This window comes from Ips typographus, linkage group LG10 (assembly GCF_016097725.1).
Source record: "Ips typographus isolate SLU linkage group LG10, UJ_Ityp_2.0, whole genome shotgun sequence".
NCBI lineage: Eukaryota > Metazoa > Arthropoda > Insecta > Coleoptera > Curculionidae > Ips > Ips typographus.
In genome coordinates this window covers 2,207,374-2,279,462 of record NC_138431.1, presented here as the reverse complement: position 1 = coordinate 2,279,462, position 72,089 = coordinate 2,207,374, and the positions used below count along the sequence as shown (strand labels likewise).

General features: G+C 38.4%; 2 long non-coding RNA genes and 1 pseudogene across 2 annotated transcripts; 2 read left to right on the top strand and 1 right to left on the bottom strand.

The window, feature by feature from the left end:
• Positions 1 to 36,868: 36,868 nt before the first annotated feature.
• LOC145734672 (uncharacterized) lies at positions 36,869 to 41,626 on the top strand (annotated as a pseudogene).
• On the bottom strand, positions 39,706 to 43,779 carry LOC145734671 (uncharacterized). The gene is made up of 2 exons (XR_014179479.1): positions 41,593 to 43,779; positions 39,706 to 40,343 (listed from the first exon to the last, which is right to left on the bottom strand). It is a non-coding gene; the product is annotated as an uncharacterized LOC145734671 (long non-coding RNA).
• An 8,164-nt stretch (positions 43,780 to 51,943) lies between these two features.
• LOC145734628 (uncharacterized) lies at positions 51,944 to 65,014 on the top strand. Its single transcript, XR_014179463.1, has 3 exons — positions 51,944 to 52,117; positions 52,245 to 52,443; positions 61,777 to 65,014. It is a non-coding gene; the product is annotated as an uncharacterized LOC145734628 (long non-coding RNA).
• The last annotated feature ends 7,075 nt before the right edge of the window (positions 65,015 to 72,089 follow it).

The following is a 72,089-nucleotide window of genomic DNA, read 5'->3' as shown; positions in this document are numbered from 1 at the left end:
ATACATTTCAGACAATTTATTATTTTTAACACGGTCCTTTAAGTTTGGAAACCAGTAGGTTCTTAAAATAACCTCACAGGTTTTGTCAACTCCAATGTGTCCAATATCATCATGGCACGTTCGAATAACATTTGACTCAAGACATCTTGGAACATAAAATAACAGTTTAGAATTGTACTTTCGGTACACCAATCCATCTCTTAATTCATAAGAAGGATGTTCAGTAGTAATCAACAAGTCACGAATCTTTACAATATTTTCATCTTTTTCCTGAGCAACACATAAATTCCGTTCCAAGCTATTTTCAACAAAATAAACATTAAAAACTGGAAAACAACGACTAAGAGCGTCCACATGTTTCATATGCTCTGCTTTTCTATGTTCAAGTGTATAATCAAATTCTTGGAACACTAATGTCCATCTCAAAATCCGGGGGTTAATATCTTTTTTCTCTAAAGTCAATTTCAGGCTGTTACAATCAGTGATAATTTTAAACTGGATCCCTTTTAAATAAATTCTGAATCTCTGTAAGGAATAAATTATACAAAGTGCTTCCAATTCAAAGCTATGATATTTTGACTCATCAGTAGTAGTTCTTTTGCTGAAATGGATGGAAGCGTCCATCATTTTGCTTTTGCATAAGAATTGATGCAAAACCTATCGAACTAGCGTCACAATGAAGCTGAGTTTCAAGATGTGGGGAATAAATGGCCAAAACTGGAGCAGATGTTAAAATTTGCTTAATCTTTTCAAAACACTCAAAACAACTTTGGTTGAACAAAAACTCTTTCTTAGATTTTTCAAATTTTAACAAGTCATACAATGGTTTGGCTAAAATAGCAAAATCCTTGACGAAACGGCGGAAGTAGGAACAAAGTCCCAAAAATCCATGTAACATTCTAAAATTTTGAGGTAAAGGGAATGAAGAAACTGAATCTACATTGTCCGGACTCGGTCGAATTCCGGATCAGTTAATTGAATAGCCCAAAAACACAATTTCACTCATCACGAAAGTACATTTGTCAAATCGTAAGCTAAGTAAATTGTTAACTAAAACTTTATATACCTCGTTTAATATGGATAAGTTGTCATCAATTGTCTCTGTGGCTATAAGTATATCGTCAATATAAATAATAATTTTACCTTGTTCAATCATATTCTGAAAAGCTGTATTCACAAAACGCATAAAAACTGCTGGACTATTTTTAAGTCCGAAAGGCATTTTCAGATATTCAAACTGGCCAGAAGGTGTAACAAAGCTGGTGTATTTGATTGACTCAGGGTTTAGATTAATACGAGTTTCCTCAAATTGATCCACTTGGATATTCAAAACTTCATTTTCAACATAATGCACATCATTATCAAGAAATTTTAAATATACTTTACCCTGATTAATAGTAAAATTAACAGTAGGGTTACACAACACATCTCTACCTAATAAGCAAGAATCTGACATTGCACTTGTAGGTATGACATAAAATTTAGTTAATTAAGAAGTAATTTGGTCAACATCAATTTCCGCTTCATAACAACCTAAAATCCGTAACCCACTACCATTCATGCCGGTAAAACTATCATTTGTTTCAGCTAAAGTAACATAACATGGTACATCATCCTCTTTAATAAAAGATACAGGGCTTCCCAAATCAAGAAAATCATTTACTTCAAATTTTAAGTTACCTGGCAGTGGTCTCATCTTCACAACAGTTCTACAGGCTGGTGTTAATGTTGTTGGGCTTACCAGGTGGGTGGTGGAATCTGCAGGTGGATGCTCAGGTCTACGTTTTCTTGGACAGTCTCGTAACTGATGCTGCATGGAGCCACACTCAAAACAAGAGCCAGGAGTCCTTTTAGGACGAGTACACTCAGTGGCCTTATGCCCTGTCAGGCTGCAATTGAAACAGCGGACTGGGGAAGGTCGTTCTGGACGAGAATCTCAAGAGGATGCCTGGGTTGTAGTCCTTGGGTGGTGGTAAGTCCTTGGAACAAAAGTAGATCTGTCTTCAGAAGTGACTGATTTCATTGTGGACAAAACTTCTGCCAAACTTGTAAATCCCTTCATTCTGGCTTGTGATTGAAGGTGAGGGTCACTAAATCCATCAATAACATACTCAATAATCTCATCATCAGGTAATCCTATCTGATTACACATCATAACCTTGTCAGTAAAATATGTGGAGAATTTTTCTGATTTTTTCCATCGGCGAGCTTCCATAGACTTGAGTAGCACTATTTTGTTCGGCCGGGAATCAAACATAGTTTGTATTTCAATTTTAAGCATGGGCCAATCCATTGTAATGTAATCAGGTTTTGAATGATACCAAGTACGAGCATTGCCAGTCAGCTTACCCATAGCAATCAGCTGTATAATTTCATTGGGCACTCCATATGTTGCTTGAATTGCATCAACTCTCTGAATCCAATTGCATACAGTATCCTGGTGGCCACTAAACTCAGGCAATAATGCAGCTAATTCGTCATTCCGAAAACGGGGGGTTGTGCTGCCACCAATTTGTCGTTGTGCTGCTAAAACAGCCCTAACAGCTAGACCTACCAGATCTTCCGCTTCCACTTCATGGGTTGATTCAGAGTTTTCGTCCCCTGTATTTGCCATTTCTTAAGTTCACTTAAAATCGGGTCATCAAACTTATTAAAATGTAAACGTATCATAAACGACATAAACGAATTTTGAGGTTGAGGGCCTTTTTCGATAGTAACCGAGGTTATTCCACTTTTTGCGATAATCCTGGTAATCGTAATCCGTAATCCCACTTCTGAAACTGTAGGTTGGCTTGTCTGGATGACTGAATAAAGGCACACTTTTAGATAACTATATTTATTATAAAAATGCAAAGGCAAAATTGAAAAAAACGTGACCGCTCCCTCGCCGCGACCTAACCTCTCTCTGTCTCTCTCTCTCTCCGCTTAAACTTCACTTGTCATGTCACACCCGTCACTTGATAATGGCGCGAATTTTAAATTGTAACAAATAGTTTACTACATTATTATTATTTTCAAATAACCCTAGAAAACCCTAGATAGGAGATTGTGACGTTAATGACAGTAGTCATTTGACTCATTTGTAGTGCTCTGTGAGGTAAATTTAGGAACGCGTCTACAATAATGTCAAGCTAACAGGTGTTCAATAATTGTTATGGTCGTATTGGTCGTAGTTGGCTGTGGTTCTCTCTTTCTAGCATGAACGTAGGGCGGAGATAATGGTTAGATTAACAGCTGATTCTGATAATTGTTTACAACCTTATCTAAGACATACGTTTTTTGTGACAATTGCCATCCATAGGTGACCTGACCATAACAATTATTTCATCTGTTGCAATAGATGAGATCCACTCTGAAATAAAATTAAAAAACATAAAATTATTATTTTTTCTGTCCAACTGCATCAACAGCTACTATATTTTAAAACAACAGAAGTATGAATTCTGTTGTACAGAAGAGTACACCAATAAAAAATAAGAATAAATAATACAAATACATATACTTAGTGGAGTACTTAATTCTAACAAATACCATCACAGGCCCTTGAAAACCAATAACCAAAAATATCTAAAGCTTCACACCAATTACACAATAAATTTTAGCTCATGTCTACACTCATGAAACTTTATATATATTCCTACAGTATCCACCACCAGTATTTTAATTTAATAATAAAAATATTAATAATAAACGACATACTTAATACTTTGTTCTGTTTACCCTGCTTCTCTTTAGCCTTTCGTGAAATTTTCACTTCAGATTCAACTGTAAGAAGTTTCATGTTTATTATTTACTTAATAATTATGTGGAAAATCTTAACCCAAAAGTTACTAACTTACCTGGGTCTTAGTACTTACAATAATTATTTATTGTTGTAAATTTAGGTGGGTACATACCTACCGAATGCCTAATTCATAATAAAATTATCAAACAAATATGAATATTGTAACATAGTAATTACACTATGTTCCGTACCTGCATTTGCTTCGGTCTCCCCCAATACCAGACTTATGTAAACAAGATCGGCGAATTTGGGTCATGATGTAGGTATAAATACAGTTTCAAAGCACGTACTAATTACCGAACTCTGGGGTCTTCCCCAGAGGGAGGTCACTGTCTGATCTCTGGGATAGTCTGGTGTGACGCGTTTTTAAAATCCTTCTAATCACCGCTTTGAACTCGGGCGCCACCTACTGAGTTGTTACGTGCCAGCAGGAGCACGATTGCCTTCGGGCGGCTTTTAAACAGTGGAGAACGAAGTTTCTGGGTTTGTGAGCTCCGCAAGGATGAGTAAAACAAACTGTTAACAAAACAACTCTCTTTATTCGGGAAAGTAACCATACGGTGAAACTTAAAACAAACTTAAAAACTCCGCACGGTGCAAGAAACTTAAAAGTACCCCTTAACCATAAACTTCCGGTCTTATCCTAGCGAACGCGTGCTTAACCTACGGTGCCGAAAGCTAACGCGGCAATGTTCGGCGGCCGTCTCGCTTTGGTGAGAACTACCTTAAGAAAGAGCAGGAGACGGATTCCGACACTACGCCAAAACGTGTTACGGTGGGGGAATGTCATGCGAACTACGCCAACACGACCAGGTAACCCTGCGACCCTACGCCAACAGGGGGGACAGGAGGGTGACGGTCGTGTTCTGACCATGCGCCAGAACACAGGGTAAAGGAGCATCATGCGACATGCGCCTAAACGACCAGGTATCCCTGCGACTCTACGCCAACAGGGGGGAAAGAAGGGTGAAGGACGTGTTCCGACCATACGCCAGAACACAGGGTAAAGGAGCATCATGCGACATGCGCCTACATGATGGGCAAGCCCGGCGACACTACGCCACCAAGCCACGGTACTTACGGTTACGGACGGACGGAACGGTTCGGATCGGTATACCAGAGAGAGAGTCTTGCGAAGGCGGTGCGAGACTCTCGGCTTAGTGCTACGGAGCTACATTTATACTAATCTCAGGGCCCCCACTATAATGACGCGTCGGTAGTGGGGGCCGCCGCTCAACACAGGAGCGCCACAGTTCCGATCGGCACGTCGCTTGAGGCTTACCCCCTCCACAATTCCGCCAAACCGTACACGGAAACGTATTTACAATAATCTACGGTGCACAGTTTCACCCGCTTGGTGGAATATTAGTAACGAATTTAAACGCTTCGTTACACACCCCTCCTTCTTTCGGAAAAAAAAAACAGTTACTTGATCGCTGCTTTTTTTTCCCTTAATGCTAAAGAATAAAAGTACCCCGGCTTCCCTTAGAACAACCTTTATTCAAATATTTCCAGAATAACGCGGAAAAACCAAAACAATTCGGAAAACTAAAACAACGTGGAACACCACAGTAATGCGGAAAACTAAAGTAACGTGGAGCACCACAACAATGCGGAAAACTAACATAACGTGGAACACCAAAATAATGCGGTCAACTAAAATAACGTGGAACACCACAACAATGCGGAAAACTAAAATAACGTGGAGCACCACAACAATGCGGAGAACTAAAATAATGCGGTGGCCTAAGCTCTAGACAACGGTAAAAAAAAACTTATATACAGAACGTACAACGGCATGCTAACGCTGAATTCCCGCCAGCGTCGGCATTCCGAATCCGGACCAGGTACGGCTCAGCCGCCCTGTACTGAGCCGGTGTCAGCAGTCGGGTCGGAGGCGGAGGCGGAGAGCAAGTGCAGTTACGGGAGAGGACTCCCAGTCTCCCACAACCTGAGCAAAACAAGATGGCGGTGTTTTGAGTTGAGCATCCCCGCCGGCTGTGCCCATGATCCCCGCATTGCCAACACGTTTCTGGCCCCACCGGGATGAACAGGCAGCCCGACTCAGCCTCGTCCACTCATGGCGGAGCAACGTGAAAGGTACTGGGCCAATAGGTTGGTCCGGTATCGTCTTTAACGGATCTTCTCCCTCTATAGCCGGTTTTAGATCCCTGGGCAGGGCGACAGCCAGGACCTCGGCCAACTCCTGGGCTAATTGCTCGGCGGTGCTAGACATGACGGTTACCTGCGAACAACATACTATAATACCCGGAATACCCCACTAGCTTGTTTTCACAAAAGCGAGGCGAAACGGCACTAAAATAAACTTTATTTATCGGACTTAATTTAACAACTCAACGGTATTAACCAACAAAACAAAAAAAGGAAACAAAACGGCTGCACCCCCTATCCGTACAAACTACGGGGAAGAGGAAAAACGTGGGAGAAACAAAAGGATAAGGGGAAGGGTAAAAAAAAACAACGATGACTATGGTTTTGGGAGGGTCACACGGACCCAACCGCCGCCGGAAACGGGAAGCTTTCGGCGCACTCGGCCTCCCACGCCCTGTGGCCTTAACGCCCGTAGGGCCTCGACCACCCACGGCTCCCAATTGTCAGGGTTTGGGTGGCCCTGGACAAAATCCCCCAATGCCGTCGGGGCGGATGCTGAATCGTCCCTTTCCGGAACCTCGTCCGGGACCGGTTGGTGTGGTGGGGTGTCCGGGATAGGTGACAGCATCCGGGGTATGGGTGACGGCCACCGGATAGGAGACCCTTCCGGAGAGGGCCTCTTAGGGGCCTGTTTCCTGGCCGGCGCCGGACGGGTCGGCACCCGCTGGTATGCGGCAGTAAGTAGCTTGGCCTCCCGGACCAAGATCTTCACGGCCCTGGTGCGTTTAGCGTTCTGCACGCGCTTACGGTACCGGTCCAATACCGGGCGAGCCAGCGGGCCAGTTGACGCCTGTCTGGGCGGAATGGTAAAGTCCTTTGGCATCTATAATGCGTCATACTCAACTTGTAAATTACGGTACAGGTAAACAAAGTTGCAAATCCCAGAACCACTAAACAGAGAAAAAAAAAAACGAAACAACAGAACATAACATCGTATTCCTCAAATAACTTAATTTTAACGGATCGGCGGCGGTCCGGTTTGCCCCAAAAAAAAAACAAAGCGTCAGTCAGTATCATGCGAATCTGGTATGGTATCCGAGGCAACAACAACAAACAGAAACCCTGTCTGGGCTGCCATCCCTCTTGCATCGGAATTGGAACTCGGGTATACGGTCCATGGACAGCCCATCAGTTCGGTTCAACGGGTGCCCCTGAAAAACGTTTAGAAAAACCCCGCCTGACTCTCCAAGATGTCCCGGATATCCTCCAGGAGTTGCCGACATGGTCCTCCAAGGTACTCCCATGTACCCACCAGGAGGTTTACGGTCCATCGGCTCTCCAAGATACCCCATCCATCCTTTCAGGCTCAGTCAGACCTGACCTACCAAGATGCCACGGCGCATCCTCCAGGCACGGTCAGTGGTTTACTTCCGGACCTCACGGAGCTCTAAAAAACAACAAACTAACGACCCATGCTAGTCTCGGATACCTTTTACAACAGGAAAGGAACCTCTGCCATGTTGGTGGAGTCAATTACGGCGGACGGGCGGTAGATTCCTGCAAACAACTGTTAAACAGCAAAAGACTACGAACTACGAACCGGGTATAATTTGGGCAATGACTAACTACGGACTCTCTAATCCCTCAAACCTTTCGGAGCTCAAGAACTTACTTCGCATGGTCCCCTCCACTAAAAAAAAGAAAAAGGTCCCTGCTCGGGCGCCAAATTTGTGACGCGTTTTTAAAATCCTTCTAATCACCGCTTTGAACTCGGGCGCCACCTACTGAGTTGTTACGTGCCAGCAGGAGCACGATTGCCTTCGGGCGGCTTTTAAACAGTGGAGAACGAAGTTTCCGGGTTTGTGAGCTCCGCAAGGATGAGTAAAACAAACTGTTAACAAAACAACTCTCTTTATTCGGGAAAGTAACCATACGGTGAAACTTAAAACAAACTTAAAAACTCCGCACGGTGCAAGAAACTTAAAAGTACCCCTTAACCATAAACTTCCGGTCTTATCCTAGCGAACGCGTGCTTAACCTACGGTGCCTAAAGCTAACGCGGCAATGTTCGGCGGCCGTCTCGCTTTGGTGAGAACTACCTTAAGAAAGAGCAGGAGACGGATTCCGACACTACGCCAGGACCCAAAGGACGAACGTCCGTACGACACTACGCCATACTTGGTTCAGGGCAGGACCACGTTCGACCATACGCCAAAACGTGTTACGGTGGGGGAGTGTCATGCGAACTACGCCAACACGACCAGGTAACCCTGCGACCCTACGCCAACAGGGGGGACAGGAGGGTGACGGTCGTGTTCTGACCATGCGCCAGAACACAGGGTAAAGGAGCATCATGCGACATGCGCCTACACGACCAGGTATCCGTGCGACTCTACGCCAACAGGGGGGAAAGAAGGGTGAAGGACGTGTTCCGACCATACGCTAGAACACAGGGTAAAAGAGCATCATGCGACATGCGCCTACATGATGGGCAAGCCCGGCGACACTACGCCACCAAGCCACGGTACTTACGGTTACGGACGGACGGAACGGTTCGGATCGGTATACCAGAGAGAGAGTCTTGCGAAGGCGGTGCGAGACTCTCGGCTTAGTGCTACGGAGCTACATTTATACTAATCTCAGGGCCCCCACTATAATGACGCGTCGGTAGTGGGGGCCGCCGCCGCTCAACACAGGAGCGCCACAGTTCCGATCGGCACGTCGCTTGAGGCTTACCCCCTCCACAATTCCGCCAAACCGTACACGGAAACGTATTTACAATAATCTACGGTGCACAGTTTCACCCGCTTGGTGGAATATTAGTAACGAATTTAAACGCTTCGTTACACTGGGTTCACCTGGTGTAGCTTTTAGTGGAGCAGGTGGTAACCAAGTGCAAGCCCCCGGGAATCAGCCTGTTAAAGGAAATAGCACGGGCGAGCAGCATTAGTTGCCGTACCGGCTTATCTCCCTTTAACAGTACCATAGCGTCTTATTCGGCGTGGTGAATGCCCTGGGACACTAGTCAAGGGTTCTATTCACCCCCGGTAAGTGTGCGCCCTCCGCGAACCTCAACAACCATTCCCACAGACACACCGCACATCATGATCCTCGCCTTCTTGGCAATCGGGGGGTAAGACCATTGTAGTTTTATCTTAAATAAAAGCGGATTACCTGTATACCTGTGGTTTCCTTCTTCTGTGTCGCCGGGCGGAGGATGTAGTCACGTTGTCTATCGTTTCGTAGCATTACTTTGATGTGGTTTCGGAGGTGAATGATTAGTGTCCACAGATTATAATCGTTTTAAGAAGGTTTATGTTTATGCCATGGTATATTTTAGATTAAAGCAAAAATAAAAGACCCTAAAAAAACCCCTAAAACATGATGAACCCTAGATTTGCCCCTAGACTCCAAATTCATCCCTAAATCTAGGGTCTAAAACCCTAGGTTGGCAACCCTGTAACCACCGACAGCAAAGTTGGAACTGTCCGCCTGCAGGAAAAAGGTTAAGTCAAAGTTTGGATGTGCTAGGAAAACATTATCTAGAAATGAATGTTTAACAGATTCGAAAGCAGCTTATTGCTCAGTTTTCCAGCTCCAACTTCTATTTTTTCTTAGCAACGACAGCAAAGGTTCTATTTGACGTGAAAAATTAGGACAAAATCGGTGTTCATAGTTAATTAACCCCAAAAAAGCCCTTAGCTCTTTTATATTACGCGGTATCGGATAATTTACAATGCTATTAATACGCGTAGGGTCGATTTCTGTGAAACTATATGCCCCAAAAAGGTTACCTCCTTACGTATAAATTGTGACTTCCGAAGTTTCATGGTCATTCCTGCTTTTCTTAACTTACTAAACATAATATTTAAATGCTCAAAATGAGCCGGTATATTTTCCGAGAAAACTAGCAAATCATCAACGTAAATACAAGAAAAATGAGTACATTCTGGCCCAAGTACCCTATTTAGGCACCGAATCAAACTGGCCATCGATGTACTTAAACCAAACGGTAATCTCTGAAAAGTGTAGGATTCACCGTTGTGAATAAATCCTATATAAGTGGTATCACCAGTCCGAATAGGAATTTGCCAATAAGCGGCTGTCAAATCAATAGTACTTAGTATCTGCCCTTCTTTAAAGTTAATCAAAAGATCATTTGGATTAGGAGGAGCCGCAAAATCTTTTTTCATTTTGCTGTTTAGAGTACGTGCGTCTAAACACACCCTTACACTTTTATCTTTTTTCGTGACACAAACTAAAGGTGATATATGTTCGCTTTTTTCTAATTTTATAATGCCACTACTTAACATTTCCTCCACCTGGTTGAATTGGCTGATGCTGGTTAGGTGGAGTGGGTGATTACACACACAAACAAAAGTGGACTGTATCAACTTTATACATCAAATCGAAAACATTGATAATTTTTATAAAAAATGGTTAGAAAAAAATGTGTTCTTCCCAATTGCCATTTGTATGGAGGAAGCTTGTCGTTTGTCAGTAGAACTAAAGTTCCTTCTTGTAGGTTGCACGATAGAGTTTTCCATTTATATTGATGATGTAGCTGGGATATGTAGTGTTTCGAAAATTGCCTCCAAAATTGTTGACATAACTTCTGCATATATACTCTGGATAATCGATTGAATTTGGTATTTTCAAGTGCAAGTTCAGGTACTTGGGTAATGGGCCGGCCAATCAGGAAATGGGAAGGAGTAATAGGACTATCATCATTGGGATCGTTAGACATGGCATAAAGAGGTCTTGAATTTAAAATTCCTTCTACTTGTGTTGTTAAAGTAATAAACTCTTCCAAAGTGACATTATGATTAAGCATTATTCTCTTTAAATGGTGTTTAGCGCTTTTGACGGCTGATTCCCATAAACCTCCGAAATTAGGAGTGTATGGGGGAATAAAATGCCAATTAATGTTGTCATGGCTAGTAACGTCAGCAAAATAACCCTGATTTTTAAGAATAAAACGACCCAACTCCTCAAGTTCATTTCTGCGCCTATAAAGGTACCATTGTCGGAATATTGTCGCGATTGGGGGGTAGCGTAGGAAGAGAAACAAGATCGTAGCTTAAGTATGTCGTCTTTATTTAATACTCAGTTAACATTTAGCTAGCTCTTACCCCCAGATTAGGAGGGCCGCTAGCACCGCCGCTGGCGGGACGCACATTGAACACTGTCCAAGAGGGGGTGTGTGGGTGTGGGTGTATGTGCGTAAGGCCTTCTGAAGTGCCGCCAAGCGGAACCCGCTCGATACGAGCAGGATGCCCCTATGTCCGACACGCCCAAAGGATTTACTTAAGGCACTGCAAGCCCTCCTGAAGTGTCGCCAAGCGAAACCCGCTCGATACGAGCAGGGAGCCCCTATGACCGACACGCCCAAAGGACTTACTTATGGTACTGATAGGGTCAAGAGTTCGGACGGTCACCTCTTGGTATGCGTAAGAACTCTTGTCTTTTCAGCCTGGGCTTCCAAGAAGGTATCGAGCGGACCGCGGACCGGGCACTAGAAAGTTCGGACTGTTGCTCGAAGACCGACCTAGAGACCAGTGATCTTAGATGGTTTGAGACGCTGATTAAATACCCACATCATGACCCCAATTTGCCGGTCTTGCTGATTCAGACGGTGCACTGGGGGAGACCGGGGCCAGACTAGGTAACGGAACATAGTGCAACTTATGTTATTCGTGACATCTCCCCCCTCTGAAGAGTGTTCGCCCCGGACACTTAACCCTAACTTAACTGTATAACCTACGTGCCCCATGGCTTTATTTACATCGTGTGACCAATCGTAATTTAAGTTTCTTATGCTCCTCTCGTTGTTTCCCATGTGGTTCTCCTCGAATCTGTCGCTCCTTCGTGGAGGGCGGTCTAGTCCTTCTGCGCGCCAGAGCACCCGTTACTCAGTTCGCAGGTGGTGGCGCCCTCTAATGACTTTCCTTGACAACTTCTAAGTGTGCGGGATGGTCGCTCGTTTTGTGGGTTCCCAGGTTGTGCTGTCCTGGCGGGAGAGGGCGTAACGGTCGGTCAACCTACTTAAATATGTATTCTGTAAATTATGTTTTATTGTTTATGTTTAATTGTTTAGACTAAGTAAGCTTTTATGAAATATACTGAGTTTGCACCCTACATATGCAAGAATGTTACCCTTACAACTTATTTTATTGTTCAACTGGTCGCCGAAGTGTAAAAACAAAATAATGGTGTCAAGTATGTTCACTTTTTCCCGCTTTTCTCTATTTTTCTCTGTTTCTTCTTCTCTTTCTTCTTTTAGCCCCGCATTACCAAGGCTTCCCCTGCAGTCGACGGCGGTTAAGGGCCCGGCTGCTGCGTCTCCTGCACTTTGTCCGTCCTGACTTGCCCCAAGTATGTTATTCTAAGAGTCAGTTTGGGACTGCCAATTGCTACCTGCCATTTTATTATTATTTTTTTTTTTTTAAGGGAATCGTACCGGAGGTGTACGTTTTCAAGGTGCAGTTTGGTGACTGGCCTCCCAGTTACCCGGACACTCATGTTCTGCTCCGCGAGGGGTCTTTTTGTGGTCAGATATGCCTGATCACTTTTACCCCTCGGCTTCGGCGACCTGTCTTACACTTTTACTATTAGTGTTTAATGTTTTTTATTTTTCTAGTCCTAAATATATGTCTATCCTATCCAGTTGTTTGCTTGTTCTATGCCAAATTTGTGTGACCTGGCTTATTGCTCGTCCACTGTGCGCGCGTTTCCTGTCAGCTGTCGCTCTAGTTGATGAGCCACACCTTCGGTCAATGTCTTGCCTAATTCTGATGATTCGTCAATTTTCAACATGAAGGTTCTCGGTACCTGATGGCGTCCCTCTGCTGCCATGCTTGATATTTCTAAATTTTCCTGGCTTTTTTGCTTTAAACCTTCAGTTTCGGTGCTCTGACGGGGTGATTTGTGTTTTTTACGGGAGGTAAGGTAGTGTTTCAGCAGACCGTATAATATCATGCCGATTACTATTCCTCCGATTAGCCACGTTGTTATGCGCAGCCAGTATTCCTGCGTGCCCCGCCCGGGTGCTTGGGGGGCCCCGTTTTCCGTGTGGGCTGTCTGTTCCAATGCGAGTAATGTTGGTCTTCGTAATAGTAAGTAAATTACCGCTATTGACAAGACTATGTTCCACGTGAACATGAAGGAGTGGTTGCCCTGGTGTATTTCCACGTGGGCGAGGTGTTCCTGTTTTTCCCATTCTCTGTCCATGTTCAGCCTTACTTCTTTTTCTGAGGTTAGGTTGAAATGTGGCAAGTTTGTGGTCCAGTTACTGTTTAGGCATTCTGATAGGTTATGGAAGGTAGGTAAAAACGCCTGGTTATCTGATGGTTTTAATACGAATGTTTTTAGGTTAGTCCATGCAGCTGGTAGTATGTGGCGTATGGAAGCTGGGTTTTCTTCGTCTTTGCAAGGAAATCGTTTTTGGATGACAATGTCCTTGTCTACTAATAGCTGCCACTTGCATGGTAAGTTGATTTTTAATGCCCCTGGCAGTCTTAACATTTCCTCCCCGAGTTTAGTGGTGCTTTTAGGGCAACATCGTTGTTTTGCCTTGGTTACTCCTCCGAAATGGTCCCAGTAGGTCTATTCCTACTTTATCAAATACCTTGCTCAATTTTATTGGCTGGAGTAACCCCAATGGCTTATCGTTTGTTGGTCCTTTTCTTGCCTGACAGTCCCTACATCCTTTAACGTAGTTTTTGACGTCCTTAGTCATAGCATCCCAATACTATTTGGGAGTAAGTCTACTCATGGTTTTTGTTACCCCCATATGTCCGCTGGTAGGTGCGTTGTGAGCTTCCCACAAAATTTCCTCCCTAAGTGACCGGGGTATCACGAGTGCGTGTTCCAGTCCTTCCTTAGTTTGTGTCGCTCTATACAGGACGCCCTCTTTCAGCCTGAAAATCTTTATTTTTCGTCGTGTCAATGCATCGACGTTCGTTGCTTCGGGGTCGCTTATTGCTAATTTTAGTTCAAGTATGGCCTTATCTTTATTCTGCAAATCTCCTATGTCTGAAGTTGATAACGTGAATGTGGGTATATCATCTAATTCGTCCAATTCAGCTTCGCTCCACCCTGCCACCGGGTTTCGTGATAGACAATCCGCGTCTTGGTGTTTACTGCCTTTTTTGTAGACTACCGTGTAGTCAAATTCTGCCGACTTGAGAGCCCAACGTGCTAATCTTCTAGAGTGATCTTTTACATTGTGAATCTAGCATAACGCGTGGTGATCTGTTACGATTTTCACAGGGTGTCCATAAATGAGATGTCTTAGGTAGGCCATTCCTCAGACTGCTGCTAATAGCTCTAACTCGCTGATTGAATAGTTCTTCTCAGCTTTTGACAAGGCTTGGCTTATATATGCTATGGGGTGGTCTTGACCGTCACTGCCTTCTTGGAGCAGAATTGCTCCTATCCCGTCCATACATGCGTCTGTGTGCATTGTACACCCTACATCCGGATTGTAATGTTTTAATACTGGGGATGACGTGAGTTTTTCTTTCAGGAGCTGAAATGCCTTCTCTTGATTTTCACCCCAGCAGAACTTGTTCTTTTTTGTAGCCTCATGTAAGGGCCGTGCCAACACTGCGTAATCCTTGATAAATTTTCTGTAAAAATTGCATAGTCCTAAAAAGCTTTGTAGGTCTTTTGTTTTCTTAGGTGTGGGAAATTTCTTAATCCCTGCAAGTTTTTCTTCCTTTGGGCTTATTCCTTCTTTGCTTACTGTGTAACCCAAAATCCTTATTTTTTCCTGTAAATATTCGCATTTACTGGGTTTTAAGGTCAGATTGGCTTCTCTCATCCTTTGGAATACTTTTTGTAATTTTGCTAAGTGGTCCTCTAAGTTCTCTGAATAAATAATAATATCATCTAGATATATTAGTATGTCCTTCCATTTTAAGTCCCTAAATATTCTATCTGCAAGTTGTTGGAAGGTTGCTGGTGCATTGCATAGACCAAAGCTTAATACGTTGAATTCGTATGATCCATGTCCCTGTGCTGTGAAAGCCGTGTACTGCTTGGATGACTCTTCTATAGGTATCTGCCAGTAACCCGAGAACATGTCCAGAGTTGTAAAGTACTTGGCATTTCCCATGTATGTGAGAATGTCATCGATTTGTGGTATTGGGTAACAGGATTTTTTGATGACCGGGTTTATCGTCCTTTTGTAGTCCACGCAGAACCTGGTGGTGCCATCTTTCTTTTTTACCAGTACAACGGGGCTCGCCCATGGCGAGAGGCATGGTCTTATTACCCCGCGATCGAGCATTTCTCGTATTTGTGTGTCGATGATTTCTCGCTCGGATTGTGAGACTCTGTAAGGGCGGCATTTTACTGGTTTATCTTCTGTCACTTCTATTTTGTGCTCTATCAGTTGTGTTTTGCCCATGTATTTTGGTGACTTGCAAAACACATCCCCATATTCAACTAGTAGCCTCTCTAGTTCCCTTTTAAACCGCTTGTCCCTAATGTGGTCCAGCTTGTGGTCTTCTAACGTTACAACTTCCTCGTCTGTTCTCTGTGTTGTAAAGAGTGCTGTTGTGGTCAAACCACTGGGCTCTTCTAGCCGTGCCACTGTTGTGTCCTTGTAAATAACCCTTCTAGTTGGCCCTATGTTCTTGAGGGTCAATGAAATAGAGTTTTCGGCTCTTTCTATGTTGCATAGCAGGTGGTTGCGTACTAGCCATCCCTCATTTTGTACCAATAGCATTTCTGTAGATAAGGGTATTTCTGGTGTCGGTTTGATGGACTTTTCTTCTCCTGGCTTCAGGGTGTAATCTTCCCTTGCTTTTAACTTAATTAACAAGCGGTCATTGTTCTTTATGTGGTTAGGCAGGGTGTTCCATGAGCTGGTTTCTTGTGCCCTGATTTTTCTTGGACGGGGTTCTTTCTTTTTTGAAACAAGCACCGTTACACTTGTTTCCTTGAACGTCTCATATAGAAGGCCTTTAAGCTTTTCCCAATCTGACTCGCTGTTTGCAGATGTCAATCTAGGTATAGCCACCTTACTTATTTTATTTCGTATTGCCCAATCTTTCAATTTTCTACAGCAATGTTGGAGCGTATGAGTAGGGATATATTCGCTACCTTCCTCTTTCACTATCATCTGTAGGGTATGTATGTTTTTCCTGCATGAACTGACCACGCTCCCTATGGGTAGTTCTCCTGTGTTGTAATCTGCCAAATGGTCCCTGATGGCTTTCCCCACACCTCTATCCTTACTGGGAGCTGAAGAGACTGCAACAGCCCATGCAGTGCTACTCGGAAGACTGAAGATAGACCCAGGTATTTCCTGGATCACTTCTGACCAGCTCCGTGTCATGCATGGTTTCTTTGGTGCCGAGTGTGTTAGATATTAAGCAAACTGCTGCTTGCATTTCTCTTAAGAATTCCACGCCCAAAGTAAGGGGTTGTGGTGTATTCTCCAATATTGTTGCCCTAATCTCTAATTTTTTCATGTAGTTCACTCTGAGCTCCAGTGATGCCATTGTTTCGCCTAGACTTCTTAGTTTCTGACCGCCCGCTGTCACAAGCAACGTGGGTGGGTCTCTGATTCTATGTTTTTTGTTGACTAGGAGATGGCTTATCACATTTAGTTCTGCACCTGTGTCGATGATCGCCGGTACGTAACAGTCGTTTACAACAGTATTAATATAAAGTATTTTGTAGCACGTCGTGCCCCGAGTCGAGAGGGTGACGGGGCTTAGTTTTGCCATCCCCTGGAGTTTGGGTGCTGCTGTCTACTTCTGCAAACAGCAGCAAAGTGGCCTATTCTACCGCAGTTGTAGCATCTAGGCCTATTATCGTACGTCCTGGTGGATTGGTGCTGTCTTACAGGAGTACTGGCATGGTTTGTGCCATAGACTTTCCTGGGCGGTGGAGGGGTTCTGTCCTGGCGGGGACTGTAAAAGGGTGGCTGTCTTTGCCCTACTGGCATATAGTCTTTCCTGGGCGGTGGTGGTGTCCTGTACGAGCGAGTATTGTCAAACGGAGATTGTCTTTGCGCTACTGGCCCATATGCCTGTTCTTCTGTTTGACGCTGCGGTCTGAAGGTAAGTGGCGTGGAGCATTCCTCAGGGGCATTGTCTATAGTGGCGCAAAGTTTTTTGACCTCGTCCAAATTCCTGGGTGGGTTATTGGGAAAATTCGTCAGCCAGTAGTATTTGGCTCTCGGTATGTCCCTCAACCCATTCTGAAAGATTTCTAGGAATTCATCGAGGTCCAGATTTTCCCTGTATTCTTCGTATAGGACCCGTAGATCACAAAAAAAAATTTGTCTGTTCCAGGTCCCTTTGTCTCCTTTGCTTCACCTTGGCAAGCAGATGGCGACTGTGATTACCGTCGCTAAATTCTGTCTTAAATGCTTGACAGATGTGTAGCCAGTTGCTTTCGGGGTTTGCTGCCTTATACTCCCTATACCAAATGTTTGCAGCGCCCTGCAGGTACGAGTGGAAGTATAGGATTTTTAGGGCATCGTTCCAGCTATTGGCCACCGCCGTCCGTTCGTATGTGCCGATAAATTGGAGTGCTGAATCGCTACCCCGATTGAATGTTGGCGGGCTGATGAATTGAGGTAATGCGGGTGTTTTTTCCCCTGCCTCAACAGCCGAAATGGTAATGTTCGCCATTTCCCTTGATCCCTTCTTGCCTTCTAATGCTTGGGGTACACGAAAGGAGCCTCCACGTAGAATGTGTTAGATATACATTCGAGCGTCCCCTGGGCAACAGCTTCGGCTGGCTAATCCTTTCACTCCAGAAGCATCAAAAACGAAAAGCAAAATGCACCCGTCACAAAGGACCTTTTCAGGTCCAAAGATGACTATTATCTCTATAAACATCCAGGGGACCTATGCCAACAATACAACTGTGATGTTCTATGCATACAGGAGACCCACAGAGATGGTAACCAAAAGAGACCCAAAATACAAGGAATGCGGCTTGCTGCCGAAAGACCTCATGGACAATACGGAAGCGCAATTTTCATTAAGCCAAACATGGTCGTCCAGTCCACTAATGTGGCTGAGGAAAATGAAATCGAGATTTTAACAGTAGAACTAACCAACTGCAACATCACCTCTGTGTACAAGCCACCACACACTGAAATAAAGGCCAACGACTTCTGCCAACTGGACGCAGATAAGACACACTTCGTGGTCGGAGATTTCAACAGCCACAGCAGTCTGTGGGGCTACCGTGACGACGACAGAAATGGGGAGGCAGTGATCCAATGGGCAGACGCAAGCAAACTAACCATTCTGCACGACAATAAGCTGCCGGCATCCTTCAATAGTGCCAGATGGCGGAGAGGATTTAACCCAGATCTGATATTTGTGAGCGATCGGATAAATCTCCAATGCGTCAAGGGAGTATGCCTACCCATCCCAAACACACAACACCGACTAATAATGTGTCAAGTCATGGCCATAGCCCGACCTCATAACATCCCATTTAGACGCAGATATAACTTCCAGAAAGCCAATTGGACCAAATTTCAGAAACTCTTGGATTGTGCAGTGGACACGCTCGAGCCCATTCCGAGCTCATATGATAGCTTTGTGGATACTGTAAAAAAGTGTTCACGACTCTCTATCCCTAGAGGCTGCAATACTAACTATATCCAAGGCCTAACAACAGCGTCGAAAGCCCAAATGGAAAACTACTTAACCCTGTTCGAAGCCAACCCCCTGGGAGAAGACACAATAGAGGCGGGCAAACAACTAATCACCTCTATATCCGAGGCCAAGAGGGAAAACTGGACCAAACTGATGGATGAACTTGATATAAGCATAAGTAGCCACAAAGCGTGGAGACTTCTAAAGCGCTTAAACAACGACCCTACCAAATCAAGTGCCCATGCCAACGTAACAGCAGATCAAATAGCTGCTCAGCTCGTGAAAAATGGCAAGCCCGATCAAATGCCACCAAAGAAGGCAACCAATATTAACCGAATAGAGGATAACGAGACGAACAACCTATCCACCCCCTTTAGAATGGAAGAACTGAACGCTGCCATAAAGAAATGCAAACCACGGAAGGCCGCTGGCCTGGACGACATCCTGACAGAGCAGATCAAGCATTTCGGGACGAAAACAAAACGGTGTCTTCTGAACATGTACAATGCCTGCCTACAACAGTGCAAGCTTCCTAATATCTGGCGAAAGGCCAAGATCATAGCTATCCTCAAACCGGGCAAAGAAGCTAATAACCCAAAGAGCTACCGTCCGATCTCGCTGCTATGCCACACGTATAAAATCTTTGAAAGATTAATACACAACCGGCTTTCACCGACCGTGGATCCAATCCTTATACCACTGCAGGCTGGATTCCGCCCTGAAAAAAGCTGTACGGCACAAGTGCTCAATCTAACTCAGCACATTGAGGACGGCTTCCAAGGGGGATATATAACGGGTGCCATCTTCATCGACCTCACGGCGGCATACGACACCATCAACCTCCGACTCCTGATGCAGAAGATATATCATACAACCAAAGATATCAATCTCACGAACATTATTAGGAACCTGCTTCAAAATCGGAGGTTCCTGGTGGAATTCCAGGGAAAACGAAGCAGGTGGAGGAACCAGAGAAACGGCCTGCCACAGGGAAGCGTGCTGGCACCACTACTCTTTAACATATATACCAACGACCAACCCCTCCCTGAAGGAACCAAGAGCGAGAAAAAGAGATATATATGCAGACGATAGGGCAATCACAGCACAAGGGAAAACTTTCGAAGAGGTGGAACAACGTCTGAGCGGGGCCCTAGTAACGTTGGACTCGTACTACAGAAATAACCAGCTGAAGCCAAACCCGGCAAAAACGCAGGTATGCGCCTTCCATCTTAAGAACAAGCAGGCCCGCAGAAAATTACAAGTCGAATGGAAGGGAATACCTTTGGAGCACTGCCCTAACCCTAGATACTTGGGCGTGACACTGGACAGGGCCTTAACGTTCAAGCGTCACTGCCTAAACACCAAACTGAAAGTCAGCGGAAGAAACAACATAGTCCGCAAGCTGACAAGCAAGCTCTAACTGGGGAGCCAAACCTGGGGTTCTCAAGGCCTCAGCACTCGCCCTCTGCCACTCAGCCGGCGAGTATGCATGCCCGGTTTGGTATAGCTCAGCGCATGCAAAACAAGTCGATGTCGCCCTCAACGAGACAAGCAGAATCATCACCGGATGCTTGAAGCCGACTCCCCTGAACAAAATCCACCACCTAGCTGGCATCGCTCCTCCTGCCATCCGTAGGGAAGCAGCTGCACTCAAAGAGCGATCCAAAGCAGCAACATCTGAACGCCACCTCTACGGCCTTCAACCGGCCCACCAGCGACTAAAATCAAGGCGAAGCTTCCTGAGATCAACAGAAGATTACGAAGAACCTAAAACCAGAGTGGACCTCTGGAGGAAGACCTCAAATCAACACTGGATGAAGCCGAATGAAGAGCTGGCACCGGGAGGCGGTGAAAACTGGGAAATCTGGAAGGCGCTGAACAGACTGCGGACGGACACGGCGAGATCAAAAGACACCTTAAATAAGTGGGGCTACCCCGTGGACTCCGATCTCTGTGATTGTGGAGAACTGCAAACCACGCAACATATGTACACCTGCCCGCTGTGCCCCGCTAGATGTACCATAGAGGACCTTATGGCAGCAAAGCCGAACGCAATTGACCTCGCCCGCTTCTGGGCACAAAGTGTTTAGCTCACGTCTGTGATTATAGACATTTGATATAATGTGTTAATTAACTAGTATTTATTGTTATATAATGATGCTTCTGACACGAATAAATAAAATTCTAATGCTTTATCTCTTTTTTCAGGGTGTACGTGTGTCCTTGTCTCTATCACTGTATTTTCCAGATCGTTTTCTGGTTCTTGTGGCTGCTCAATGTCTTCCCTTTTTGTATTTGCAAGCGTAAGGGTTAGGTAATCTGTTTCTTGCATCCAAGGGTCTCCTACGCTTGAACTCCTGTGCCTTGGTTGAAAGGGGCTGTTAGGGTTTGCCGATCTCAAGTTGTACGCTTTTCTCATTCCTGTGGGGCGTACGGCTGGGTGTGGCCACGGATATGGAGATCAGTAGCCCCGGGATTCAACAAGGCGCCTCCACCATGTTACGTTTCAGGGGGTAGCGTAGGAAGAGAAACAAGATCGTAGCTTAAGTATGTCGTCTTTATTTAATACTCAGATAACATTTATCTAGCTCTTACCCCCAGATTAGGAGGGCCGCTAACACCGCCGCTGGCGGGACGCACATTGAACACTGTCCAAGAGGGGGTGTGTGGGTGTGGGTGTATGTGCGTAAGCCCTTCTGAAGTGCCGCCAAGCAGAACCCGCTCGATACGAGCAGGGTGTCCCTATGTCCGACACGCCCAAAGGATTTACTTAAGGCACTGCAAGCCCTCTTGAAGCGTCGCCAAGCGAAACCCGCTCGATACGAGCAGGGAGCCCCTATGACCGACACGCCCAAAGGACTTACTCTGGTATGCGTAAGAACTCTTATCTTTTCAGCCTGGGCTTCCAAGAAGGTATCGAGCCGTCCGGGCACTAGATAGTTCGGACTGATGCTTGAAGACCGACCTAGAGACCAGTGATCTTAGATGGTTTGAGACGCTGATTAAATACCCACATCATGACACCAATTTGCCGGTCTTGCTGATTCAGACGGTGCACTGGGGGAGACCGGGGCCAGACTAGGTAACGGAACATAGTGCAACTTCTGTTATTCGTGACAATATCGTTTGCATTCTGACCATATTTGTTCAATTGGATTGTATTGGCAGTGATATGGTGGAAGTCTTAACACACGATGGCCATATTTAAGTGCTAACTCGTCAATTCTGTAAAATATGTACATTAAAACTAATTTCTTATAGAATATTATACCAGGTGTCCAAGAGCACCCTGGACATAGGAGATTAACATGGGAAAATGGTTTTGATTTTTTTGCGCCTGTACGGTTGATTTGATTGAAAAATCCTATTAATGAAAGTTGTAGTACCTATCACGGACTAGTTTTCTGTATTTTTTTCGGATCTCTAACTTGAGCCCTTTCGTCGTAAAACACGAACAAAAATGAGAAAATTTAAACTTTTGGCCTGCACTGTATAGGCGGTTGTCCGTGATAGGTACTACAACTTTCATTAATACGATTTTTCAATCAAATCAACCGGGTCCGATTCAATCCCGACGTGACTTGATGACGTCAAAATTCCATCGCGCACGGAATACATGAAACAGACCAGAAAAGCAATTGATGACGTAACCGCCACAGGAAAAAAATGGACTATATGTAGTTTCCAATAACAATAAACGAAAGGTAGACCTTATAGCTGCTGATAAGTAGAAAGAATTGCTGATAAGGTCGGCTGTGTTACCGCTTGCTCAAGATTCTCTTCAGTTTGAGGATTAATGGGCCTCCTGGCCTACACCTGTGCCAGGTCATCCGGATTCGGGCACGGTGCCGGATTGCGGTTAACTTGACTTGCGTGTGATTCAGGTGGTCCCAAAAAAGTTTGTTGTCCAAATGCACCTCCAGAAGATGCGCCAGCAGTATCTACTACTGATGTTTCATCTCTGTGTTGTGTTTGGGGTACTATTGGTACTGTGAAACGTAACATTTGGTAATTCGTGTATTGGGAATAATTCGATTCATAGCATTTCTGGACACATTACTCTATATAACATCAGATGCAGCATTGTCCCTACTTACGTTATTCTCATCCTCACTTTCGCTGTCAAATTCTTTTGCATATTGACGTATTACAGCCTCAATGGAATTTTTCACATTGTCGCTTTGTTCGGTCGAAATGGTCGGATATTCAACAACAAATAATATAAACTCGATAAGTTTATTTTCATTTTAGCAAAGTAATGTGATAAAACTAAAACAGTGTGTATTTGTACGTGCGTAATTGAACTATTGATAAAATATTTACTTTATTTTTATCTTTTTCGTATTCTCCCATTTTGGCGCCAAATCGACCAACCGCATCGACCCTCATCCAGATAAATACTAAACACACGCACGCGCGAAACTAATCTGCCTATTTTATAAGCTCTTTGACGAAGTTCTCGAACACAAGCAGTGTTTCCGTTTTACTATGTAATAACAGTTTTCCTATACGTTCACCTAGATGTTATGATTACATAATACCTTGGAAACGGTTTAGTACGGTAATCGTACTTCCACGGATTTCACCAGTTAATGTCTCAATTAATGATCCCGAAAATGTACCTAAAGGACAACGGACCAATGATACATTCTGGAGTCACTCGTCCATACTTCAGATCATGCCCAAGTTTTGAGTTACTTTGGTCTACAGTAGGCTTACATGCTACTTTACAAACATCTTTATCCATGTGGTTACTGGCCAAATCTATGAAAGTATCGCATTCTGACCAGTCGAAATAAGTCTGGAGTTCAGTCCTGGATTACGCATCACTTGCCTAATAAAAGTTTAAGTTGTTTTCTCATCCACATAAAGAAGTAGTAGTAGTAACGTCTCCATCGGATATCGAAAATAAACTGTAGACTTTCCGCTGATAATGCAAACTCTCCTGGTGCAAAACCATTTTTTCAAAAAAATTTGCAAATAATCTGCGATCTGTGTTCACTGATGAAGAGGCCAGTCGACCAGACATTTGTATTGTACGAAGCTACAAACTTTATACTTTTGTTGTTCTTCAGACACACACACCAAAAATCTCGCTGTTACAAATATCGATATCGATAACAAATACCTAAGGTTGTCTTTGTTTAAGGATTTTCGTCGAAAATGTCATACTGATAAGACATGCCTAAGTGTTCCTTAAAAAAGGACTACAAAGGATTGTGACTTAAAGTCTACAAATATTAAGCACAAAATTAACAAATTAAATAAAACATTACCAACAAAGGAACAAACAGCTTCACTAGTATTGCTAGTTTTTACAAGAGTAACACCAAATAGTTCAACTAAGCCTTAACATAATGCCTTACAATTGTTCAAGATGGCTCTTCCAAACTGATGGTCTGAAGACAACGGACAGTTATAAAATCTCTCAAAGACTTCTGAGCGAGCAGTCCAACCAGCAGTCTTCCTGATTGTACTTAATAATATACCGTGACGAAAAGCGGCCGATGTCGCTGCATGTCTAGTTGAGTACGCCGTAAAGTTCCGATCTACACCCGCTTCTTGTAAGGGGTTAGGCGGATCCATTTACTGATGGTCTGAGTTGAAGCAGTTAAAAAGGGCTTCCTAGTGCTCAAGAACAAATAATCTTGCTCGTTCGAACGAAGATTTGCAGTTCTCTCTATGTATTGAAGGAGAGTTGAAGCAGCGCAGAGCGCAGGTTTTTCCGTAAAAAACGGTATGTGCAAAATAGGCTGCATTGATCTAGGGGAGCTTGTCTTAATGAGGTCAGCTATTGCAATTTGAATGCCATCCGACGAAACTACAATATCTTTTACTCGGATTCGGGCCAACATCTGCAACCTATGAGCAGAAATTAGAGCTAAAAGGGTTGCTAATTTTCTACTCAATAAGCGAAGAGATAGCTCTTCATTCTTGGGTAGATTCTCTAAGTAGTTTAGAACAATGGAGGGGTCCCAGGTAAAACTATATTTCCTTCTAGGCGGACGCAGTCTGAAAACTCCTCTAAGGAACCTTTTTAATACAGGGTCTAGCATTGTCTCTGGCTGCAGTATTAAGGATAAGGCACTTCGATATGAATTAATACTGCCGTATGACAATTTCTTTTGAGAATCTAGTATGAGCTGTAAGAAGGTTATGACTTGATTAATATCTCCTGAATAGGGGTATAATTTCCGTTCGTTACAAAAAGACCACCATAACTTTAATGCAACGTCATACTGTTTCACCGTAGATGGAGCAAGAGACTTCAGAATGGTATCTAAACTGGATTCTGACACATTTTTCCTGCTTTAGCAGCATTTATGCTTGCCTGAGAGCAACGCTGCAACCAGGATAATCGGTCTGTTCCGGCGTCTCTCCTGAGGCGAGGACCTACATGAAGTAACAGAATAAGAACTCAGTTCTAAAAAATTGCCTATAACTAATTTCTTAAAAATGGGAAACCAGGGTTGGGTGTTCCAGTAAGGGATCACCAAAGTTCCTTCAGCCTTATCCAATATGACTTTATTTAGGACTCTTAAAATTAAAGAAAAAGGAGGAAATGCATACAAAAAATAATTCATTCCAACATATAGTAAAGGCATCGACGGCATAAGCATTATGGTCGGAAAACCACCACACAAACCTACGACATTTAGTATTAAGTGACGTAGCAAACAAATCAATGTCAGGTAGGCCAAAGTTAGAAACAATTTTGTTAAAATCAGTTAACTTTAATGCCCATTCAGTGTCATCAGGCAACCTTCGTGATTCCTTATCCGCCTCCCAATTATCTCTCGAATTGATGTAGGAAGCTACAACCTAAATGTTGCGAGCTTCGCAACACTCCCAAAAAACACGAGCTTCCTTATTTAAGGCTGGGTATTTTATGCCACCCATTTTATTGATATAGGCAACTGCAGTCGTATTATCTACTCTGAACAGTACTGTAAGGTTTGAAAGTGCGGATGTAAAATGGCGTAAAACGCGACAGGCTGCTCTAAGTTCCAGAATATTGATATGGAGCAACCTTTCATGGTCGGTCCACCAACCGTGAACCTTAGATTTGCCACAAATACCTCCCCAACCAGACGTAGAAGCGTCAGAATGTATTGTTAAGTCGAATTGGTCATGTCTAACCTGGTTTACTGTAAAAGGAACCACCTGCTCCCACCAGGAAGATCAATGTTGGCTAAGACTGACAGTTCTACTACTGCTTCAAAATTGTTGATTGAACAAATCCTAAAAATTGACACCTTGGTGAAGGAGTTAAGATGCTTTTCTGAAGGTTTATTGAAAAACCTAAGGATTCTAGTAAAGACAATGCTATCTTAATAGCATGTGAACATTCTTGATGGGATTCAGCCATTAAAAGCCAATCGTCTAGATAATAGATACAAACTATTCCCTGGCTTCTCAATTTGGAAACCAGAGGCTTCATTAGCTTCGTGAAAAGATATGGAGCTACCGAGAGCCCAAAATGTAAAACAGTAAATTGGTACAAGTATTTACGGAAATCCTTGTGAATGCTGACAGAATAATAAGCATCCTTAAGGTCAATTTTGGCTAAAAAGAGATTCTTCTTCAACAGCTTAAGAGCTGTCCGGATGTCCTCCAACTTGAAATGAGGAGCTAGCACGAATGTATTGAGTTGTTTAAGGTTTAGAATAAACCTTTTTGACACATTGTCTTTTTTGGTGACTAAAAAATAAGGAGATATAAAACCATCCTTAGAAGAACATAACTCTAGAATGCCTCTGCTAAATAACTCTTTGATAATAACAGAAAAAACTTGTCTTCTCAAGCTCAGAAAGGCTGGAAACTTTGGGAATCCTATACTGAACAGGTATCTTGTGAAAGGGGATTTTAAAACCCTTAACCCAATCCAAGGTTACCTGATTAGATGTGATGTCTTGCCATGCTTCGAAAAAATTACAAATTTGCCTAATATGCAAACTCACCTTTACTTCTGAGAATTTTGTCTTCTGGGAACATACTTCTGAGGATGTTGCCTCTGTGGCCGAAACTCCCTCCTTTGTTTCGGCCGGCCCCGGTGACCTTCTGACTGTAGAAGAATTACTCGGACCAGCAGTCCGCTGTACTTTAATGCTCTTCGCAAGCTTCAGTTTTTCGCCAAAGCAGGGATCAAACTTTGACTGTACATATGTTAGCTTCCCGCTTTGTTTGCACATACCCTATCGCAGAATCACCATAATTTTGCCTCCCAGCACTAAAACCAATATTGTTATTATTATGTTATTTTACAAAGTGCATATTTCTACACATAATTGAATTATTTATTTTATTGTATTATTACCTTTCAGCTTTAACCCCACGAATTTCAGCACAGTGAAAAACATCACTTTCTGCAAAAAAATTAGCCACCATAACAGCATCCACTGTAGGTAGATTCCGTGAATCGACTTTCACAAACCCTAACTCGGTCATGTTTAAAAAAAACATAAAACAGTTGAACTCAACAGCACTAAACTCCTTCTTCAAATTCAAAACAAAACCAAATTACCAAACACGAGACACAAACCTCAAAACGGCAAGGGCATGTCAAATGTCATTACTGTAAAAAAAAAATAGTATAATTTTCTGTTGCAACGTTGTCGGATTGTCTTCTAATTCTTACTAATTTGTGTTTTTTTATAGAATTGTAATATTTACGAGTTTTTCAATTTATGGTAAATATTTTTATTTCCCTTTTTAAAGGAAAAGACGTAGTTTTATAACTGAAATCTGAAATATAAAATATAAAAACCTCATAATATACCTACCCACACATACTTGTTTGAGTTTCTGTTAACTGTATTTTCTAATAAATATGGCATCATAGCTCAAACCTGAAAGTATTTTGAAATTGTACTAACTGTATGCGGTGTGAATAGGCAACGTTTTACGGGTTTGTTACGTCAGGCCCTTCATAATTGATTTTGCGCGGGAATAAAATATGAAAATTTGTAGGATTTTCATTTCAAGATATCTTCACTATAACATAAAATTTACCTTTTCTACCAACATTCCACATGGACTCCATATTATATAATTTTCTTCCAGTAGTAGCAAGTTGACCGTGAACTTGATAGCAATAATTATGGTTTCTTTTCAAACAGGCCGTTATTTGATAATTGTGCAAACTTTATACATCCTTCAGCTATACCCTGTCCTGGAGAGATTTTGAAAATTGTAAATGAATGTAATTTACAACATTCGGAGCTTGGCGTTGGTCGTTATCAGTTTTGTCCGAGGTCTTATTACACAACTTGCTCTACTGCATCAACCGCAGGATTATCAACATGTTCAGGAGCCCTTGAGGAAACAAAAGTGTTAGGCGACTCTTTCAAGTCTACGCGATTGCGACGCACAATATGGCCAGCTTCATTCTGCACCATATATGAACGCCGGTGCATTATTGACATCGACAATTTGTCCATGTTCCCATTGGTTCTGAACATGATTATACATAGTAACATCCTGCTTAGGAACTAATGGCTTTAAATCTCTAACCTGACGGATATACTTGCTATACACACTTTGCTTATTGACCAACTTATTATCTACACTTTCGCACAATTTAGGATACAACAAATCAGGATTAATCGGGACTTTGGTTTTTCAAATTCGGCTCATTAACAACTGAGATGGAGAATAGTCCATATGTTTAAGCGGAGAGTTTCGATACTGCAACAATGCTATTTCAACATATTCTTTACTCTTTAATGTTTTTTTTTATTATATTTTTCGCAATACAGTTTTTTTTATTCCTTTTTCAGCAAGACTATTGGAACGCGGATAATTGGGGCTCCTAGTGACAATGCTGAAGCTCCAATACCTTGCAAAATCTTTAAAAGAAGCACTATCAAATGGGATATTGTCACAATTTACAAAATCAGGTATTCCAAAAGTTGAAAAAACTTTTTTAAGAGGCTCAATCACAGCTAAGCTTGACCTATTGTCACGATCTAATTTTTAGTCGTAATGCGGGGACGTGTAGGCTGGGATCGTAGTCAAGTTAAACTCCAAGATTGGATAACAAAAAACAACGACTTTTATTCATAGAGAGATTAGTGAAGTGAAGACTAAATTTTTATAAACATTGTCAGACATAACTTGGCTTATTTTAAATTACAAAGTTTGTAGGTAGAGTTCCCTTAACTTTTCCAACTTTTCTCTGCTATGATTTGATTTTTCTTAGAAACAACTTTGGTATAGGAAGGATCGTTACACAAAGAAGTTTCGTCTAAGTTAAAAATTTGATGAGGCTTATCTTGCAAGTCCAACGATTTAACAGTACTTTCATATAAATCAAAGAATCCGTAAATAACTTGAGGGGTTGTTTGCTCTGTCCGAACAATTTGCCTTTTTATAGGTTTTTTGCAGGAAAGAAAGACCATGACGCTTGCAAAAATGTATGAACCAATCCTTCTTTGGAATCCCATCTTTGAATCTAGTTTTTAATCCATTTGCTTTGACGTAAGTGCCCACAAGACACAGGATTTCTTTTCTTGACAGTCCAAAACCCTATCGATTTAAGGTGTCTAAATGTTGAGCTAGTTCAACTTCAGTTTCAAATGGTAAGTCGGTCACTCGTCCTGGGCTCGTCCGTTGTAAAGGACCTCTAGTTTTCCAACCTTTTTCTCTCGCAATTAGAGTACTTCGCGGGATATTATATATTTCAGATGCTTTCTTGAACGAAAGACTGCCATTTTTGACTGACTCTACGGCTGCAGTCAATGCGTTTTCATTGTATTTTTTAACTCTATTCGCAACGTTCATTTTCAGTTCCAATCTTAAAAGAATCATTATAATAATTATTACATACAAAAATGTTCGTAGCTTAAATGTGACATGTGTCATAATTTAACTTAATGACAAATCACAATTAAAACCGCAAGATAAAAATAAAGTGTAAATGTGACACCTATATAAATGTAAATTCCAATGCAATTATGAACAGTCAATAAACAATTTTACATAATTCTGTATGTATAAGTTACTATAAAAAATTATATAAAGCTGATTTATAATCGTTAAGCAAGAAACGAAAATTTTAGCGTACCTTTGCCCAACTGCAAAAAACGGTTAAAAATGTTACGTAGACCCGCATCGACGTACAGCACTCAACGGCGTCAGGAATTTTACTGAAATTCTAGAACGTGTGCCGGTTAACTTATATGGTAAGGTAGGGGATCCAACGGCGGCGCTTTGATATTTACACGCGTATGTCACATTTAACCTCCCGTCACAATTACCCGAACGCACTGTATATAGTTTTTCGTTTTGAACAGAGCCGAACGTATACGGGACATGAGATTTCTTCCATGGCTGCCATTGGTCAAACGTCGATGTTTTTCGTGGGAGCCCAGTTTTCAGGAAAACACAATGATATGCGGGTGGATGGGGTACCTTGATGGATGTCGCTTTCACTCGATACTACAGCGTGGCAATGGAACCCGACCAGGAACAACTGGTTATTTTGTAGGGAGCCGATTTGAGACCGTCCCCGTGGCGGGTCTTCTTCTTCTTTCTCCTGTCTTCTTCGCGTTACTACCTCCGTCAGTGTTATACACAAGTAAAAAGAAATAGAAAAAAAAATTACAAGACAATACTTATATTGTCACGAATGGAAAATCCATTAATTAAAAAGATGGACTTATTAACTTAAAATATGAAATATTCATGGATGGAAAATACTAAAATGCAAGTAGTGCATCATCGCTATTTTTGGTGGTGGCCAATCCCCGCTACTGTTGCGATGCAGGCGACGAGGAATAACAAACTACGTCAGCCGGTCAAACGGGTATAAAATACCCCGATTTCAGTAGTCTGGGAGAGTGTGAAATTAGTAGGCAGTAACGCTGCTAGTCGAAACCAAGAGTCGGAATGTCGACTCCCCTCGAGAAAATAAGTCAAGTTAAGTAGTCCATTCTACAAAAATATTCCAAGACAAAAGTGACCAAGCCAGCCGCCAGAAAACGCTACCCAGTAAACACAAATTGGTCCTAGAGATGTCCCAAGTACAGCATTATCGGATGTTAATAAAATCGCACGGACGTCCCGTATGATCCCATTACGTTCCTAGGATATATCTAGGACGTTCATTTGGAACAGTTCGGAATGTAATTGGGATTATCCCTAGGATGTCTTGCAGGATGTTCCTAGGGATCATCAATGGGACTTTTTCAGGGCATCCCTTAAATGTTTTTGTAAGACGTGTATGGGATTAAGCATATACCAGGTGTCCCTGACAGGTGCGGAAAAAATGCTAACACAAATTCTTGAGGCTTAAATATGACGATATACCCCAACTTACCTCAGTCCAAAAGTCGATAATTACGGAGATACAGTGTCAAAAATTCAATTTTGTTTTAGATTTGTGACAATAATACACCAATTATTAAAAGAAATATTTCGGAAAAACTAAAACCCTATTGAACTTTTGACATTCTGTAGCTCCGAAATTATCGACCTTTGGACTGAGGTAAGTTTTGGGTTATATCGTTATATTTATAAGTCTCAAGAATTTGTAGTAGCAATTTTTCCGCACCTTTCAGGGACACCCTGTATATAATTACATAAAATAAAACCCATCATGAACTAAACATGTGTTTTATTTTATAAACTTAAATGCTAAATGTTATTTTATTGAAAAACTAGGTCAAAAAGATATTCGCGAAAATTAAATTGAAGAGTTCTGGCGGCTGTTCTGCCGCTTAAATCGTTTAGGAGCGTGCCTCAGCCAATTGGCAATTTCTACTTCGATTTCTTTTTTGGTGGCAACTATTTGTCTGTTTTGCATTATTCCATCTAGAAAAAAATGTTTTAATAGAAGAATGATATTTATAATTAATCTATGAGAATTTACACTATTATGTATATGCAGTGCGTTTGTTTGTGATATTAACCTAACTTTTTTTTTAATGGATCGCCCTGTATATTATTGGATATATCGGTTCTACTCAAAATTTCAAGCATGTTTTAAGAAGCATAATATCCTATACCTATCTTCAACTGTTTCATTTCAGTGGTAGAATTAACCAAATAGTTTTAGAACAGATCATAAAAATTGCGCTGCATATTGTCTGCAATTTTCCTCAATATATCTTTCATGAACTCTAATTGTATGATGTACTGCTTAGAGACGCCATTTTCTTGGAAACAGAGTTGAGGATAGGTTGTACAATATGCTTGGAACAAAAAAGTTACTGATCAGAATGTAATCAAAGTTTTTGAAACACACTACACCCAGTTAAACAACTGTTTTAACTGCTGTTCAAACATGCAAGCAATAATAAATAATGCATACATATACTTCTAAGAGAAAGAAAATATTTAAATGCTCCTACTCAAATTAAACAAGCTAAAATCATGAAAATGTATTATTTTATATGCTTACCTATAACACCTCGTCAAGTTTCAATGGTTGAAAAGAATGTTTACCCTTTTTTCCTTGCCAACTATAGGTTGATGCCAGTTGGTTTGTTAAAATTTTATTCAGAGCCCGGGAAACTGCGTCGCCTTTGTGGGGCCCCCCCAAGTAATTTGACAAATTTAACCTGATAACAAGGTGTTCAAATCTAAAGATTTTTTAATATGAGATGTCTTATATAAGCTCTACAGAATCAGCAATTTTGTTAATTTGACAAAACCTAAATTACTTACACCAGGTGTCCAAGAGCACCCTAGACATAGGAGATTAACATGGGAAAATGGTTTTGATTTTTTTGCGCCTGTACGGTTGATTTGATTGAAAAATCGTATTAATGAAAGTTGTAGTACCTATCACGGACTAGTTTTCTGTATTTTTTTCGGATCTGTAACTTGAGCCCTTTCGTCGTAAAACACGAACAAAAATGAAAAAATTGAAACTTTTGGCCTGCACTGTATAAGCGGTTGTCGGGCAACGGGTAAACAGGTCATTGTTGCTGGTACGGTTGCTCGACAACCGCTTATACAGTGCAGGTAAAAAGTTTAAATTTTCGCATTTTTGTTCGTGTTTTACGACGAAAGCGCTCAAGTTAGAGATCTGAAAAAAATACAGAAAACTAGTCCGTGATAGGTACTACAACTTTCATTAATACGATTTTTCAATCAAATCAACCGTACAGGCGCAAAAAAATCAAAACCGTTTTCCCATGTTAATCTCCTATGTCCAGGGTGCTCTTGGACACCTGGTATAAACAATCTTTATTTTTCAAAAAGAAAAAACGGCTATCGACCGATACGGTCTTTCTGCCTATGTTTACATGTTTTTTTTATATGTACAGGTTATCTTATTTCTAATTAATTTGTGCAAATTATACATTGAGAAAAAAAAAGTTCTAATTAAAATGTTCTAACAGGGTGAGAGCGGGGAAAAGGTAACGGGATTGTCTGGTCTGTCTGTTATGCATAGTGAATTTACAATTGTCCAATTGTTTGGGTTATTTTTCCACTTGGTTTGTAGTTGTATGAGTCTGTCAGTTATTTTAGTCATGTTCGTCAAGAGAACTTTGTTGGATGGGTTTTCATTTTTTCATATTCGCGAAAATTAAATTGGGAGACGAAGATTGCTGTACTGATATGGATGGGTGTACTGCTGTAATTGGTGCACACAGTGGTCATATCGAGAAATCGTAACCAGCAACCATAAGCATAGACGAGGACATAGTGATTGTTAATTTACGAAAGGAAGGAAATGACAAACAGTCTTCTCCACAATACTTTATTATGACCTTAGATGGTAAGGTCTGCTCACCAAGTTTCGGTCACAAATCAAACTGTTTGATCGCCTCTTCAGTGGATGGTGCACAAGTTTTAAGATCTTTTTTTCCCCCTAGGGTCTCAACCAGCCCTAAATGGGTCTAGTTTAAGTTTTTTGTTTAATTTTAATTTAATGTGCTATAGTTAGTTTTTTCTCCATAATGAGCTTTGTTCACCTATTTAACTATGTTAAATTCACTAATTCGTTATAACATGGGTCTCTCTGTCTCTCCCCTTGTAAAAAGACAGTAGTCACATTGATCGACCGATTTGAGCTCCTGAAGATGGTCATTTATGTGACCGAAACTTGTTGAGCAAACCTTACCATCTAAGGTCATAATAAAGTATTGTGGAGAAGACTGTTTGTCATTTCCTTCCTTTCGTACTCTTGCGACTCCACTGAAAGAATATGGACTACTACTTCTTTCATTGTTAATTTACTTTTTTCCTGTATTTTTTTTCGCCCGTTTTTATTGACACCGGCCGTAAAAGCGCATTTCACGGACGCTAAACAGTACGTGAAGTGACGCTATTTGTTTACGTGTTTAATTTAAGTTAAGTTACTGATAAAAATTCAAATTTGCATCCAAAATAACCCCTAAATATTTTATATAACTTTCGTGCTTAATTTGATCATTATTGATAACTATATTTATTTCCTCTATATTGACATCATTCAAGCTGTGTTTTTTTCCAAATAAGCAGAACTTGGACTTCGAAGTATTTATGCATAATTTGTTAATGCAAAGCCACTCGAAGATTTTTTCCAAATTACGATTGATAGTTTGCTGCATACCTTCCAAATTTCTCCCAGCTAAGTAAATCATAGTATCATCCGCAAACAACTCTATACTACACCCGTCTATGACACGCACAAGATCGTTAATATTGTAACATAAAGATTACACTAGGCGCCGTTACCCTAAGTTGCCCCGGTCTCCCCCAGTACAGTGTTTGTGTCAGCAATATTGGCGAATTGGGGTCATGATGTGGGTATAAATACTGCACCAAAAGCACGTACAGATTACCGAACTCTGGGGTCTTCCCCAGAGGGAAGTCACTGACTGATCTCTGGGATAGTCTGGGATTACCATCTGTGTAGCTTTTAGTGGAACAGTTGGTAACCAAGTGCAAGCACCCGGTAATCAGCCTGTCAAAGGAAATAGCACGGGCGAGCAGCATTAGTTGCCGTACCGACTTATCTCCCTTTGACAGTACCAACGCGTCTTATTCGGCGTGGTGAATGCCCTGGGACACTAGTCTAGGGTTCTATTCACCCCCGGTAAGCGTGCGCCCTCCGCGAAACCCTTCAGACGCTCCTCACATCATGATCCTCGCCTACTTGGCAATCTGGGGGTAAGACCTTTGTTGATTTGTCTTAAATAAAAACGGCTTACCTGTATACCTGTGGTTTTCTTCTTCTGAGCTACCCCTTAACGTGACAATATATAACAAAAACAACAGAGGACCCAACACTGTACCCTGAGGCTCTGTTTGCCGAACATACAGAGACTCTGAAACACAATTTTTAAATTTAACTCTCTGTTGCCTGTTGCTCAAATATGACTTAAACCTACTCAAAACATTGTCTTTAAGATCCATACAGCTCAGTTTCTGCAACAAGATATTCCGATCCACCGTTTCAAAAGCCCTTTTAAAATCTAAAAACACTGTTATTACGTAATTACCCCTATCCATCTCCCTTTTAAAAATATCACAAGTATTGACTATTACAGTTTCACATGAGTGCTCCTCACGGAAACCGGATTGATTGACAACTAAAATATTATTGTCATCACAATATTTACATAATTGCTCTTTAACTGTTATTTCCAAGACTTTTTCTTGGAATATATAATTCTTTGTATTGAGTATTTTCGCAACAGGAATGACAATTGATTCTTTCCATTTATCCGGAAACTGCCCCGTTGAGAGGGACGCATTGACTACTTTTTGCTTTAATCGACACTATAGAGGGCAAATACAAAGCTTTAGCATTCCCTTTTCTTTTAAATTTCCGTTTAATGCCAATAATCGGGGGTAATATCCCCAGTGCATTTAATTTTTCCGGAAAAATTCGGAAAAAACGAGTTGTTTTAACAAATTACTTAGAAACGAGTATTCCAATTTTTCCATAGGAAAAATTCGATGCACGAGGGATATTTGGTAAGATTATTTCCTAATAAACATTTTATTTTAATTAATACAATAAGAACAATAACTTTCAAGCTAGAAAGGGTAACACTATTCTTTATGTTGCTGTGAGGAGTGTGACATTTTTTCGAATTTTTTTCCGGAAAAACTGCTGACAGCTAAGTTGACAGTTGTTAAGTGATTTTTCCACTTAAAATTTACATTTGTTATACTAATTCTTGATAGCGATTGGTCAAAATTGATAGGAAAGAAATAATCGACATAAAACAATTATGCGTTTGAAACGCCCGCCGAATCGTGTGACGTAAATTACCCGTATGAGACAACGTTGCCAAAATTTAGTGCAATACAATTTTGAGAATTCCGGACTTCGACTTTGATTTTGTACTAGTGATAGTATTATTCTCTATGCCAGGTGCTGAAGTAAATTGGAGCTAGAGCAGATTGGCGTAATGGCGCATTCGTAATATTCGTATTGCCAATTTGTCCTTTATTGTCGTGTCTCTTAGTTATTTGTTGTGTGTTTCCTCGTGTTCCTTTTGAAATTGAGTTATTATACGGTTACTGTTAATTTTCCTGTTACTATCAGGTGACAATTATCGTATTATACCTTGTATCTAAACATGAGTGGTGAATATAAGTGGTGTTTGATGTCCTGCAGCAACACTTCCATCAAAACATCAACCAAAGAATTTTTTCAAATCCCTTCAAATAGAAGCACAAGATTGTTGTGGATAGCGGCAACTGGACGTGATTCGCAACAAATTGCCAGAAAGTCTTTATACATCTGTGAAGATCACTTTGACGTAAGTACATTTTAGGTAATATACTTAGTTTAATCCTTGGTTGAATCGAATTTAAACTGATACTATTATCCGATCAAACGAACTTACCTGTGAAGTTCGATCGAAATTATATGAGGCGCCTCGTCCGAAGAGATCACTAGGTAGTACGGCTTTTAGTGCTACACAGCCACACGCTTTAAAGAAGAGAAGACGAATTGACGGTCTTGTCTCACCTGTCATATGTGCAATAATCCTTCATTCGATTTTAAACACAAACGTCAAAAAACACCGTAAGGGCGGGACAGTTAATTTTGGGTGGGAGTGATCTCTTCGGACGATGCGCCTCATATAATGTCGATCGAACTTCACAGGTAAGTTCGTTTGATCGGATAATTATATTTCGGCGCCTCGTCCTCGAGATCACTAGATAGATGTTTAAAGACTTTTTTGACGTCATGCTGTATGTTAACATTGTTATATTAATAACGAAACATACGCACAAAAAAAAAAGTAATTGTGACTTAAGGTCTACAAATATTAAGCACAAACTTAACAAATTAAATAAAACATTACCAACAAAGGAACAAACAGCTTCACAAGTATTGCTAGTTTTTACAAGAGTAACACCAAATAGTTCAACTAAGCCTCAAGTGAGCTCACGTGCTATCACATTGTCATGTTTTGAACAGCTATAACATGCTTAGAAACACACTGCTATCACGTTTTATGATGTAGTAGAGAAATTCGAGGAAGAAAAAAAAAAGGGAGACATGGGTCCATGATATAAACGTAAAAAGAAAAGAATTGGGCGAATTTCATTGTTTGGTTCAAGAATTACAAAATGACCCCCAACGCTTTAAAATGTATTTCCGAATGACCAAAGAGGAATTTTTCTTTCTACATGGTTTAATTAAAAAGGACATTCAAAAACAACATACTCAACTTCGAGGAGCTATCTCTACTGAAGAAAGGTTATCGGTTTGTTTGAGGTAAGTAGTAAACAACCAAGTATTTTACAATATTAGAAAAAAACTTTATTCAAAAACGTGGCACCACCTTATCTAAACAGAGAATAGCTTGAAATGTATTATGCATTTTAAATTATGTCATGTCATTAGTATTGTACTGTGTAATATTAGGCAAGGAAACCATTTCAAGAATTGTTGGTCTTTCGTAATAATTGTTCTCTGCTGAATTAGAATAATCGCTTGGGCGTAGCTTAAATTGTCCGAGGCTGACGTCAATGGAGTATATGACTGCTGCCGTGTAGGGTTGTGTTGGGTAAACGTTTGATTAGGGGAAGTTGAAAGAATTAATTGTTCATTGCATTTTATTTCTCCTGATAGCACCGAATTGCTCAAAGCAAGCTTAATCCGTGCTTGTTCAACTTTTGGCAATTTTTTGGTCATTTTAGCCATGCTTAGAAAAAACATATCGGTGTCGTCCATAGTTTCTAAAATACTAGGTATTTTATGTACCTTATTTTGTTGTATGGTTTTTTCCTCATACTGCTGTTTTCTTAAAGAAGCATTTTGTTTTAAAATTTCAACCATTTCTTTAGCAGGCGTATTAGTATCTAGTTTCTTACGGCCTTTTTGTGACAGTTTCATCTGTTTGTAACGTTTTCCTGCATCAGCAGTTTCTGCATCAGCTGCTTTGCCATCATCAGCTATGCTGCCATCATCTATGCTGTCATCATCTCTTCCGTTTCCTATATCAACCTCAATGTGTCGGTCTGAATGACAAGGTGTTCTTTCTTGTGCTTCTGACCCTGTGAACTGATCATCTGGTTCAGTCATCAAACTGTCAGAGGCCTGAGATTCGCTTAAATTGCTGTATGTCCTAAAATAAAAGCATATCGTGTAAATTCAAAAACGTGTGGTGTAAATCTAACCTTACGATTTCTATACTTACTTCCGGTTCTCTAAAAATGGTATAATGAAGGACATTTGAAGTTCATATTGTCACGTTTAATTTATGAGCCCTTCTGGGTTCACCAATTAAACTGACTCACGACGTTAAACGTCGTGCCGGGATCTCAGTTTTAGGGATGGAATCAAACACTGAGTTTTCCTTGTATCACACTTAAATCTATTAAACACGGAATACACAAATGGATGCACAATACGGTTGTAAACAAAAGGTTGACAATTAACAATTGTACTTACATAGTCATAGCTAAGGACTTAGCTTTTCCTGGCAATGGCTTGGTCACTTCGCGTTTTTAAACAACTTAGAGAACGGACTAATTAACTTAATCTTTTTGACCGAGGAGAGTCGACATTACGACTTCTCGGGTCAGCTGGTCACACTACCGTTGATCGGTTTCACACTTATTCTCTACTGCTAAAATCGGCGTATTTTATACCCGATTGATCGGCTGACGCAGTTTGTTATTGTCGCTTGTTTTTCACATTTCTGCAAAGCAGGTGGTGGTGACTCATCACCGATACGGTGCACTCGGTGCATGACACATTCGGTGCATCGTGATGCGACCTTGCCTCGTGCGCTTAACATTTCGCAATCCTCGATGTTTTTTAAGTTAATCAGTCCATCTTTTCAATTAACGGATTTTCCATTCGTGACATATGCCTCCGCCCCAGAAAAACTGGTCCCCAGTTTTATATGAACAATAATAAAACTTTAAACAATAGAAAAAAAAAAAACATATCGTTAACATAAATTCAAAAATTAAACACACAACACAAACATCCATCCTTAAAACTGAGATCCCGGCACGACGTTTAACGTCGTGAGTCAGTTTAATTAATGAATCCGAAAGGGCTCATAAATTAAACGTGACATTATACCATGAACTTGACCCATTGATTTTACATTTTGGCAACAATGTCAACAACAACATGGGGAAAATAGAACAAATGGAAGATACTAATAAGGTATTTGCGAACGTCGAGATTGAGTCAACCGGGCGAAGTTTGAAGGTTGCACTTGAAACCGACTACAGGGTCGAGGTTGGTCGCGAGATAACGGTACGACTGAACTGTGCCTTATCTCCGCACGAGTTCACGAAGTACTGCTTTATCGAGAACGATAAATACCTACGACAAAAAGGGTTGATTTGCTCAAATATTTTTGTAAGAAATGGCAAATGGTACATCAAAATTAATAATATGAGGTTTAAAGAAGTGTTCATATTGAAAAATACCACAATCGGTTATTTACAGGAAAATATAGAAATGGATATAACAAAAATTCCAGTTCATTTTATTGATGAAACTGAAGATGATGAGGAAATGATTACCATGAATGATCATAATCTAAGCAATGTAACAAACCCAGAATTGTGTAACAAGTTGCGGACATTACTGTCAGAATATAGTGACGTTTTTTCAAAAACACCAACCCGGCGCCTCCACCAAATGTCACCTTTAATTTATGAGCCCTTCTGGGTTCACCAATTAAACTGACTCACGACGTTAAACGTCGTGCCGGGATCTCAGTTTTAGGGATGGAATCAAACACTGAGTTTTCCTTGTATCACACTTAAATCTATTAAACACGGAATACACAAATGGATGCACAATACGGTTGTAAACAAAAGGTTGACAATTAACAATTGTACTTACATAGTCATAGCTAAGGACTTAGCTTTTCCTGGCAATGGCTTGGTCACTTCGCGTTTTTAAACAACTTAGAGAACGGACTAATTAACTTAATCTTTTTGACCGAGGAGAGTCGACATTACGACTTCTCGGGTCAGCTGGTCACACTACCGTTGATCGGTTTCACACTTATTCTCTACTGCTAAAATCGGCGTATTTTATACCCGATTGATCGGCTGACGCAGTTTGTTATTGTCGCTTGTTTTTCACATTTCTGCAAAGCAGGTGGTGGTGACTCATCACCGATACGGTGCACTCGGTGCATGACACATTCGGTGCATCGTGATGCGACCTTGCCTCGTGCGCTTAACATTTCGCAATCCTCGATGTTTTTTAAGTTAATCAGTCCATCTTTTCAATTAACGGATTTTCCATTCGTGACAATATTTCCAAATTGTTTTTTTTTTAGAAGCCATGCCACTTCTTGTTTCATCCCGCCGTCTATTTCTTGCATTACAGAAAGATCTCCTTAGATTGTTCCACCGTTCTTTAGCTTTATTCCCTGAAAAACAAACCAATTAAATACCTAAAATAATATCTATACATGGTGTTCCAAAATTAGCGTAAAATTTTTTTTTTTTAATTTTTTGACGGAGAATATGCAGTTAAATTATTTTACGCTAATTTTGAAACACCTTGTATACAGCTGGTATTATTTCAGATTTATGGCGACGGGAAATTCTTTTCGAAGTCTTGGCTTTAGCTATAGGCTGGGATTTAGTACAGTACGAGAAATTATAATAGAAGTTTGTGATGCTATATGGAAAAGGTTGGGACAATTACAATGCCTCCCCCTACAGAAGAAACGTGGAAAAATGTTGCAGCAAAATACAAGCAAATGTGGCATTTTCCAAATTGCATTGGGGCCATCGACGGCAAGCATATTAATATCCAGTGCCCTATTAATGCAGGATCTACTTATTACAACTATAAAGGAAGCAATTCTATTGTATTATTAGCGTTAGTTGATGCCGATTATAAGTTTATAGCCATTGATATTGGCGCATATGGCAGAAACAGTGACGGAGGAATTTTTTCTAAGTCTGCCATAGGTAAAAAACTAAACAGTAAAACGTTCAATGTGCCAGAGCCGACACCTGTAGTAGAAAATGGGAATCCAGAACCCTATGTTGTTGTCGGAACATTTCCCTTAAAAACTTATTTGCTTCGCCCATATAGCAGACATCATTTCGGAGACAACGAGCCCAATAAAATATTTAATTACAGATTATCACGGGCAAGACGTGTAGTGGAAAATGCATTTGGCATTCTAGTTGCACGCTGGAGATGTTACAGGCATTTAGAAGTGCAACCAGAATTTGTAGATAAAATCGTCCTTGCATCATGCTGCTTGCATAACATGCTGTGTGCAGACAATGAATTTGATGCGGATATTGAGTCACTTCGACTTCCTGATTCTGTTTTTTTGAATTTGTAACTTCTAAGAAGAAACAGCACTCGTGAAGCTTTCCAAGTTCGAGAAAATTTTAAAGAATATTTTAATTCTGAGGGTGGTAGTGTTGTTTGGCAACTCAGTCGTGTACGCAAGGGAACAATTCATACATAATAAATAATACGAGAAGATCATTTTATTGTAACAATCTCGGAGTTAAAGTGTTAAAAACCCGTTTTTTGTTCAATATAAAGTCAATTTTTAAGTTAGTAAAACTTTTGAAGCATACGTTATTGTTTTTTCTACTTTTTCAAAACTTCACTAAGTCCAGCAACATCAAAAACCAAGTAAAACTTACCTGGTATTCCTAGCTCTTTTCCAATTTCCTCCCAAGCTGCTTGCCGGATATGTTGATCTCGATATTCAGCCAATCCATGATTGTATAAGACAGAATGTTCCCTAACTTTTTCTATTAAAATTTCATCCATTTTCAGTCTTAACAGAACAACAAACTCAACAACTCAACCAACAACACAACGTAAACAGCACAAGTTCAACCAATCCGACGCAAACGTGAGCTCACGTAGACCAAAAAAGTGTGGATCTGCAGAAAATTATTACATGCTAGCACGCGTGCGGTTGGAGATGTCGCGAAATACGCATGAGATGACTTCAGTGTGGTTCTGATGCATTAACATTCTATGTTAACCAGCTACCCACATTTTTTGTATGTAACGTTATAGCACGTGAGCTCACGTGACGTGAGCTCAGTCTGTTTCCGCCTTAATGCCTTACAATTGTTCAAGATGGCTCTTGCAAACTGATGGTCTGAAGACAACGGACAGTTATAAAAACTGGCAAAGACTTCTGAGCGAGCAGTCCAACCAGCAGTCTTCCTGATTGTACTTAATAATATACCGTGACGAAAAGCGGCCGATGTCGCTGCATGTCTAGTTGAGTACGCCGTAAATTTCCGATCTACACCCGCTTCTTGTAAGGGGTTAGGCGGATCCATTTACTGTCTTTACTGATGGTCTGAGTTGAAGCAGTTAAAAAGGGCTTCCTAGTGTTCAATAACAAATAATCTTGCTCGTTCGAACGAAGATTTGTAGTTCTCTCTATGTATTGAAGGAGAGTTGAAGCAGCGCAGAGCGCAGGTTTTTCCGTAAAAAACGGTATGTGCAAAATAGGCTGCATTGATCTAGGGGAGCTATTGCAATTTGAATGCCATCCGACGAAACTACAATATCTTTTACTCGGATTCGGGCCAACGTCTGCAACCTATGACCAGAAATTAGAGCTAAAAGGGTTCCTAATTTTCTACTCAATAAGCGAAGAGATAGCTCTTCATTCTTGGGTAGAAGTAGTTTAGAACAACGGAGGGGTCCCAGGTAAAACTATATTTCCTTCTAGGCGGACGCAGTCTGAAAACTCCTCTAAGGAACCTTTTTAATACAGGGTCTAGCATTGTCTCTGGCTGCAGTATTAAGGATAAGGCACTTCGATATGAATTAATACTGCAAGCAAGAGACTTCAGAATGGTATCTAAACTGGATTCTGACACATTTTTTCTGCTAAGTGCTTGCCTGAGAGCAACGCTGCAACCAGGATAATCGGTCTGTTCCGGCGTCTCTCCTGAGGCGAGGATCTACATGAAGTAACAGAATAAGAACTCAGTTTTAAAAAATTGCCTATAACTAATTTCTTAAAAATGGGAAACCAGGGTTGGGTGTTCCAGTAAGGGATCACCAAAATTCCTTCAGCCTTATCCAATATGACTTTATTTAGGACTCTCAAAATTAAAGAAAAAGGAGGAAATGCATAAAAAAATAATTCATTCCAACATATAGTAAAGGCATCGACGGCATAAGCATTACGGTCGGGAAACCACGACACAAACCTACGACATTTAGTATTAAGTGACGTAGCAAACAAATCAATGTCGGGTAGGCCAAAGTTAGAAACAATTTTGTTGAAATCAGTTAACTTTCAGTCTTTTTCAAGTCGTCGTAGTTTTTCTTCCTCTTGTTTTTGCTTTTCCCTCTGTCGCTCCTCTTTATCAGCTCTGAACATCTCAATCAATTTCTTAATTTCAGCCATTGCGTCGTAATTGGTCGATCTTGTATTCACCATTCACGTAGAGCACAATTCTTCACTCACTTCTGACACCAAATGTTACACTTTACTGGGTTTGTTTTGATAAGTGAGACTTTGAATAAACTCAACAAACTTTAGAGATCATTACAACACTAGAGATCACTTTTTCAACCACTAAAGTCACTTTTAACACTTCACTACTTCGTTCCCTGCTTTATAGCGCTACTGCTATTTCACAACTGTCTGTCCGTCGGCTCGGTCGGTTTATATATGTGTGGGTAATCAATTCTCAAATGTTCCTGTATGCACAGAATGTTCCCGCTATACGTCCAGTAAACGTTCGTTCGTATCCCGAACATTCCATCCGATGCGCCGATCCAAGTTTAATGATACCGGGACAGGTCCAAAAGTAGCTATTTTGTGGATTTGCATTTTACATGGGGTTAAATGGGTAACTCCCTTATTTTAAGGCCTAGAGGGTTGAGACTTCGTATTAGGAATACGAACGGTACGATAGGAAATTCTATATAGTGACCCCTCGTTTTCCCTTAAATTTCAGGAAATCTTAATCTGGTTATGAGGCCTTTGTAACAATACATATAACAAACTAGCCTTTTTTATTGATTTACCGTTTATTGACCGATTATTCTACCGCCATTAAATATTTTGACTCGGCAACACTGAGTCAACAAAATAATATTCGATTTAATTTCAGATAACCTGAAAATTTCATATTATTTGCCTCATCAAATAACACCAGCCTAAATTTATACTAGGCTTTTGCCAAATGACTGTATAAATTTATAATCATTCTACTAAATAGCAAAATCTTGAAAAAAAAATTGCTTTATTATGTGTCATGGATCTTTAGTAAATGCCTAGGCAAAAGACGATATGCCTAAAGTTGCTTAAAACATAAACTTAAAACTACGTTTTAAACCTGTTTCAAGAGATTGTCGGCACCGGGGCAGTCCATATCCAGGAAATAAGTGAAACGATCTCCGTTTTTCCTGTTGATAAATGCCAAAGAATCTGTGTTGGCAAAAACCAGAGAAACATTAAAATTTTCTTTTAGAATTTTTCTGTGTAAATTAACTTTGTCTGAAAAATTACAAATGTTTGTATCTTTTCCACACTTTTTTACGTCGTTATAAAAATCTTACCTTGACGTGAACAACAGGCAAAAATTGCCACTAATCGTGGCTGGTAAAATCTAAAGCAGCTTAAAATTGACATGGACTGCTTTTGGAATTGAAGGGAATGCGACAAGGAGCAGAGAAGCAGAAAAATCTTTAAAAACATGTCACTGCTAAACTTTATACAGTTTTGCGCCTTTTAATGTCTAAAAATTACCATAACCGTGTTTCTTGGAAATTTGAAAGGGAATATTAAATTGCATATCTGCAATTAGGAGTTAAAAATTCAAAACCGTTCACTGTGTTTCTTGAAACAACTGATTTGTTTAGGCACATTTACTTTATATAATTAGATAGGAACGATCAGCTTTCAAGTTTTCTTCTTTTACTTGTTAAATACCTGAAATTTGTAGCAATATAAAAGGTTTTATCGTATTGAATTTAAATTGTTTGAAAATTCGCACAGTAAACTTCAGTTTAACAAACAAACTCAGTTTCTCAGATATCGACAGTAACTTAAACTTTTCAAAGGGACCATGTTTTTTTTTCGTTATTTTTAAATACATATTTTATCCTAATTTCGTATTTTTATATCAGTTGTATACTTTTGTCGAAGTTTTCCTGAAGAAATTTATGATCAAGATTTATTGTTTTCTTAAAAACATTTAAATAATATATTTCGATTTCTCATACGAAGGTGAGTAATTTTTAAAACCAATCAAATTTTGCATTTATGACCATACAGGCTACCCCTTACTACTATACAGAGTGTTTATTAAGTAGTTGTAGACACTTTAAGGAGTGAATCTGATCAATTTTAAGCAAAGAAGCTCATATAAACTTCTAGACTTATAAAGTGTATTATAATTTTTGAAGAAACCTGAAAAAACACCGTGTGAGTAAAAGTAACATCAATTGAAATACCTAATGAATTCCCGAAACACAGTTTGAAAAAACAGGTACAAAATCGCCTGTAAACTGTGAGAAAATTACTGTTATAACACATTTTTGGAATCCTCATTAAATTTCTTATCCCATAGACTAAGAAAACATTACAAAATTAGGTGAAATCAACTAAACTTTTCAAGTGCGCTTTACAGTCGATTTTGTCCCTGAATGTCGAATTGTGTTTCTGGCAGATCAAATTTTGACACCACTTTTCTTCCTGACTTTACCTGATTTTGTAGTGTTTTTTATGACGTGGGATAGGAAATTTAATGAGCATTCCAACACTCTGCTTAAAACAGTAATTTTCTTACTGCAAGTGGGATTTATAGGCGATTTAATCCCTTACTGTCCTTTCAAACTGTGTTTCTGGAATGTCAAAAGTTGACACCACTTTTCTCCTTGACTTTACATGATTTTGTAGTGGTTTTTGATGTCCTAGATAGAAAACTTAATGGGCATTCCAAAAATGTGCTAAGAACTGTCATTTTCTTACTGCAAGTGCGCTTTACAGGTGATTTTGTCCCTGACTGTCAAATTGTATTTCTGGCAGATCAAATTTTGACACAACTTTTCTCCCTGACTTACCTCCCTCCTTGACTACTGAAGAGTGTTGAGTGTTACTAGAATAGTGCTTGGATATGTCCAGTAGTTGTTCAGAACGAAAGCGGACGAATAAAGAATCTAGTAAACATTTTATAGGAATGCAACAGAAAAAAAATAGAAATTTCAAATATTTTTGGGACGTACGATGATGGGATGAACTTTGTGTAGTGGAAAGTGTTTCTAGGAAACCTATTGGAAATGTCCAGTAGATATTCAGAACGAACGCGACCAAATAATTAAGTGTCCAGTGGTCATTTTATATGAGGACAAGGTGTGTTGGACAAGTATTGAGTTTTACTAGGAAATTTAATGAGGATTCCAAAAATGTGCTTAAAACTGTCATTTTCTTACTGCAAGTGGACTTTACAGGCTATTTTGTCCTTGACTGTCTTTTCAAACTGGGTTTCTGGCAGCTCAAATGTTCACACCACTTTTCTGTCTGACTTTACCAGATTTTGTAGTGTTTTTAATGTCGTTGGATAGGACATTTAAAGAGCATTCCAAAAATTTGCTAAAACCCTGTAAATATATAGTTTTCACTATGTACCGTTTTTCATAATTATTTTTTGAACCGGCAAAAAAAGCATGTGTCTTCCTCTCGTTGCTCAGATACTTTTTATGCCAAAGTGTAGTTTATATTCAAAAGTGTAGTCAAAGGAGTTCAGTCAAAAAATGATACTCTAATTTGTATTTTATTAAGTTTCCTATTCAACAATAAAGTAGTGTGTTATGTTAGTGTACATTTGGGTAATCCCTGACACAACTCGCTTCAACCTCATAATTGAAGGAACATTGAATAACATCTGAAGTTGACGTACATACTGTCAAATATCAGTTATCCTCTGTAAATTATTATTTTATTATTTTCGTTATTAATATTTTTTTTATTTATTATTATTATTTTCGTTATTAATATTTAATACTTCAAATGATTTTTATTGTTTTTATTCAGAAAAATATGTTTGGTTGTTGCGACGATCGCGCCCTAGTCGGTTCGCTTGAAGAGCCGGCACCGCCGCTTACGCGTGGGTCCACAGATCGAGACTCTTCGAAGACCCCCGCGGATTGATAAACCCGAGATCTCAACAACATCGGATGATATCCATGAGTTACCGGGTCGCTTCCGGATGTTAGCAGTACCGGGACCGCCCCGGGCGTCGTACTCCGGCGAAGTGACCCAGTACAGATGGACCCCGTTCCATGTAAGGTTCCCGTGGGATTTAGGCGAGTATTATATGGGTGTGTCGCACGCCGAGGGACGCTCATCTCGGTTTCACCGGTATTATACGGCTGGTCCAAAAACCAAAATTCACGGCTACCACTATTCGGACCGCGCTTCACAATACTCTCTTTACCGGAATGTTACTCGTTTGGGACTTATTAAAACTTTCTGTCAAAACCAAACGATAAAATAATCAAAGAAAACGGCAGAATCTCTTCTATCTATGCTCAATCAAAAAAATAAAATAAAATCAGAATTATAACAACTGAAACAAATATTTTGTGTTACTGAGTTTTACCTCCAAAGGGGTGAGTACGTTGAAGTCAAGGGATGCCAGGTAGTCATATATTTAAGCAATCAATCTATATATGATCACCAATCTGATTGAAAGAATCAGAGATATGAAAATTAAATTTAAAATAAAGAACCGAAAATTATACAAATAATGTAGACTAAATGTATTACTGACAAATATCAAGTTTATTTTTGCAATTATTTGTTCCAGTATGCCATTCCAAACATTTGATGATTTTAATTATGGATTATTCAATATCTCATTAATTACTCACTTTATGACATTAATTACGGGGCAGCACGCTGAGCAATGAGTACTAGAAACAACGGACCTAATGAAAAATGCTACTAACACTAAACTAAGTGTAAAAACGCATAAAAAGGGCAAAACACTAACCTATACCTAATCAAAACGCCAATAACACTAAGTGGCCACTTAAGGAACCAACTACAAATTAAAAATATTCTGCCTTTTAATTAGGAAATAAGGATCAAAACATGTTTTTTTTTTTCGACGATTTAAAGTAGGCAGGCAGATTAACACAAAAATTATTTTGTGCAAATATCCGGAGAAAAATTTCTATGTTTTCTTATACACTAATACACCAGGCTTTCACAAAGAGAAAAAAAATTAGCAGCTGTAAAACCCACACCCTGTATATATAGAGTAAATACTCCTTTTCACCTGTAAAGAAAAATTATTACAGTTTCGTGGTTAGTGATTTAACACACGTTAGGTGTCAAAATTGCCTCAGCCTCCAGCAGGAACCTGAAACGAAGTTAAAAACTTTTTCCAACTACTTAAATAGATTATTGTGAAAAGCCTGGCCCCAACTAACTACCAACTACAATGGCTACTCAAAAAGAAAATCAGTAGCAGACTCCCTCAAGTCTCGGGTACCGGATGCAGGCCTTTGTTTCTTCAATATTTACCCACGTGCTGATTTACTGATTGGAACAAATCACGTAAAAACCCCCATTCTCTGCTATATGACATCGCTGGCATTAATTTTTTCATAAATACGGCGACTCGCTCAGCGACAGGGAAAAATAATTAACTGATCACTGAACACTGATCTTGAGGGGATATCCAACCTATTTAATGTACACTTCACTGAGGTTGGTGATGATCGAGAATTTGTTTCACCTCTGGGTGCTGCACGTCAATACCCCACAATATTTTTAGAACCAACAGATCAGGAAGAGATTTTCAGGCTATTGATGAACTTGCCAAATAAGTTTTCGGCCGGATTTGATAAAATTCCTGTAAAAATTTTTAAGTACATAGCGCAGTTCATTTCCCAACCATTATCTGATATAATTAATGAGTCTTTTTGTGAGGGCCATTTTCCGGATTGCTTGAAGAATGCTAAAGCGGTTCCAATATATAAAAAAGGTGATCCCTCAAACATAAAAAATTACAGACCGGTGTCTCTTCTGCCCTCTCTTTCGAACGAGCAATTTATAATAGGCTATATAAATATTTTGATACTTTTAGTATTCTTTCAAAACACCAATATGGATGGAAAACCTTGACAAAAATATTAAAATTGCTGGAATATATTTTGATCTGTCAAAGGCATTTAACAGTATCAACCATGCCCTTTTAATAGAAAAACTGGCAAACTACGGTATACGAGGCATCTGTTCTAATTTGCTCGAATCTTATTTGCAGAACAGAAGACAAGCGGTCTGCGTGACACAAAATAGCGAATCGTAAATATCACGGCCGAGAGATATTTCTCAAGGAATACCACAGGGATCCATTTTGGGCCCGCTACTGTTTTTGCGGAGCGGTTGAATGGAAATATGGTCTGCCAATATGCCGACGATACGTCCGTTGTATTGGCAGATCTCTCTGAGAATGCCTTGTCTGCGGCGTGTTCGTTGGCCATCCAAGATATGGAAAACTGGTGCTCAGACAATTGCTTAAAACTAAACCTACAAAAAACTGGTTTGATTAACTTTAGTAAAAGTAAACCAAATTATTCACTTTGTCCCCTCTCATGGCAAGGCCACCCCAGTAAGTGAGAGCATAAAGTTTCTGGGAGCCACGATGGACTCACAGTTTGGTTGGGAGATCAACTGTCAGATACTCGTATCTAGATTGTGCAGCGGTTGTGCTCTTTTACGTAGACTTCGAGATGTTCTCACTATCCAATCAATCCGGACATACTATCTTTCTTGTATCCAGTCATTGATCACCTACATCAGTGTTTCAGTCATCAGTGTTTGTTGCACCAAAACGCATTATTCGTGTGATTTCTAACCTTAAACCCAGGACAAGCTGCATGCCTTACTTTGATAGGCTTGATGTACTTACCGCCCCATCTTTATACTTTTTCTCCCTGGTAATGTTTATGAGAAAGAACCCTCATTTGTTTCCTAAGAACCGTGATCATTACGCCCTAGGAATGTCAATTGAGACTAGAGGTTCAAGTGAACCACGCATCCCTCAACGCAGGTCAACCTTTTTTGAAAGAAGTCCATCATACAGGGCTATAAAAGCGTACAAAATGCTGCCGCCCGCTGTTCGTGACGCGGATAGCGTCGCCGTGTTTAGAGAGAAAGTCATCCATGTTTTAATTTTACTAGTTAACATTTTTCTAATTATTTTATTTATTTATTTTCATATCATAAGTGTATTTTACTTTTATTACAGCCGGTGTCTTTTATTATTGTATACTGGTTGGTATATCTACTGCATGTTTTGTAACGTTATACATGTATTTAACCTAAAATGAAATAGAGCATCATCAGACCATAGTTTAGATCTTAAGATTATTTGTAAATGTGTTACAGACACCATTTGTACGTTGACGTTGCTTTGTGATTTGTATATTATTTTGTTGGCAAATAAAGTTTATTATTATTATTATTATTAATTAATTAATTAAGTAAAAGATTAAAATCTTGACAATTTGGTGAACCCCAGTTTCTATATGACATGGTAGCAAAAAAAAATTTGGTGACCAAACTCGTGGATGCTTAAGTCGCATTCGTTTTCGAGCTCCATGGAGCGAGCAGAGCATTTTTGACGTCACGATGACGTTTGGCATTTGGCAAAACCATAATTTGGCCAATTGGCAAATTACGTCATTGTGACGTCAAAAAAGTCTTGTCTAGTCTTGAGAGTTATGCTTTCTGGAAGTTCCACTAAATTATTACTCGTTTTGAAAATGATATACTGGGTTTTATCCATATTTACAGTAAGATGGTTCTGACTAAACCACCTCTCTATGTGCTCGAAATGGTATATACAAAGTTCTTCAAGAGAAACAAATGATTTTGCGTGCATTACCAAATTGGTATCATCAGCATAACTGACCAGGCGACCGTTCTGGAACACAACATTTAATGGAAGATCGTTAAGAAATATTGTGAATAAAAGTGGACTTACAATGCTACCCTGCGGTACTCCGCGAGTGATACATAATTTGCTAGATTTGACTTGCTCTTGGTGAGCATACAACTTAACACTTTGCGTTCTATGCATCAAATATGATTCTAGCCAAGAATAAGCAGCACCTCCTATGCCGTATTTTTTCAGCTTTTCTTTGAGAGGTCTAGAAAAAGTCCACAGACCTTCTCGCCCCTCTCCAAAGCCTCCATTGTAGGTTCAATAAATTCATAAAGTGCGGTCTCTATTGATCTTCCCTTCATAAAACCATGTTGAAAATTATTTAGTAAATTATTGCTAGATAGATACAGCATTACTCTAGTGTACATGGCTTTTTCAAATAGTTTGGCAAACGATGATTGGACACTGATAGGGCGGTAGTTTGATACCATTTCTTTGTTTCCTTTCTTAAAGATCGGGGTAACTACGGAATGTTTTAGATCTTCAAGAAATAAGCCATTTTTTATGGACATGTTTATTATATGTTGCAGAGGGGAGCATATTTCATTTATACATTTTTTTAGCAGGAAAATTGGTACCTCGTCTTCACCAGAGCTGTTCTTATTTTAGAATTGTTTCACAATTTTGAGTATTTCATTCGTAGTTATCGGAGGTAAGTAGATAGATAAAATTGCAGAAAAGTCAGGACATGTGTTCTGGAAAGTATTGAACTGTGACCCATTTGAGCACGTTATAAAATATTTATTAAATTTATTCGCCAGTGTCAATAAGTCCCCTTCAGGGATGTTGTTATTTTGGTGATAATTATCATTTGTCAATTCGTACTTAATAAAGCTGAATTTTTAGATATATTGATTATTCATGCTTACCACTTTATAGTATAACTTAATACTTTGTCAGAAGGAAAGTAATACCTTCACTCAGTGGAGGTGGACTTGTTCAATGTAAAGAATAACCCATTGGATTTAAGTTCATACTGTGCAGCCGAGCATCCACTGTGACGTCACGCGACGTATCGCTTTGAGGAAACAAGTTTGTGTTGTCAAGTAAAATTCCCACTTGTCACTTCACTTGTTATGTCAAAAAAACTACCTAGAACATGCTGCTAAATTATGTTTTTATGACAAAATCCAATAATTTAATTAATGAAAATTATACACTAAAATCAAGTAAATGTATGTTTTTTGATAGACATAATGGATACAACAGCTGCTGGGCCCAGGTAAGATTACGATGGCAATTTCATACCTAATCTATGTAATAAACCATGCTGATGCATCATTACTAAACATTTTTGTACTAACATTTTTTAAGGGTGGTTCTAGTAACTAATTAGGCTAGTCTTACAGATCTGCAACTGGTATATGCTGCATACATCACTACTTTTCCATGTGGATGAAAAAAGCACAACTTTTATGAAGAAAGTGACTACATTTCCCAGGGACTGCAATCAAGTCAAGTTGAAGACGAATAAAATCCTGTGCAATATTTTAAACTATCTACATTAAGTACATACATACAACAGTGGATTAAAAAGCAAGTTTTAAGGTGAGTTAACTGATTTTAATGATAGTAACATTAAAATAAAAAGCAATGCAGTTTTCATTATGGTTTTACCGAGGGGTAAACCGCTGAGTAAAATTCTGTACACTAATTCGTAATATGCCAGTAATGCCCATTAATTTCTTGTAATGCCCAGTAATTCCTAATAATTAACCTAACCTGACTTCCTGAATTATCACAACTGGATGAGAGTCTAAAAAAAACTTTTTTAATTAAAAAAAGTAAAAATAAGAAAATATGCGTGCAACGATTTAACCGGAAGTAGATATCAACTGCTGCTTATTTTAAATGAGACATCCTGTATACTTTTTAATTTTTGTATTCTACGTCAAATTCTAGACATAATTCGTGTATTAATGTCATATACGTATCTGTATTCGTTTCTGAGATATTTACCATTTTATGTAAAGTTTGATATTTTTGGTCTCCAAAACATTTTTAATTTATACATATCAGGAAAGATTTCTTGGTTTTTGTGTTGTCATGTTAGACAAGGTTTGTTCTAGGAACGGGTGCAGAAAAACTACAAACTACACACTACGTCAAAATATATAATAGAGTGTGGTCAAAAAATCAGTTCTAAAAAAGGACAGAAAGTCAGTTTTCCAAACGGAACACATTCTTATAATTCTGTCTGATTTTCTGTTCAAAATTAAAAAAGTTTGTACTACGCCACATATTTCAAAAAATCATTTTTTAAATTGATACATTGAACCACCCTGTAACGGTCAAAATATCTGAATTAATCAAGGTTAAAGTAATAGTTGTCAACCTTAGTCAAAACTGCCTTTATTGTCATACACAACACTTTGTATAGACTTTTATATGTCAATGGATAGAAAATAAAATGGGCTTTAAAATAATATGGTCATCTGTGTTGATAGGTTGCTTTGTTTGGCCGCCAGAGGGCTCCAAAGCTAACTAAATGTTTTTCTTGTCTGTTACCACTCTAATATCTTTAAAGAATTTTTTTAAATCAGGCAGGTATGGCCCTTATATTTGGCACAAACTTAGCACAATTATTGCCAAATTTAGAGTTGTAGCAAAACTGTAGAAATACAATCATTAAGGTCGATTTTCACTTTTACTAATTGACCAACATAACGCAAAACCCATTAGGATAGTGGTGGTGTTTCAGGCAAATTTGACCCTTAAAAAAATTGTCATTTGCAAAAACAGTTTTTCAAAAAATTTCCAAGCTGTACTTTGTGGTAGATCTAGTAAGTCACTTGATCGTGTTTCCTTAATTTTCTATAGTCAAATTAGCCTTTAACCAGTCAAAAAATGCTTGTGGCGCATCCTGTCACTAAATCGTAAATAACACACGTGTATTTGTAGCACTTTGTATATACTTTTATATGTCTATGGACAGCCAATGAAATGAGCTTCCCATTGACGTATAAAAATCGATTGGTTAATCGTTTGCCCGCGTGGGGTGTCTTTTTGTTTAATTCTTAAAAACTCGTGTAATTGCACTATCTTTGGTAGATTTTTATACGTCAATGGACAGCCAATGAAATGAGCTTTCTAAAAATATCCCTATTTGGGTTGACAGGTTAGATGGTTTGGTCGCTAGAGCGCGTCAAATTTGACCAATTTTTTTATCACTTTTTTGGTGCATCCTTTTGTTTAATCCTCAAAAACTCGCTTAATTGCACTACTTTTGGTAAATTTTTATACGTCAATGGATAGCCAATAAAATGAGCTTTCTAAAAATACCCCAACCGGGGTTAATAGGTTGGACGGTTTGGCCACTAGAGGGCGTCAAAATTGATTCATTTTTCATGACTTTTTTGGTGCATTTTTTTGTTCAATCGTTAATAACTAGCTTATTTGCTACACTTTATACAAGCTAAGCTTTAAGCTTTTATATGTCAGCGGACAGCTAATAAAATTAGCTTTCTATTGAGGTATAAAAGTTGATTGATTTGTTGTACGGTTTCGCCGCTAGAGACAGTCAAAATTTTTCAAAGTAAAATTACAAAATTCATAATTTTTCCTTGTTTTTCAATGGATTTCATTGAAATTACCAAACTTTATTAATTTCATTTTATATTTCAATGGTAGATGTATAGAAAGAAATATTGTATGATATTTTTTCAATTTTATTAATAATACTAATTGAATGCCCAAGTAATGCCCACTAATTCTTACAGTTTGTACACTATAATGCCCCAGTGGTTTACCCCTCGGGTTTTACCTTTAAAACAATAATCATCATTGTACACTTTGTAGACTGCATTGTTCAACCTTGAGTTAATATGTATTATATGTAGTATATGAGGCAGGGTTTACCCAAGTTTTTAGTTGTAGTATTAATAAATTTACTTATTCTCCATATCAACCGAGGGGTAGAATGCCCAGGTAATTTGGTGTACACACTCGAGGTAATTCAAGGTATTATGAGGCACTTTTCCATTACTACAAAGCATTGTGAGGTATTACAAGATATTTTGAGATATTTATAAGGCATTTGAGAGTATTTTGAGGTATTGTGTATTTCAAAATGTAGTTTATTAATATAACAAAATTGACTGAAAATTGAACATAACAGCATAGGCACAAGTAATTATTATACTAAATTTTTGTTACATGATATTGAGTTGAAACAATATTCATTACAAATTATTATAAAAATTTACCAATTTTTCAACATTTAAACTACATTTTTAAGGTCACGTGACTGTTTTTAACAGGTGTCAACTGGTTTTTACAGTGTTGCATGCTCAAAATTGTATTATTGTAACTTCACAAAATGTTTATTTCACAATTTCAGCTTTTACAACTGTCTAAACTTAATTTACCAAATGATCAACATTTAAATTACATTTTAAAGTCATGTGACTGTTTTTGACAGGTGTCAGTTGGCTTGGACAGTGTTGCAAGCTCTAAAATGACATAATCAAAGTCACGTGATGTGTCTCTTGCATTTTCAGCTTGTACAACTGTCTAAAATAGTCAAAATGTAATTTGCCAAATTTTTTAATTTTAAACCACATTTTAAAGGTCACGTGACTAATTTTGACAGTTGTCAACTGGCCTTTACAGTGTTGCAATAACATGCAGAATTGCATTTTCAACGTCACGTAACGTGTATTTTGCAATTTAAGTTTTAACAACTGTTTAAATTTAATTTACCATTTTTCAAAGTTTAAACTGCGTTTTGAACTTCACGTTACTGTTTTTAACAAAGTCAACTGGCTTTTACAATGTTGCAAGCTCAAAACTTGAATTATCAAGTCATGTGACCTAGTTCTTACAACTTTAGCCTGGTTTATAAAACAAAATTTAAATTTAGCATTAAATTTAGTATTAACTTTAAGAATAAGACTAGTGGTTTTAAATCAAGACGTTCATAAATGAAATTTAACTTTAACCTTAAATTTAGCTGTATCTAGTGACCTTGGATTTACATAAAATTCTAAATTCTCTTAAAGTTAACGCTAAAGTTAAATCATCTTGCTACTGCGCAAGCTTCTCCAATGACACAATCAGCTGATTTGTGTTTTTAATTTGAATATTTGGTTATGGTTTTTCCTGGCAGCTAAAAATTACGGTTAAACGGTTAAACTGAAGCCTAGTAATATTTGGTTTTTCCAATTTCAATTTTTGTGTTTGTGTATTCCAAAATCACAACACTGGGTATGTGGGAATCCCGAATGTCACTTAATATTTTTGAGAGTTGACCTATGTCAAATGAGCGCAAATTACAACTTTGACGTTTAGCAGTCATTGATTTAAGACTTGAAATATTTCTTTTATAAACACCATATTTTTTTAAAGTTACAGCTAAATTTAAATTTACTACTAAATTTAAATTTTGTTTTATAAACCAGGCTTTTATTACTGTCTAAATTTGAATTACAAATTTTTCAACTGTTTCTTTTAAATGATAAGTGTCTTTATTTGACACGTGCTAACTTGGTTACTATGACAGTTAGAAAGATTCGTGCAAAAGACAAAATATAGCCCGTAATTTCAGACAACCGTACAAAAAATATTTTTTGTTGGTCAGAGTTTGGAGAAAACAGTCTCCTGACCTTAGAAAATCAATTTGAAACTTTCGGCACAAGGTTAAATCAAGTGTCAAAAATAAGTAGTGTAAGTATTTTATTTCATTTTCAGAATCTACGATTTTTATCAATCAAAATTGGCTTGGGAACTGCTAAATGATCAAGTTTTAGAATCCATGGGTGAGAAATTATCTAGCTCATACAGGATGTCTCAAAATTTTTACCCAATAATTGCTTCCTTTAAACTTTACCGATTGAACACCACCTGTTTTATGGTTAAAGTAGATGCAAAATTTAATTATCTATCGAAAATTATTGAGATCTCCTATGGCTAACTGTTCGCGTTTTCTTGGAAAGTCAACATTCCTCGAACTCTCACCGATTTTGAGTGATTTTTGATACCCTTGAGAAATGACCACAGATTAGCGAATTAGAAAGAAATTTTTAGGAGTATATCCATTAAGATACTTAATAATGTTGCTGAAGGACTCAAAAACGGAGTAGGTATTTTTGTGTTTGTAGTCGAATTGTCGCCGTTTTAAACATTTTTATGAATTATTTTTGTAACTTGTATAGCAAATTTACAAAGTATTAAGCCACTATTTTATTCTAAGCTTTACTTAGATTAGAACGATAGGTATGTAATTGGAAAAGATAGCAAGTGATCTTTGAACGATATCAAAAATCAGTAAAAGTCAGCTCTAGTTTAAGAAATGTCGATTTTCCAAGAAAACGTTAACAATTAGCGGTATAAAACCTTAATAATTTTCGATAGGTAATTAAATTTTGCATATACCGTAACCATAAAATTGGTAGGGTTCCATTTGATTTTGACAAGTTTATACTACTTCAAAATTTTAGTTTTTGATTAAATTTTTTGAGATCCCCTATATGAGCTAGACAATTTATCACTTTTGGATCATAAAACTTAATCTGTTATCAGCCCCCAAACCAATTTTGGTCAATAAATCTCAAAGGAAGGTTGAATGTTTAAATGTTAATATCTGTTCTACATTTTTACAAATTAAGGAATATCTGAGAAACTGTGAAGTTTAGACCTATCAAACATCAATTAAACTAATTTTTATTTTCAACGTAGATTCTGAAAATAAAGTAATATAGCAGGTGTTCCATTTGAAAAAATGTGACTTTGATACTTTTTCTGCATTTGGGACAACCGGTACATCTTGAAAATATTTTTAAAAGATACCTTCAATAGGTCTATTATCCATCCCAGAATCAAAACTTTTTTGAAAGTGAATAGTTTAGTCGCAATCTTTCGTGTCGAATAACGTGAATAACCCTGTATAGGGTGGACCATAAGTAATGGGACATAGAGCTACATCATTACTACTACTATTAGGCAGTAGCTATCTGCAACCATTTCCGCTTCTTAAAAGGACTTAAACTTTTTTTTACGCACTGAAACGGACATACGAATTCAAAATATTATTCTAATATGTTTTCTATTTAAAAAAAGTATACTAGTTTTAGATCTTAAATGTTGACCGTTTTCGAGATATTTAATGTTTTAATATTGCATTGCTAATACGGTTAAATGGTTAAACGGTAAAGTACATTTAGGTAATTCATACAAACCTTAAAAAAACGAATTGGAATACCTTTTAGCTAAATCACACAACAAAAAGATTGCTAAAAATAAATGAAAAATTCATACGTATTTTCAGTGAATTTGGTGAAACAACTTACACCACCAACTACTGGAAATTAAGGTATTAACATTAAAAAAAGGTTTCTTTTGGACAACAAGTATTCTATAAAGGCAAAATAAAAACTTACTTTCATAAAATAAATATTTACTAATTTGAAAGTTGCTACATGCAATATCAAAATATTGGATATCTCAAAAACGGTCAACTTTTAAGACTTAAAACAAGTATACCTTTTTCACGTAGAAAACATATTAGAATCATATTTTGAAATGTGTCCGTTTCAGTGGCGTAGAAAAAAGTATTAGTCATTTTAAGCAGCTGAAAAAGCTGCAGGTAGCGCCCCCTATCAACTACTGCAAATAGATGAAAGCATCATATTTACCGGCTGTCAAAACCCCCTTATACACATTTTCAGTAACTTATATCAAAAGACCTAGATGATATGATAAAAAAACAAGAACAAAATTTTGACTTTCACACCCTGTATCTTTCTTAATATTAACTTATTAACTAGGGTATAGGACAAGCTAAATTGAATTAATTTGATGTTTGGAATATGCTGTAGCTTACCAACGGTTGACAACACCTGCATTTTTAGTTTGTCGTAAGCTAGTTATAAACTTAGTTTAGTGAAGAACACAAAAATCGAAGGTAAAAATTAAAAACCATAAATAAATTGCAATCTACTCAAATTAGGTATATGACATACTTAATAAAAGTTCAAGTGTTTCGTAAAACCTATCAGACAAAATAAATAATGTACAGGGTGTTCCATTTATAAAAGTCGAAATTTCTTAAACTGAATTAATCAAAATACATTTTAAAAAATTGAACGTCCTGTAGCATCTAATGCAAGTTTATTTACATAAATCATTTTTATCGTTCCTGTAGAACGTTCGTACCAAATATGAGTATTCTTTTTAGAAACAATGGCAATACAGTCAATTTTACATCATAGTAAAAAGTAATATTTGGATGAAAAAATTAAAAATTAAATAATCTGACATTATTAACAGACAAGTTTTAAGTTTTTAAATAACGAGTGTATTAATGAAAGCGATTAATAATCGAAATGGTTTAACATTAAGATTATTAATCGCTTATTAATATAAAAGTTGTTTACAACATTTTTCCGTTAACTGTAGTTTATAATAAATGTTTATAATCCTACAAAGTTTGAAAAAACCTAATTGTCAGTTGTATACGCGACACTGCAAACCTAAATCCAAGGCACCCTTGACAATGACAATGACAGTTAGTTCTGTCAGTAATAGTGGATGTCAACTAAATAATGTGTGTTTATTTCTCTTTGTTTCATACAAATAAAAAGGGATAGAACTATACTATGAGCGTATTTGAAGTAAAACAATTAAAAAATCATGCATTAATGGGACTCAATATTGAACGATTTTGCATTCGTTATCGTCCATTAAAAAAAGGGTATATTTAAAAAAAACTAATGTTTTCTGTCATGTCTTTATGAACCTGTATAACCAAAAGTAATTTTAAACTATAAATATCAATATTCTCTAAAACTTTTGTATTTAACATTATTTTTCTATTTCTCAAATCAAACGAGATAATGAACTTTATCATTGATTCACCTGTACAGGGTGTCCGGATTTAGAGTGTTTTGACAGGAAAACCCTATTGTCCAGCTAGATACGGTGTTATAGCAAAAACCGTATTTCGATAGCTTGTCAGTTTGCGGCGCTAGAGGCCGTTTTTCGAATTTTACATATTTTGAAAACTTTACCCAACTTTTTTGTTTATTAAAATATCGGAGTGAAACACAAACATTTTTAAAGCACTTTTTCGATGTGATTTCAGTTTCGTGCTTAGTTTTTAGCTACTACGTTTAGTTTTCTCAAGAATTGACATAACTTTCTACTTTTAAATGAAATTCATAATCAAATATAATTTTAAAAAATGTCTATTTTTAATATAATATGTAATATACAGGGTGATTTACGCTGATGGTATATTAGAAGTATCTAGAGAACGACTTAATATGTTTTGTTGAAATTTGGCGTGTAGCCTAGGTTGGGTCCAAACTCTCTATCTAAAATATTTTGGACGTTTTTGGACACCAACTTTTGATTTTCAAATGGAATACATTGTTTCTAATCTCATTTTTGAATTCCTCGCAAGAAGGCTAGTAATTAATGTTAATACTTCGCTATCCTATCCTATTCCCTATCTTGCACCGTTTCTTAGATAATTAGAACATTTATTAAATTTTCAAGTCCTGAAAGGTTTGCTGATGTGATCTTTTGTCCTCAGTTAGACAATTCCACATGGTTGAAAAGCCCAGAGACGGAAAATGACAAAAAATTACAGGGTGAAAAAAAGAACATTAAACTTAGAACAAATCTATGTGTACTCTTCCTCTACCTAACTTCAACCGTTTCTGACTTAATAACACTTTTTCTTTAAAGTGCGTATAAAATCGTAATCCATACTAATCTGAATACGGACCCCTGCTTGTGCTAAGTTTCAACTAGTTTTGTATTTGACAAATATCTGTCAGAACATGTTGTAGTTATAGAAACGACAACTAGTCATTAAGGCCAAGCAGGTGTCCGTATTCAGATTGGTATGGATTACGATTGTATGCACCATTTAAGGAAAAACTGTTAATAAGTCAGAAACGGTTGAAGTTAGGTAAAGGAAATGTATACATGGATTTGTTCTAGGTTTAATATTATTTTATTACAAACCATACAACACCGATAAATCCATTTAATAAAAAAACAACTTTTGGCAGTTTTTATATTTGTCTGTAGGTCCGGTAAGTTTTTTTCATTTTCTGTCTCTGGGTTTTTCAACCATTTGTAGTATTGTCTAACTGAGGACAAAGGGTCACATCGGCAAGCCTTTCAGGACTTGAGAATTTGATTAATGTTTAGACTACCGTTTTGCTGACAAAGCCACCATTTTTATGGAACATCTAGGAAACGGTGCAAAATAGGTATAGGGAAGTATTTAGAATAATTACTAGCCTTCTTGCGATAATTTAAAAAAAAGAATAGAAACAGGGTGTTCAATATAAAACTTTTCTTCCCTATGGACGAAAAGTGCCACCAGTAAAAGTCTAAAGACAGTTTGTCACTTAAGTGTCACAATAAGTGTGTAAAAGTGCATTTACCGCACCTGAATAGGAAAGGTTTTTTTCATTATTCTTACTAGTCTGAAAACTATCTATTTTTTGGTTGATTCGTTTGACACAAATGTACCTTTTCCTTGAGGACGCTGGAAAGTGCCCATTGCCCGTGCGCTGTTTTTAACTGGTGGGTTTTCTCGTGCGCTGACAAATACGTGTTTTGCATAAAATCTAATTTTTTTTTAAAGTCAGTAACTTTCTGACATTATACGTTCAGTTACGTATACGAAAATATGCGTACAGATGTGTATGGTAAATACCTTCTTCGCAACTTTGCGTATAATTTTCATACGTTTCTAAACTTGTTTATGGTCAGAAATAGACCACATGTGTGCTAGATTACCATTCAATGTATAATGAATTTTTATACTGATTCTATGCTACAATATAAAATCCAGCTTCAGCTAACATTGGTTAAAACCTAGTTAAAACTTAAAACACTCGTGGTAATATATTTTTTTTGTTTCAGATATACTCACTATACAGTGAACCGAGAAGCAAAAAAAAAGTCATCCAGGTCAATCTTGGATTTTTTTTTAATAATAAACTAAAGATTGGTGCGCGGGTGGTGTGTAGTTTTATTTGCGATTTCGATTTGCTGTTATGCCATATGCAGCATTGTTCTATCCACAATATCTGGCCGAATAATTTTCATTTAATTTCGAACTAAATGATTGAAATGAATTATTAGAAATATTGTCATTCCTTTAAATGTCAATCTACGCATGGCGAACTGAGTAACTGTGCTGAAGTTGACATTGGGAGTGAACAAGGACCAGCAATCAGTCATTCATATCTATCTAACGTACAGTTTATATTCCAACTGATTAATATCCTACAGCAAATTTAACTTTTTGTGTCTGCTCAGCTCCTATTTATATCGAAGAATTAATGCTAATCACGTGTGTTTTCTAAGAACTATCCATAATGCCCAATCGGCATTTGGACGTCAAGCCAACGTTCGATTAACCGACGCAACGTCAGGTACCGACGTTGGGGTGACGGCATTTCTACTCGTATTTGCACTATTTTGGGGAATACAAATTTGAGTCGATTGGACGTCGGGTCACGACTAGTACGGTATATTAACCCTTTCAGTCATGACCCTTCTGAAAACATTTTGAAAAAATTTGGCGTTTTGAGGAAAAAATATTCATTTTAATTAGTTTCCTACCGCCGTGACGTCGTGTCGTCGACGAAGGACAATATGTCTAAGTGGAAAATTCATATACATATACGTTGAGGACATTTTATTTATTAAAACTCTTATTTGTTATGAAACTTATAAAAACAGTTATTACCCTTAAAGCAGCACAAATGTACTTCACATTTTACACAATAAACATGTGTTTTTGAAGAACAGCCTGGCCACTTGCACCTGGTATTATTGGGCTTGTCATCATATAATGGATAATGATCAACTCCATCTAGTCTTTTTTCTTTTACTGGTTTACTTTCAACTTTTTGCCGTTTTGGAGAAGGTTCTTCAATGCGGTTTTGTAAGCTTGGCCTACCTCGTTTGGATGACTTTGCGCAATATACAAGTTTTTCGGCAACTTCATGACGAAATTGAAATAGATCGTAAGTTTTGCTTCTTCTTATACCCAAAGATTCGGCTTTTTTCCTATACCATTGATTTTGTATAAGGATAGATAGTCAGTGTGTAATTGATGCACTCCCTAATAGGTGGCAGCACTAGAAACAAAATTAGAGTAAAGTAACAAGAATGAACCCCTTAATTTTGCGGCCGGTCGTAAATTGTTTGGTGGGGATTGAGGGGAATATTCGAAGATTTGAGTGGCTTTTGGCTTTGGGCTTGGCAATCAGAAACAATGTGATTGATCATTGTGTACATCATATTTGTCCGGGTTTATACTTTTTCTATTACAGTAAGTAGTAAGTAAGAGGGATTTATTTAGCATAATAGCTACATATAAATAACTTAAGTAACAATAACAAAGAACATACAAAATAAAGACAGTTTACAACATTTTTAGACCTTTTAAAACATTTTTAGACATTTTGAACATTTTTGACCTGAACTTGATCCACAATATATGCACGCAGATGCCTACGAAACAATTCTAAATTAGTGCAACTCTTAATACGCTCCGGTAAATCATTAAAGTCCAGCAATCCTCTATAAAACAATGAACCTGCAACAATATTCGAATTTGGCCTATCGCTCACAATAAAATCATACTTATTTCGAGTATCATAACCATGCACACTGCTAAACGTCTTGGTCTTATCACATACATAACCGGGTAAAAGTCTATTCCTAATTTTAAAAATAAAAACAAGAGAATTAAAAACTATTTTTTGTTTTACAGTTAAAAAATTTGTACAAGCCAACATGTTACTGACAGGAGCATATCTGTTACATCCAATAATAATTCGCATTCCTTTATTCTGAATTCGCTGGAATTCATCGATTATAAAACAGTAAAGTGCTACAGAACTCCAGATGTGGAGCGGCTAAAGAGTTATATAATATACGTTTGGTGTACATAGAAAAAACTAAATGTTTTCCTACTCTAGCAATAAAGCCTATTTTTCGTGAAAACTTTCTCATGCAGTACACTGCATGGGCATGAAACTTTAGTTCTGAGTCAAGAATGACTCCTAGATATTTTATTTCTTTATTGCCAACAATCTTATTATTATTAATCATAACAGTCAGATCACTTTTATTTACAGTAGACAGCTTAGATTTTTTGCCAAACAAACAAAATTTACATTTAGAGACATTTACACTTAACTTGTTATCACATAGCCATTCATATATCAAATCTAAATCTCTATTCAAACTGCGCTGCAAATCATCCACGTTATCACCGCTTACATACAACATAGTGTCATCCGCAAATAACTCGATTCTAGACACGTTGGCAACTCTGACAAAATCATTTATATATATTAAAAACAATAAGGGTCCCAGAATAGTACCCTGCGGTACACCATGGTTAACTGCTAGAACCGTGGACATAGCATTTTTATATTTGACTATCTGTGTTCTGTCACTCAAGTACGATGTAAACCATTTTAAAACCGTATTTCTTAAGCCTAGTTGTTCTAATTTACTCAAAAGAAGCCCTCTATCGATTGTCTCAAACGCACGCCTGAAATCTAAAAACACAGCCAAAACATATTTACCCCTATCCACCTCAGTAACAAAGTCATTGCAAATGTTCACAATAGCAGTCTCGCACTAGTGATTTTGACGAAATCTGGACTGATTGGGTACCAAGATTTGATGTTTATCGCAGAAATCCAGCAGCTGTTTCTTGACAGTCATCTCCAACAATTTTTCGTACACTGGCACTGTGTTAATTGGACGAAATTCTTCACATTGTATAGTTTGAGACACCTTTGGCACGGGTAGAACCGTAGAAGTCTTCCAAGACTCCGGGAAAGCCCCATTAGAGAGCGACGCATTTATGATGTCAAGCATCCTGTTTCACAACACACGAAAAGCATCTTTAGAGACACTGGTTGAAATTCCACTTTTTCCGCCACCAACAGATTTCAAATCGTTAACAGATTTTCTCGGACAATTGAGGTCGGACATTGACAGTTGCTTAAATTCACCAAAAACTATTGAGTCACCGTCCCTTGCCGATTGTACACAAGGATGCGAATCATGAATCACTGGAACCTGTGAAACGATGGTGTCAATACTTGTAATAAAGAAACTGTTAAATGTATCAGCGATTTTCTGTTCATCTCCAACTGCTACGTTCTGGAAATAGCTATTTATGTAACCAGTTACGAAAAGATCGATTTTGTGTAACGAATGAATGTTTGTAGGGCGAGCGCAGCGAGGTCCTACAATTTGAATGAGTTACACAATAAGACATTTTCGAAACGTGTTGCATACATAATTTTTTCTAATTTTGACCAAAAAGCGGTAAAAACCATTTTTTAAAGTGATTTAACACATATATTCACTTTCATAGCACCTTGTATAAACAGTGACAACGACATGTTATGATGGATGTCGCCCATATGTTTCTACGGAAATGCATAAAAACAGGGAGTGATGAAATGAACTTTTCATAGTCAATTAAATAAATGAGAATCTAGTGAGATTAGTACTAAATCTATTCCCTCCCACTAGTCTCCTGAACAAGTTATGACTCAGATGGAGTAGGTGGCCTTGCAGCTTTATTTTTTACCTTTGCCACTTTTAGAAGATGATGCTGCTTCCAGTCCCTCCGACAACTGGTCAGGCTTAGTTTTTATTTTAGGAGCCATGGCTGCTGGTACCACTACCTGAGTCTTATTCTCTGTCTGCTTAGCAGCTCTGGCAGCCTGCATTGGAGTTATCTTTTGGATATCTTCAAATAATTTAATGAGATTATTTGGAGATAAAACACTTGGCACTCCACCATGCCCAAACTCAGCATAAGCCTCATAGAAAGTGGTTTTGAATTCCTTTTTAACATTCAAATATTGCTTTATTGTTTTACCAACAATAGCATCTTTCATCTTAGGATCTTTTACATTCCTAGTGGCAACAATAGAAGCCACAGCTGCACAGTGCAATCTGCTATCATCAAGATAATGCCCTCCACTTTGACAACTGGCATTAATTACACACACAATTTTATATACTTGTGCATTAAGTTCCTCTGCTATCTTAGGAATATCGTCTTTTGAAAATACTGAACCAGCTAATGGGCTCAGTAGTATCACTGAAGGGTTCATATTCATAGATATCCCGTTCAATTTGTTCAGGATTATAACTGCTAGCAGGCTAGCCGACTGATAGCGTTATCTTTGTTGGCTCCATTTCAACTTTGTAGGATGATTCATCAGTCTTGTAAGTGCTTACAAATGCAACTTTTGTTTGGAGCTTATTATTCTTCTTGTACACAAACATGAATCTCCACGTCTTATCGCCATCTTTCTTCCTTACTTGCCTGGCCTCTGGTTCAACTTCATAGATCATTTTGGAGCAAAACTCCACTGCTTTAGACGGTGTTTCTAAAGCTAGCTGTGCTTCGAAATCCTCACATATTAATGAGAAGTGAGCTCTGATGGCATTGAAATCAAAAGCTGCTGATCCATGCCTATCCATGAATTCTTGACGTGTTGCCCCCAAGATTACATAGTCCTTCTTGACAGTATGAGCCAACAAAGATGCAGGGGTTACTCCAGCTGCAGTGTAGTTGTTTGTATTCTCATTGTCTGCTGGATCCAGCCCCAGGACTTGTAGGGCAGACTGAATCGTAGTGGATTGTGTCGCCATTGTAATTGTTGTATGTCCTGATAGCTTTGTTAAAGATATGTGTAATTTGAATTTCGTCTGTCAATTCAAGCAATATCAAGTCTCTAAGGATATCAGAGATACCCTCTTGATTATTCTCAATTACTTTGTTTATTTCAAAATCAATTATTTGATGTTTGTCAATAAACAACAGAATCTTATGAGTTTCTACTCTCACAGGATCAGGGTAAGCTTCCCCACAAAGACAGAAATTGTATGTTACTACACTTCTTCTTTCACTCCCACTTGTTAAATTGACTTTAATATATTGTATTGATATAGGTTCAATGAGCAATCGGATACTACTGAACATTTGACTATGCGTATACATAAAGTAAAACGTTTTGTCACTCTAGTCAGTTTTGAAAAGTGTCACTTTATATGCCAAAATTAGAAAAATTATTTTATATACTCTCGTTTTTTATGGCAAGGCTTTAATTTGTTTGACCATTTATTAAAGAATTGATGGTAAAGTAGATATCCGGTTGGTTTCAGAATTAATAAAAGATAAGTATAATAAATACTAAAAAAGATTCTTCTTTTTGTTTTTAGTGAATTTTATATAAATGAAATTATTAGATAAAAAACTAAAGTAAAACAATAGCAAGTATAAAAATAACTATTCGAATTGTTTGATTTTCTGATTCACTTTAATTTTACATACCTAATTGAAAAACGTAATAAATAATTATATAAGAGTTTATACACTCACAGTTATTTTAATAGATCAGTGCTTAGAGTTTGTGTGTGATATTCTGATATTCTCTGTGATGCAAACTTTTACTCCGAATTAATTAGTAATTAAAACAGACTTAATTTTATCAAATGTTACATGCTTTCAATATTTTTGTTACAGTTTATTTATTTTTGAAGGTTTAGGTAAATGATGTCTTTATTATAAAAAGTCGTATATATTTCAAGAAATACGCTGTATAGCTTTACCAGAGACATTGTGCCGAGACACTTAATAATAAGTATAATAAAATTTAGAAAAATGAACTGTTAATCAATCGTTAATTCTATAGAAATTATCCTAAGAATAAATTTATTATTTTTTTTTTGTTTATGATTTTAGAAAAAAAAAAAGTTTTATACAAAAGTTTTAGAATTTGTTCTAAAAATTTGAACGCAACTTACTTGGATTATACAGGATGTCCCAAAAATGTTCGTCAGACCAAACTTATGTTTTTTTGAAATGGAACACGCTGTATATTATTCAACAGTTGAATAAAGCAGATTGAGACGATTTCAACGCAAATGGTTTTTTGGATTTATCTGTAATACTTTTTCCAAAAAAAGTAGTTAAGAGAATCAAACAAGTTTTGATCGACTTAAAAAAAATAATAATAAATGTATATAAGCTTTATTCAAATATATGTATAACAATAAATAATAAAAAGATAATTTAAAAAATATAACACTCTCATATAAAATATGTTTTTTTTAAAAGAAAAGACTTTTAATTTTTATGCTATACATTTTAAAAAATCTGTATTTATTTTAAAAAAATCTATATTAACCATCATGTCCAATAGACATTGGACATAATGGGCTACAAATAATATTCAAAATTGTTCAGACAAAAAAAATATATTTGTAAAAACTACATAAAAACCTAAAAAGATAACATACTTCTATAATTCTCTATAATCTCATATGAATATTAATTATACATTTTGTAATATTCTTAATTTATCTATTGGTTTATTACTACTGGATGACATTGGTTTAAAAGATGAGGATAACTTTTTGCATTCCTTAAATAATATAGTTCTAATAAGTAATTGTAAAATGTAATTTTTATGGTGGCAGCAAACTTCATTAGCATTAAAGCAAATTGGTACATCTTTGGAAACTGCTTCAACTATGTGTTTTTCAATATTTTTTCCTAGCTCTGTAGAAGTCCATATTAAATGAAAATATTTTGCAACACCTTCATTGCAACGTAAGTGAAATCGTGTACAGTTTGGGAAGGTTTTTTTAAGGCCCATGGATTATTAATATTATAATTTCTGAAAAAAATTAAAATATTGTTACGGTCTGGGCCTACTATGCTCGATACTTCTTAACAAGCGCTCGCTTCGGGATGAAATCGATGCGCCGTAATATCTGGCCGGGCGCGTATTAAAGTAGGCCACAGTTAGGAAGCGCCGGACCTGGAACAATCGTTAATATTCGACGCAAATCGCGAAGCGTTTCGCGGTCATTCTAGAACGAGGTTTGCGAATATAAAAGACGCGGTGTAAACCGCGGGATTAGTGAATTTGGGAACGCGGTTAAGTTTAAATAGTGGAATAATTGTGGAATTGTAGTAGTGTTTTTAGTAGCTGTGTTAATTATTGTACGGAGTGTTTTTGAAGTGTTAATAAATTTATTAATTGTTGAGTTAAACTGACTTTGTGTGAACCCACGGGAAAATCGTAACAATTGGTGTCAGAAGTGCGATCAGACTTTAGTGCGACGTGAATTGTAACTAAACTTCGGGTTAAAGACTTGTGTTCAGAACCGGACTAGAGATTTTCGGAACAGTGGTGTGTTAAATTTATTTTATGCCAATAACAAGACGTCAAAGTGCAAACATGGAGGCCCAACTTGCAGCTATTATGGCAATGCTTGGAAAACAAGAAGAGAAACAAGAACAAACAGAAAGGATTCGACAACAAGACAAGGAAGAACAAGAAAGGATTCGACAACAAGAGAAGGAAGAACAAGAAAGGATTCGACAACAAGAGAAGGAAGAAAAAGAAAGAATGAGAAAACAAGATATGGAAATGCGTCAAGAAGATAGAGAGCGGCAAGAAAAACGTAACGAAGAAATATTGAACGTTCTAGCACGGAACAAGACAGAAATCCAAGAGTATGTAACCCATAGTCTCAAAAAGATGGAGTGTGATGTCCAGGTAAAATTAGACGATGTTCGGGAGGACATTAATAAAATTCAGGTTGATGTTCGGGAGGACATTAATAAAATTCAGATTGATGTTCGGGACATTCATAAAAATCAGAATGATGTTGAGATAAAGCTACGCGACTTAGAGCAGAAAATTGACAGCAGAGGAGTCAGCTCTACAGTGTTCACCGGAAACGGGCTCAACAAGATCAAGCCTCCCACATACGATGGTCAAACTTCATGGGCAACGTACCAACTCCAATTTGAGGCCGCTGCAAATGCAAATCGATGGAGTAACGAGGAAATGGCTGTAGCACTGGTGGTGGCATTACGAGGACCTGCATTGGAGCTGTTACAGACCCTGCCTATCACCCAACAAAGCAACTATGACGCATTAGTAGCTGCATTAGAACGACGTTATGGGGATCAGCATAGGAAGGGAGTGTACCAAACACAATTAAAGGCAAGACTGCAGAAAACTGGTGAAAATTTGCAAGAGTTTGAGGCCGAAATTCGTCGCCTTGTGCATCTGGCTTACCCAGCCGTCCCGGATGAAATCCAAGAAGAACTTGTGGCACAGTGTTTTGTAGATGGGATTCGAGATCCGGAGGTAAAGAAAATGCTGAAGATGTTCAAAGGGACCAACAGCAGCGAATTACTGATTCGAGCGCTGGAAGTTGAAGCTGCGTGCAACGACTTAAAGCCAAGGATCAGGGCCGTGACTATTCAAGAGGAGAGAGAACCGCCAGCCGATCATGCTGCTACACCAATGAATGAAATTAAATCAATGTTCGGCCAAATAGTGCAACAAGTGGCAGCATTAGGAAATGGTCTTTCCACACAGTTAGAACGATCACGCCAGATCACGAGAGTGGAGTGTTATCGATGCGGACGTACGGGACACATGAAACGAGATTGTCGAGTAAGGATACCGTCCCGCTCTCCAACGAGGGACGTACAACCATCCAGAAGGGACCAGGAAAACTCCCACTAGTCAACATTACGGGGCGAATGTTGACTAGCGAAAACAAAGCCCCCAGAATTATCTCCATCAGAAGCCTGGGTAGATCAATGGGAAGCCTGAACGTAGATGGAAAGGTGGATGCGATGAACGTTACTTTTACTTTGGATACCGGTGCGGCAGTATCTTTGATCCGGTCAAACCTTGTGGATAAAAGTCAAGTTAAGCCTTTACGAAGAAGTATTCTCCTGCGCACTGTGACTGGAGAATCGGCTAAAGTTTTAGGAGAAATAACAGTCAAGATTTGCCTTGGAAGGATTACGTTTTACCACACTGTGTTAGTAGCGGATATTGAAGATGAATTTATTCTGGGAATGGACCTGATTCGTCAACATGGATTTTCTTTTGATCCCGAACAAAATATCCTAAGGTTTGGAAGTGAAGAGTTCATCCTGTCAACCAGTCACCGCTATGAGTCACCCATTAATGTTTTGGCATCTCAGACAGTAAAAATATGCGGCAATTCCGAGCAAATAATCATTGGACATTTGGAGCAGAATTCTGGGAGCTGTGTTGGACTTGTACGAAACCCGGACCGACCAGGAAGATGCCTCATTGGGAAATCACTTGTAAATGGAGGAAGTGAAGTCCCAATTAGAGTTGCAAACATTTTTTCAGACGACGTCAAAATCAACAAAGGCGAAATTATTGCGGTATTCGAGCCTGTAGTCAAAATAACCAATTGCGATGGGTTACCAGAACAGGAGGAGCAATTGGGGGAAAACAAGCTCTTAAATGAACTTGAAAAGACCTGGAAACATCTGTCAACACCACAACTGAAGAAGGCTCGGAAACTGATTTTGGACCATGCTAGCATATTTGGAACACCGAACAATATGGGAAAAACTACCATTGTAAAACACCGAATTAACACCGGCAATGCACAACCGATTCGACAACCACCTAGGAGACTACCAATAGCCAAACAACAGGAAGTGCAGGAATTAGTGGAAAGGATGCTTGACGACGGAGTTATAGAAGAATCCTGCAGCCCTTGGTCATCACCTGTTGTTCTGGTCACTAAGAAAGATGGATCAAGCAGATTTTGTGTAGATTACCGAAAACTGAATGACGTGACCAAAAAGGACAGCTATCCACTTCCCCGTATCGACGACACACTGACGACTTTGGCAGGATCCTGTTGGTTTTCTACTTTAGATTTGAAGAGTGGGTACTGGCAAGTTGGCATTGAGGAGCAAGATAAGGAGAAGACTGCTTTTTCTGCTGGAAATGGGCTGTACCAATTCAATGTGATGCCCTTCGGACTTTGTAATGCTCCTGCTACGTTTGAAAGACTAATGGAAATTGTGCTTCGTGGCCTTAACTGGAAGACTTGCTTGGTTTATCTGGACGATATCATGGTGATGGGAAAAACTTTTGAAGAACATCTGAACAACTTGCAAGAAGTGTTTGCTAGAATAGGTGGTGCCCATCTTCGATTGAACGCCAAAAAGTGTTGGTTCTTCCAAAAGCAAGTTGAATTTCTTGGGCATGTGGTGTCGGTCGACGGAATCCAGACGGACGACAACAAGATCCAAGCAATTAGAGAATGGCCAGTACCGAAGGATAAACACGAACTCAGAAGCTTTCTAGGACTTG